A 60,948-nucleotide genomic window follows, 5' to 3' on the forward strand; every position below is an offset into this window, starting at 1 on the left:
GTGGTGGGGAGTTAAGATAATCAGAAATACTATAAAACATCCCCACTTTTACCACACATTTGCAAGCAGACAAAGTAACCTTCTATGTGCGCTGAGGCATGTGTGATCACTCAACATTGACAGGACCGACAAAAAAGACATGCCCAAAATGCAAACAAAAGATAACATGTTTCTAACTTGCACCGTTGTGCAATTATTAAGACTAGATACAAATAGCTAATCCTGGCTACCAATGTTCTAGCATTAATTTGAGGCAAGCAGATCAGAGATGTCAAGGTGGTACCCAAGCATATGCCATGTGTATGTGACACACACAAATACGTATGGTCATATTTTTTACGTTTAATTTTGTTTGTTATTCTATGGAGCCCTCGTATCATTTTCTAGGCCTCCCGGGTATTTACATTTAATGTATGTATATGATTACTGCTGCTAGTGTTACACAGAGTGGAACAGGGAAACCCAAGAGCAGACTCAGATGAGGAGACTGAGATGAAGTAACCAAGGTAGTCATTGAAACACAAGGGGAAGATGGAGTGCAGGCCAGGGGAAGCTCGGGCAGGTTGCAGGAAACCAGGTGCGGAGGCTGAGGATGGAGAGAGAGGGGTTGGGACAGGGTAAGCAGGTCCGGAGGGGAATCCAAGGGAGCAGTAAAGTGGGGAATCCAGGGCAGAGTAGTAGGATGAGGAGCCGTGGGACTGGAGACAGGGACCAGAGTCAGAGCGGGCAGAATGAGCAGAGATTACGATCTGGCAGTGTGGAAGTGGCAGGACTCAGTATTTGTAGAGGTCTTGATTATGGAACAGGTTGCAGCTGGTGGGGATCTGCTCTGACTCCAGCACACCTGTCTCCGCCCACACAATCACAGAGGGAGAGGGAGCGAGCACCGGGGGGGTGGCGGCAAGGAGACACAGGATGAGCAGTAGAGGGTGTTGCAGGAGCAGATGTAACAGCTAGGGAAGTTGTGACATCAATGGAGTGTGTTAGTGAGATCGTGAGGTCTTGGAGAATGACTACTACTGAAAACTAATGTTTTTCTGTCTCATCATTTTACCCTATTAATTCAGGTATGTAATGTGCAAAAGTGGAATTTGACTCAAAATATTGAGAACATGGTTAATTACACAGTCCATGAGTTTGGTGATGTTTGAAGGCAATTGAAGGGAGTTTTAACAGAGTGAAAAACTGGTTGGTATTTTCCCCATTGTAAGTAATGGAGTTAGGCTAGGTTGCTAATAGTTTACATGTAAGAGAAGGGATTTGTATTTGGATTTATTGTGGATCCCCATTAGCTGCTGCCAAAGCACTGCCTGTACTTTTTTTCAACAACGTTTTAGATCCAACTTGTTTTATTGTCTATGAACAAAGGCTCAGTTTACCTTAGGTAATATATGTACATTTGTGATGTCACGATAAAATGTGTTAGTGTTAATATTGGTACGAAAATAGCGTTTAACTGTTCGCTAGATTTATGTTAACCAAATTTAGCTTGGCTAAGTGCTAGTTATCTCTAGTCTAGTTGGTTTTAGTCAATGTCAGCTTACATGTTAGTGGTTCATAATGTAATGGATGTAGCAAATCAAATCAAATTGTATTTGTCACATACACATGGTTAGCAGATGTTAATGCGAGTGTAGCGAAATGCTTGTGCTTCTAGTTCCGACAATGCAGTAATAACCAACGACTAATCTAACCTAACAATTCCACAACTACTACCTTATACACACACAAGTGTAAAGGGATAAAGAATATGTACATAAAGATATATGAATGAGTGATGGTACAGAACGGCATAGGCAAGATGCAGTAGATGGTATAGAGTACAGTATATACATATGAGATGAGTAATGTAGGGTATATAAACAAAGTGGCATAGTGTAAAGTGGCTAGTGATACATGTATTACATAAAGATGGCAAGATGCAGTAGATGATGTAGAGTACAGTATATACATATACATATGAGATGAGTAATGTAGGGTATGTAAACATTATATTAAGTGGCATTGTTTAAAGTGGCTAGTGATAAATTTTTACATAAATTTCCATCAATTCCCATTATTAAAGTGGCTGGAGTTGAGTCAGTATGTTGGCAGCAGCCACTAAATGTTAGTGGTGGCTGTTTAACAGTCTGATGGCCTTGAGATAGAAGTTGTTTTTCAGTCTCTCGGTCCCTGCTTTGATGCACCTGTACTGACCTCGCCTTCTGGATGATAGCGGGGTGAACAGGCAGTGGCTCGGGTGGTTGTTGTCCTTGATGATCTTTATGGCCTTCCTGTGACATCGGGTGGTGTAGGTGTCCTGGAGGGCAGGTAGTTTGCCCCCGGTGATGCGTTGTGCAGACCTCACTACCCTCTGGAGAGCCTTACGGTTGTGGGCGGAGCAGTTGCCGTACCAGGCGGTGATACAGCCCGACAGGATGCTCTCGATTGTGCATCTGTAGAAGTTTCTGAGTGCTTTTGGTGACAAGCCGAATTTCTTCAGCCTCCTGAGGTTGAAGAGGCGCTGCTGCGCCTTCTTCACAACGCTGACTGTGTGGGTGGACCAATTCAGTTTGTCCGTGATGTGTACGCCGAGGAACTTAAAACATACTACCCTCTCCACTACTGTCCCATCGATGTGGATAGGGGGGTGCTCCCTCTGCTGTTTCCTGAAGTTCACAATCATCTCCTTTGTTTTGTTGACGTTGAGTGTGAGGTTATTTTCCTGACACCACACTCCGAGGGCCCTCACCTCCTCCCTGTAGGCCGTCTCGTCGTTGTTGGTAATCTAGCCTACCACTGTAGTGTCGTTCGCAAACTTGATGATTGAGTTGGAGGCGTGCATGGCCACGCAGTCGTGGGTGAACAGGGAGTACAGGAGAGGGCTCAGAACGCACCCTTGTGCCCCAGTGTTGAGGATCAGCGGGGTGGAGATGTTGTTACCTACCCTCACCATCTGGGGGCAGCCCGTCAGGAAGTCCAGTACTCAGTTGCACAGGGCGGGGTCGAGACCCAGGGTCTCGAGCTTGATGACGAGTTTGGAGGGTACTATGGTGTTAAATGCTGAGTTGTAGTCGATGAACAGCATTCTCACATAGGTATTCCTCTTGTCCAGATGGGTTAGGGCAGTGTGCAGTGTGGTTACGATTGCGTCGTCTGTGGACCTATTGGGTCGGTAAGCAAATTGGAGTGGGTCTAGGGTGTCAGGTAGGGTGGAGGTGATATGGTCCTTGACTAGTCTCTCAAAGCACTTCATGATGACGGATGTGAGTGCTACGGGGCGATAGTCGTTTAGCTCAGTTACCTTAGCTTTCTTGGGAACAGGAACAATGGTGGCCCTCTTGAAGCATGTGGGAACAGCAGACAGGGATAAGGATAAGGATTGATTGAATATGTCCGTAAACACACCAGCCAGCTGGTCTGCGCATGCTCTGAGGACGCGGCTGGGAATGCCGGTCTGGGCCTGCAGCCTTGCGAGGGTTAACACGTTTAAATGTTTTACTCACCTCGGCTGCAGTGAAGTAGAGCCCGCAGGTTTTGGTAGCGGGCCGTGTCAGTGGCACTGTATTGTCCTCAAAGCGAGCAAAAAAGTTATTTAGTCTGTCTGGGAGCAAGACATCCTGGTCCGCGACGGGGGTGGTTTTCTTTTTGTAATCCGTGATTGATTGTAGACCCTGCCACATACCTCTTGTGTCTGAGCTGTTGAATTGCGACTCTACTTTGTCTCTATACTGGCACTTAGCTTGTTTGATTGCCTTGCGGAGGGAATAGCTACACTGTTTGTATTCGGTCATGTTTCCGGTCATTATTATATTATATAATATAATTATTATATAATAGCATTGTTTCACATACAGTGGTTGCTCAACTAAAAAATGTGCTATTATGCTGCGGGATAATTAATCCTCTGTTCCCCCCACGAGGTAATTTGTGGTTTAGTACGGTAGCCTGCATCACTACTTCATTGCTCCAGACCAGCGCAAGAGCACTGGTTATGCTTTTGGGTCCCAAGGCGCTACTCTGTCTCTAACTGACACTTATTTGTTACTACTTGTCGGTATTACTTGTTAAAACTGTTGTTACACTAAGGTTTTTAATCTAAGAGAAATTTAGACTACAATTAGGGTGTGGAAATGTTAGGATTATTTTGCTCCGATCACATTGTACAGTGCACGAGTGGCGCAGCGGTTTAAGACACTTCATCGAAGTGCGAACTGTGTTGCTACAGATGCTGGTTCAATACCTGTGCCGACCGGGAGACCCATGTGATGGTAGGCTTTTGATTTCTCTCCCTCTAAAAAGTATTATTATTATTATATTTCACATCCGACCGTGATTGGGAGTCCAATAGGGCGGCACACAATTGGCCCAGCGTTTCTCTCCCTCTAAAAACAGAAATAAATGTCTTGGCCTTTAAAAATAGAATTTTATTCTTGATTCAGATTACAATCGCTGACTTTCGTTTTTTTGAAAACTAAATAATCGCAATAATCTCAAATATCGTTGGCATTGAGGAGTACATCACATCAGCCATTGGCTTCATCAATAAGTGCATCGATGACGTCGTCCCCACAGTGACCGTATGTACATACCCAACCAGAAGCCATGGATTACAGGCAACATCCGCGCTGAGCTAAAGGCTAGAGCTGCCGCTTTCAAGGAGCGGGACTCTAACCTGGAAGCTTATAAGAAATCCTGCTATGCCCTCCGACAAACCATCACACAGGCAAAGCGTCAGTACAGGACTAAGATCGAATCATACTACACTGGCTCTGACGCTCGTCGGATGTGGCAGGGCTTGCAAACTATTACAGACTACAAAGGGAAATACAACCGAGTGCGGCCCATTGACACGAGCCTACCAGACGAGCTAAACTTCTTCAATGCTCGCTTCGAGGCAAATAATACTGTAACATACATGAGAGCACCAGCTGTTCCGGACGACTGTGTGATCACGCTCTCCGCAGCCGATGTGAGTAAGACCTTTAAACAGGTCAACAGACATATTACCAGGACGTGTACTGCGAGCATGCACTGACCAACTGGCAAGTGTCTTCACTGACATTTTCAACCTCTCCCTGTCCGAGTCTGTAATACAAACATGTTTCAAGCCGACCACCAAAGTCCCTGTGACCAAGAACACGAAGGTAACCTGCCTAAATGACTACCGACCCGTAGCACTCACGTCTGTAGCCATAAAGTGCTTTGAAAGGCTGGTCATGGCTCACATCAACACCATTATACCAGAAACCCTTGACCCATCTCTGTTGCACTCCACACTGCCCTTTCCCACCTGGACAAAAGGAACACCTATATGAGAATGCTATTCATTGACTACAGCTCAGCGTTCAACACCATATTGCTCTCAAAGCTCATCAATAAGCTAAGGACCCTGGGACTAAACACCTCCCTCTGCAACTGGAACCTGGACTTCCTGACGGGTCGCCCCCAGGTGGTAAGGGTAGGTAACAACACATCCTCCACGCTGATCCTCAACATGAGGGCCCCTCAGTGGTGCGTGCTTAGTCCCCTCCTGTACTCCCTGTTCACTCATGACTGTACGGCCAGGCACGACTCCAACACCATCATTAAGTTTGCCTATGACATAACAGTCATAGGCCTGATCACCGACAACGATGAGACAGCCTATAGGGACGAGGTCCGAGACCTAGCCGTGTGGTGCCAGGACAACAACCTCTCCCTCCATGTGATCAAGACAAATGAGATGATTGTGGACTACAGGAAAAGGAGGACCGAACACGCCCCCATTCTCATCGATGGGGCTGTAGTGGGGCAGGTTGAGAGCTTCAAGTTCCTTGGTGTCCACATCACCGACAAACTAACATGGACCAAGCACACCAAGACAGTTGTGAAGAGGGCATGACAAAACCTATTCCCCCTCAAGAGACTGAAAAGATTTGGCATGGGTCCTCAGATCCTCAAAAGGTTCTACAGCTGCACCATCGAGAGCATCCTGACTGGTTGCATCACTGCCTGGTATGGCAACTGCTCTGCCTCCGACTGCAAGGCACTACAGAGGGTAGTGCGTACGGCCCAGTACATCACCGGGGCCAAGCTTCCTGCCATCCAGGACCTTTATACCAGGCGGTGTCAGAGGAAGGCCCTAAAATTTGTCAAAGACTCCAGCCACCATAGTCATAGACTGTTCTCTCTGCTACCACACAGTAAGTGGTACCGGAGTGCCAAGTCTAAGTCCAAGAGGCTTCTTAACAGCTTCTACCCCCAAGCCATCTAATCAAATGGCTACCCAGACTATTTGCATTGCCCCCACCCCTCTTTTACACCGCTACTACTCTCTGTTATCTATGCATAGTCACTTTAATAACTCCACATACATGTACATATTACCTCGACTAACTGGTGCCCCGCACATTGACTCTGTATCCGGTACCCCCTGTATATAGTCTCGTCATTTATTTTACTGCTGCTCTTTAACTACTTGTTACTTTTATTTCTTATTCTAATTCATATTTTTAAAACTGCATTGTTGGTTAGGGGCTTGTAAGTAAGCATTCACTGTAAGGTTGTTGTATTCGGCGCATGTGACTAATACAATTTGATTTGCCATGTTGCTTATCCGGATGTTGTTTTCCAATATTTAGCAACACTTTGCATTTAATTGTGCAAAAAACATGTACCGGTAGTTACTATTAACTAAGTATGTTATAAGTACTTTGGTAGCATTAATTCACTTTTAGCTGTTACATGTAATTAAGATATTTCTCCCAAACGGGTTAAAATCCCTTGTTACTATGTAGCATTTAGGTCAACTTTAATTAATTTGAGGCAACTCCATTTAATAGATATGAGATTAAGTTCCTGCTGTTACTGAGTCATCCTGATGTGGGACAGGAAAACTTTCATATGCCACTTGGAATTAAACGTACTGTTGTTTAATCAGGCTTATGGTGTTATCCTATAGACCTAGCAGATATTTGACAAACCACCTGACCTTCCATTGGAACAGTAGAATGTACTAGTAGAACACAGAATGTACACTATGAGGAACAGCGATACTTCAAGGATTCCCATGCTCCCAATAAATCTGCTATATTCTGGCCTCTGGTGTTTGACAAACTCCACCTTTCGTCCTCTGTGTAAACGGGAAATACTCTTTTCACAGCACTTCGATTCCGAAGTGAATTTTTCGTATCAGGTTAGGAGAATTTACACAGCAGGTTAGGAGAATTAACGAATAAGATTAGGAGACTGAGGTTAAGGTAAGGTAAAGAGTTAGGGTTAGCGAAAATGCTCTCCTAACCTGCTACAAAAATAACTTCATCGAAATGCCTTGAAAAGAGTGTGTACCTTGTGGAACCAGAATCAGTCAGTCTGTGGTCCCCTGGGTTGCACAGTGAGCCAGGGTGTATTATGTAACATGGTGGTCTGACTGTGCCAGAGGAAGGTCACATCACACACAGACTGAATTCAATATTACCAATGCAGTTTCTGAAATTTTTAGGAAACGTTGTTCCAATGTGAAATGATGGTGCTGAATGTGAACCCTTCGCTGTGTTCCAAGTTGTTGCACCAATGGAGGCTAATACGGAACCCAAACCGGCTGCGCGCGTGCGCTATCGTGCATAAATGTATTTTGTCCCCCTACACCAAACGCCATCACCACACGCAGGTTCAAATATCAAAGAAAATTCTGAACCAATGACATTAATTTGGGGACAGGTCGAAAAGCATTAAACATGTATGGCAATTTAGCTAGTTAGCTTGCACTTGCTAGCTAATTTGTCCTATTTAGCGAGCTTGCTGTTGCTAGCTAATTTGTCCTGGGATATAAACATTGAGTTGTTATTTTACCTGAAATGCACAAAGTCCTCTACAATTAATCCACACATAAAACAGCCAACTGAATCGTTTCTCCTCCTTCCAGGCTTTTTCATCTTTGAACTTATGGTGATTGGCATCTACACTTTCATAGTATTACCACGACGACCGGCAAAACATTTCGTCTTTCAATCACCCACGTGGGTATAACCAATGAGGAGATGGCACGTGGGTACCTGCTCTATAAACCAATGAGGAGATGGGAGAGGCAGGACTTGCAGCGCGATCTGCATCAGAAATAGGAATAACTTTGTCAAGGTGTGCGCTACTGGTGGAGAAGTCAGGTGCAGGAGAGCAGAGAGTTGTGAACAGGCGCACACTTTATTTAGGCAGAGGCAATAAAACAGACAGACGCCACTGCGTCAACCTCCAGCCAAAGGTAAAAGTGCAAGATGCGAAACAGTCACAAAAATGATCAAATGTTTTACAATAAACATCCTTTGTGGAAAAACCACAGAAATAACTGGGAAAAACGCAGCCTGGCGCGTATACACGAAACACGTAACAAAAAACTATTTCACACAAAGACATGGGGGGAACAGAGGAATAAATGCATGCAGTGTGATTGGGAATGTAAACCAGGTGTGCAGGGAACAAGACAAAACAAATGGAACAATGAAAAATGGAGCAGCGATGGCTAGAAAGCCGGTGACGTCGACAGCCGAACGCCGCCCGAACAAGGAGAGGAGCCGACTTCGGCGGAAGTCGTGACAGACTTCTATTTTAGCCCTTGGCATTGCAGACGCTCATTGGCGCGCGCAAGCAGTGTGGGTGCAATAATTGAATAACATAGATTTCTAAATTTATTTTGCGACGCTCGCGCACGTGACGTGTCTGGTCTGGTCAGCATGTAAGGCTGAACATCAACATGGCCAAACCAAACCAGCACATCATGTTCCACACCAGTAACATGGAGGGAGGGATGGGTGAAGAAAGCGAAGGAGAGCAGAGTTAGAAACGAAATTCGAAAGAGGGAGACAATGAAGTAATGAATGGTGACGATGATGACGCAACACTGAGCATTCAGAGAGTTTAGAACTGGCTACAGTAAATCTATAATAGGGTGTATTTTGAATAGCTTTGCTGCCAGTAGTCTTCTGTACATCTTGTCATAATCATATTGTATGTATTGTTCTACGCTTTCTTTGGAGGCTCATGAGGATATTGTGGCAGAAGGAAATAATACCAAAGGCATGGCGAAGGGCTGGTGGTGTGCTAATCCCGAAAGAGAAGGATGCGACAGACATCAGTCAATTCCGACCAATCTCCCTTCTCAACGTCGAAGGGAAGATCTTTTTCAGTATAATAGCACAGAGGCTGTCCACTTACCTGGAAAGGAACAAGTACATTGATACATCTGTACAGAAAGCAGGCATTCCTGGTTTCTCTGGTTGCCTGGAACATACTAGTATGATTTGGCACCAGATCCAAACAGCTAAGAAAGACAAGAGAGATCTCTATGTCATCTTCCTCGACCTGGCCAATGCCTTTGGCTCAGTTCCCCATGAACTCCTCTGGGAATCCTTCAACTTTTTCCACGTACCAGAACCCATCACTACACTGGTAAAGGCCTATTTCCAAGACCTGCAATTGTGTTTCACAACACCTGACTTCACAACAACATGGCAGCGCTTGGAAGTGGGCATAATGGCAGGCTGTACAATTTCACCTCTGGCCTTCACTATGGCCATGGAAGTCATCATCAGGGCATCGAGATGGGTGGTCGGCGGTGAGAGAACTAAGGAAGGGCTCCGTCTCCCACCTATCCGAGCATACATGGATGACATGACTACACTGACCACCACTGCAGCATGCACCAGGCGGCTACTTGCAAAACTGCAGGATAACATCAAGTGGGCCCGGATGAAAATCAAGCCAAGCAAATCTCGAAGCATCTCCATAGTCAAGGGACAGCTTAAAGATGTGAGGTTCTGCATTGGAGATGACCCGATACCAACGGTGTCTGAGCAACCCGTCAAGAGCCTGGGTAGATGGTACGACGAAAGCCTCCGAGATAAAGATCAAGTGCAGCAAGTAAGACAGGACATCGCCGACGGACTTGAGAACATCAACAAGACCCTACTGCCTGGGAAGCTCAAGCTTTGGTGCCTACAGTTTGGACTTCTCCCCCGGATAATGTGGCCACTCACCGTCTATGAGGTCCCAATAACAACAGTGGAGAAGATGGAGCGAACCATTACCTCATACGTGAAGAAATGGCTGGGTGTCCCACGATGCCTGAGTAACATCGGCCTCTATGGCAAAGGGGTCCTTGAACTACCTCTTACAAGTCTAACGGAGGAGTACAAGTGCTCTAAAGTAAGACTTCAGATGACATTGAAGTACTCCAAAGACCAGACCATTAGCAAGGCTGCACCTCCCCTACAAACTGGACGGAAATGGACATCATCCAAGGCTGTGCAGCAAGCAACATCAGCCCTGAGACACCAAGACATTGTGGGGAATATCCAGCATGGAAGAGGAGGCTTTGGCCTGGCAGCAAGCAAACCAACGTTCCATAAGGCAACAACATCTGAACGCAGGAAGCTGGTGGTCGAGGAGGTGCGCAGACAGGAGGAGACTGCAAGAAGTGCAAAGGCTGTCTCTCTTGCTAAACAAGGGCAATGGACGCGGTGGGAAGGCCTGGAGAGGAGAAAGATCAACTGGAGTGAGCTTTGGCAAATGGAGGCAAGCAACATCAGCTTCATCATAAGAGCTGTTTATGATGTGCTTCCATCACCAAAAAACCTACATCAATGGTATGGCGAGGACCCGACCTGCCCCCTCTGCCCAGCTCCAGCGACTCTCAGGCATATAATGACAGGTTGCAAGACCAGCCTCTCACAAGGCCGCTACACCTGGAGGCACAATCAGGTCCTCAAGAGCCTGGCTGCAGCACTTGAGACCAAGAGGAGTGCAACCAATTCATTACCTCCAAAAACAAGCAATCCCGTCAAAACAACAACATTCATCCGGGAGGGACAGAAAAGGCCCAAGCATCCTCCTACAAAGCCAGAAACTGGACACCTAGGCATGGCCCGGGACTGGAAGATGCTTGTCGATATTGGCCAGCAACTAATTTTTCCACCTGAGATTGCTTCTACCAACCTTAGGCCAGACATGGTACTCTGGTCCCCTTCACGAAAGGCTGTGTACATCATAGAGCTCACAGTCCCGTGGGAAAACTCTGTTGAAGAGGCCTACGAGCGTAAGAAACTGCGTTACACAGAGTTGGCAGCAGACGCAACTCAGCGTGGCTGGAATGCAAAAGTCTGGCCAGTTGAAGTGGGATGCAGAGGATTCGTGGCTTCTTCCACCATCAGGTTGCTGAAAGAACTTGGAATCCATGGACAGGCTCTGCGGCAGACCGTCAGAGCAGTTTCTCAAGCAGCTGAAAGAGGCAGCCAGTGGATCTGGATCAAACGGAAGGACCCTTGCTGGGCTATAACTTCATGACCCCCCACCCCCACCTGAGAACCCAATTCAGATCCCTCCAACTTGAGGAGGGCATATGAGGTATGCGGTCAGCTGTAGGGCTGGCTCAGGGAAGAGGACGCCCCTGCCTTGCATAGTCCCGTGGGAAATCTTAATTGGGCATGGGATACAAGCTAAGGCTTGATCACCCTTTAGCTGGCCACCTTTGATGAGGGTGTTTAGTGATTAAAGGCCGAAACACCCACTGATTCGAAGGCACACTACTGAGGATGTGTCCCAAAATTGACATCTTAACCCAGTCTAAGAAATAAACCTCCCATGCCACTCTGTCAACATCACGGCAAATCTCATGTGAGTGCATACCATCTATTGGCACAATGGACAGTTTTAACATCTCGTCCCGTGTTTTATGATTCTGTATATAGTAGTTCTAGTAATTCAATTTAATTGATTATTATGACCAAGGTTTATTCTTATGCCTTGTAAACTATCATCGTCATGAACAGTCTCAAGCCAAATCTGCAGCAACAGTTGATTTTGATAACGTCCCTGAGGTTTCAATTGAATAGGTTTATTCATTCATAGTAGGTCTAGATTGAGGATAATTCTGCATCTATGGTGCAGTCTGTGACTCACTGCGGCACCACTGCAATGCCTTTCTGCTGTGACTGTATATAAGGGGCACGTATAGAGCATGCATCAGGTACGTGAGATTCGTCACGTACATTATCACAAACTCTTCCACCCTGTTATTCCCAAAACACGCCTTCTTTCTCTTCTGGTACTCAAAATGAAGTGAGCCAACCACTGTCACAGAAAAAAGCGTTTTCTCCGGACTATGGATAGAATGATATGTCAATCTTTCATAGTGCATTTTGATTGGACAGTCTCTTTTTCGTCACTGGCCTTCCTCTGTCACTTGAGGTTTAACAATACTAGACATCCTCCTTCATTGCCTGATATTGCAACAGAACGCATCGCTTCCTCCTCAGACCCGTACAGCTTTTGCTCTATTATCTATCGCGCAGATAAACTAGTAAGTTTTTTTCCCATCAACTAATCCTTAGTTATGATAGATGATATCATTTTCAGCAGATATTACTGTATTCTTGTATTTATAAGCCTCAAGCTGAATAGGTAATACATACATACTTACCTATGTATGTATGTATAAATATGATGTATGAATGATGTCGTATTTTATGTCTGTAGTTGTTTAAGTATTACACTTACGTGTGACTTCCTATCGGCAACTCCCAATGTATTACAAGGTCATATGGATGCAATGGCAGGGACAGACGCGGAAGTAACGCTTGCCAGAATTCACAGGGGATGTAATAACGCGCATATTATGTAAACTGTTCATAGCGCGCAAATAAATCCAGAAATATCACACAAGCGCTCCCCAAAAGACGATCAGAACATCGTGTATACGCCTACATCAACGGATGCCAAAAGCGAATCCCTCACGTACGCACGGCATGTGAAAAATCTAGAGCGCAACGCACTGGCTATAAGGGAAGATTTGGATGTATAATGAGATTTCAAACGAGTGTCATGTCGTTTTTCACGGTTGAAATGCTCACCAGCATATTTGAGATGCTTTTGTTTGAGAAATCATACGGTCTCCTCCGATGGCGCACATAGGCAGACCAAGGTTATATTGGAGTCTCATCGTGATAACTAGCCTGGGCAGCTGCTAATGGGTTATATCTACTCTATCGTCTGGGGTAGGTAATACACTCGTGTCCCTCGGCGACAAGTTCGTAGTAGGCCTATTTCACCCTTTTTTCGCCTTCTCGCCATTAAATTTAGTCAAGGATGAAATTGAAGCCTTTTCAGCCATGTAAAAACCGGTCGCCGGGGGAGTGTATTACCAGAAGTGGCTTTATACATGGGCTGGCCAGGGGGTGGCCAAGGCTACTTCAGGGGGTCCATAGACCATGACAGAAAATGTGTGTGTAACCCTAACCTGGCATCTAAGGAGCATGAATGAATCCTATGATTGCTGATTAGAGGTAGAAGTGATAATTCACTTAACCCGGAGTTCTTCAATGTGGCAGATAGTGTGGTCCAAAAAGGTTACTTCACTAGAATTCTTTAACTTACAATGAATAGTCGGTGTCTCTACCTCGGAACTGCAGCTCAATTTATTTCTCTCTCACACACACACACACACACACACACTGTACTCACATACTGGAGAGACTTGGGGTCACTGTTTTTATGAATATACAATCTGGGTCTGAACATCCAACATGTTTTCAGAAAATAAAGAGAACCCTCTTCTCTGGATCTTGAAATGTCTGAAATACACGTTAAATAATGTGTCATATCTCTATGGAAATGTATAATTAAGGGATCCACAAGATTAGATACTAACAGCTGCTAGCTAAAATGTGTAGTTTAAAGTATAGGCCTGGCCTACCATTGGATCCTTTTGGAACAGCATATCTGGTGCTTGATGCAGTTGGGAGGGGCACAATGACATCTCCTGGCAGCTCTGGCTCACTGTCTTGCTCAGAGCCAGAGGTCTCTGTGTCATCCCTTGATGCTAGAGATCGACGATTATGATTTTTCAATGCCGATACCGATTATTGGAGGACCCAAAAAAAGCAGATACCGATTAATCGGCCGATTTTTATATATATGTATTTGTAGTAATGATAATTACAGTAATACTGAATGAACAATGAACACTTTTATTTTAACTTAATATAATACATAAATAAAAACAATTTTGTCTCAAATAAATAATGAAACATGTTCGATTTGGTTTAAATAATGCAAAAAAACTGTGTTGGAGAAGAAAGTAAAAGTGCAATATGTGCCATGTAAAAAAAAAAAAAGCTAACGTTTAAATTCCTTGCTCAGAACATGAGAACATATGTTAAAAGGAACCATCAGCTTTCATGGGTCTTCAATATTCCCAGTAAAGAAGTTTTAGGTTGTAGTGCAGAAAGCAGAGCTTGTCTGTATGGTCCCCTGTCAGTCTGCTCCTCCGCTTATCATAAATTATTCCCACCTCACTGAACACTCTCTCGCTTGGGACCGAAGAAGGTGGGGGACAGAGAAACTTCTTTGCCAGTGGAGCGAGTGTTTGAAGTCTGTCCTCATTCTGCTTCAACCACTCCAAAGGCAAGCTGCTCTTTCTGTCAATGACAGGCTCTGTGAGGTAACGTTCCAACTCAATTTCAAAACTACACTGGACTTCAGCCCTGCCCTCTTGGCTTCCAAGGATTCTATTATAGAGGCTGTCCACCAGACTGGGTGGCTGATCTACCCGGACCTTTTTGCACCTGGATCTGGGTCCTCCTCTTCACTCGTCCCATCTGCTGTGGCTTTGGGATTTGGTTTCCTTAGTATGTCGGACTCCTCCTTCAGCCACTCTTTTACTTTCTCTATTGCTGTCCCTGAGGTGAATGCATAGCTTTTGTCACGTGGATCCAGGACAATTGCCAGCACCAGGCACTTTGTCTCCTCGGCCTTGGAGAACCTCCTTGTCAGACTGTCCAACATGGTCTCCCGTAAAGTTTTGATGCCTTGAGGAGAAGAACCCTCCTGCTGCAGCATCAGCTTCAGCACCGACACACTGGGGATGACACATCTCCAGTGTCACCTCCTCCACAGGTGCCAGAGTCTCAATTAGGTTAGAGACAATGTCCCACTGTGCAGCAGACAAACTGCTGATGTGTCCGTATTCACCTGCATACACATTCAGTGCACGCCTCTGTTCAAACATCCTCTGCAACATGTGTAGTGTTGAGTTCCAGCGAGTTTGAACTGCTTGCATGATGCTGTGTTTGGGAAGGCCAAGCTCTTCCTGAATGGCCCTCAGCCTCTGTTTGGCCAGTACAGAGTGGTCAAAGTGAGTTGCACAGCTCTCCAACATGGCAATAATGTCTAGCACAGCTCTCGGACTAGATAGGCCATCATTGATTACAAGCTGAGGATGTGTGCACTGCAGCTGAAGTCTGGACGCTCTGCCAGTCTCATACCTCTCACCATGTTTGCCCCACTGTCCCGGAGGACCAGCACTACACGTTCTGTGTGGAATTCCCAGTATTCCAACATGGTCAGAAACATCTCTCTGATGTAGTTTCCTGTGTGTGATCCAGTCATAGTCTTGACATTCAGCACAACCTGCTTTCTTGTCCAGGCATTGTCAATGAAATGTCCAGTAAGGCTCATCAGGGACTCTGTAGTGCCTGACCAGCAGTCAGTTGTGAATGCCATGTGTGGCGCGTTCATTGGTGCCACCAGATTATTCACTTTCATCACAACTCTTTCATGTGTTTTATCTATCATTTTTTGTGCAAAATAATTTTTCATCTTTGATCCTGTACCGGGGTTCAGCAAGAATAATCAGCCGCTGAAAACCAATGTCAGACACCACTGTGAATGGCTGGTTGTCAGTGGCAATCATCTCAATAATTGTTTTATCCATCTTCTTGGCCCTTGGGTCTTTGTCCTGCCATTTTATGCTTGTTTATTAAAAAGTTGTATGATTGTAGCCTGCGATGTCTGTGAACTGTCTGTATCACTTTTTCCTTGTGAAGAATTTGCGTTTGCTTTTTTCATCATTGCTTCCTTATGGGCTTTTGGATGGGTGTTCTTAAGGTGATTCCACAAGTTGGTGGTATTTTTTGATTTTGCCGTTGCTGACCCCATGCTTACATCTTTATCACAAATAAGACACCTTGCTTTCCCTGGTGCCAATTCAATGTAATAGTCTCACACTGGTGCATTGCTTTTCTTTGCCATCTGTAAAATGTATATAAACACACACACACACACACACACAGCTCTCTGAAGTGACAGGGATACTGAAGAGTCTGCTTAGGAGACACAAATACTCACAACTGTTTGAATAATAAAAATTGAGTATAAATGACCTGTGATGAATGTTGAAAACAAATACTGTAATTTCTATATGCAGGAAATCCTATTTTAATAATGGGCATGGTACGAATTGACTACCAAAGTGTGAGTCATAATCCCCATGACACCTTCCAGTAAAATCTGAAAAGCGGTTCCTTCATTCATTTATTCCATAGGATGTTTTTCTTTATCCACTTCAAATAAGGTCTGTGTTGCGTGTAAGCTTTAACTGATAGCTGTGTAGATATCCATAGGGCAAGGTAACTCTGATCAATACAGGCTAAATATAAGCGAAGATCATTTTTTTTGTAGAGTGGATTTATGAAAATATGTTGACAAACGTTACCTTATCCTAGTGAGATTTACACGAGTATCAAAACGCCGAGGCAGTTTAAGCCTGCACGAAACACAGACCTTATTTGAATTAGATCAAGACATTCTCTATGGAAGACATAAACGGTAAAACAGCCGCACGTTATTATAGGAATTATGACGCGTCGACTATTTCTCTCTGTGGTTAGGTACATTCGTGCAATGATTGTGCTTTTGTTAAATCATCACCTGTTTGGCGAAGTAGGCTGTGATTCGATGATAAATGAACAGGCATCGCATTGATTAACTAGTTAACCTAGTAATATCATCAACCATGTGTAGTTAACTAGTGATTATGTGAAGATTGATTGTTTTTTCTAAGATACATTTAATGCTAGCTAGAAACTTACCTTGGCTCCTTGCTGCAGTCGCGTAACAGGTGGTCAGCTTGCCACGCAGTTTCCTCGTGGAATGCAATGTAATCGGCCATAATCGGCGCCCAAAAATGCTGATTACCGATTGTTATGAAAACTTGAAATCGGCCATGCCGATTAATCGGTCGACCTCTACTTGATACATCTAATACATTAAAATAACACAAGAACCATTAGTGTATAATCAAAATAAAAATGCCACAGCCATCAAAATAAGAACACACATGAATCAACAACCAGCATTTTAAAGTGAGGCTTAATCTGACAAAATCATCTATTACAAGCTGAAGCTAAACTTAAATTCTGAACTGGGCATGTGACTGACTGCCTGGTAGATGCTCTGACCTGGTGGTGGTAGACTGGGTCCTTGTGAAGTCTGACCACACTGACTCTGACTAGCCTCAGGTAGGGAGTTGCTCTGGGGTCCAGTGGTGATGCAAGGGCTGGGGTCTGTTTGCACCTGATCTGCCTGTTTGTGCTTCTTTAAAAATAAGTCTGATATCTCTCTCTTTCTTTTCATGTTTAATTGACCTTATGCAAAAAAATAAGACAGTCTACATCTAAGCATCCAATTACCCACATTTTAGTCCAATCTTAATTACAAATCCCCATTATCATAACTGTACCTTAAAATCAACTACCTGCCTAAGTTACTAGTCAGATCATGGCTAACCCTACTCTGCAGTAAGTAACTTAGCTAGCTATAATTTCGTACACCTTTACGATAGCAAACAGACTATCTGCAAATTGTGGGGATCTTTTAACTAACGTTAACAGATTTATAATAACAATTGTTCATTTTGAGTTCAAGTATGAAAATCTGAGTTAATGGATTTCAAATTGCTGAATGTTAACTTGCTGAACACTGACAGCTGTGGCCTACTAGTTACCCCACATTAGCTAAACATTCGTATACTGTAACTTATGACACTGCACTGTATATGCGTGTATTACTAGCACAGATGTAAACGTAATGTTTGGCTAAATTGGGAACCGATCTCTCTTATCTGATTAACTGTCTGTTAATGGAGCCAAAGGTCTAACGTTAACTTACACAGCGACTCAACTTTCGTAAAAGTTGTTCAGGAAACAATTTTAAAACTTACTTCAAATATGATGCTTTGGCCAATCGCGAAAAAAGATTGTGGAGCTGTGGAAATATTCTCTCTTCTTCTTCTGTATGTTCTTCTTATTCTTCTGTATCTCGCAACCAACGTTAATATTCTCTCTTCCTCATTTGAAAAAGTCTAAATAAATGCTTCTTTCAACAAGAGGCGAAATGAGATGTCAATCAGCATCAAACTGCCAGTAGCGAATGAAATTTTGGCGTGGCCAATCAGATGTCAGGGGTGTCGGGACACCCCTCTGGCTCCGCATGTTAATCACCGGCTATGCACGTCAAGCTCAGAAGATAGTGGAGATCTATAAAGCGCACTAGTGGCTGCCATGCTACATGATAACCGCTTGGAATAGACACTAAGCTAGCGAGGGCTGTCAACAATGTCAGTATGGTTATGATTACCAATGTTAATCTATTTATTTAACATAATACACATAGGTAATTTAGTAGCATAGGCCCAGGCCTATACCTTATGATGCTGCTATGACAGTTGATTGAGTCAGTGGCGATAAACCATCCATGCTACAAACACTGAATCTATAATCCTTTCAACAGAATGATTTATAACAATGATTTCTCTCCCTCCATGTCTCCCTCATTCATCCCCCTCTCTCCTTCACCCCCCCTCAATCCCACCTCCCCTCTCGCTTTTGCACTCTCTCACTCTCTCTCTCTCTCAGAAACACAATGCCTCACTCATTCCCATTCCTCTCTACGGAGCAGAAGAAGGAGCTCAGTGATATTGCTCAGAAGATCGTCGCTCCCGGCAAAGGAATCCTTGCTGCCGATGAGTCCACAGGTAGGGGACTTGCCGATGAGTTCACACACACGGATCAGATCACCCGCTAAACACACTCATACATGGCATATCAAAGATATGCCTTGTAGAATGGCGTGTAGAATGGCGCCGGAGGGGATGACTGACGTTTTACATGCTCCTAACCAACTGTGCTATTTTGTTCGTTTTTTCCTGTTGTTTGTAACTTTTTTTTGTACTTATTTTGTACATAATGTTGCTGCCACCGTCTTTTAGGACCGAAAATAACTTCTGGACATCAGAACAGCGATTACTCAACTCGAACTGGAAGAGTCCAACGCGAAGGATATACTGCTGTCTCGGGAATGGGCCCAAATTTGCGTGAAGAAAAGACGGACAAAAAGGGAGCGCAGGTCGGGCTGCCTTCTGAGAATTCGTAGGCGAGTGAGTAAACTCACACTGCCATCCGTTCTATTGGCCAACGTGCAATCATTGGAAAATAAAATGGATGACCTACGATCAAGATTATACTACCAACAACACATTAAAAACTGTAATATCTTATGTTTCACTGAGTCGTGGCTGAACGACGACACGGATAATATAGAGCTGGCGGGATTTTTCATGCACCAGCAGGACAGAGAAGCTACGTCTGGTAAAACGAGGGGCGGGGTGTGTGTCTATTTGTCAATAACAGCTGGTGCGCTCTGTCTAATATTAAAGAAGACCCGAAGTATTGCTTGCCTGAGGTAGAGTACCTTATGATAAGCTGTAGACCACACTATCTACCAAGAGGGTTCTCATCTATATTATTCACAGCCGTCTATTTACCACCACAAACCGATACTGGCACTAAGACCGCAATCAACCAGCTGTATAAGGCCATAAGCAAACAAGAAAATGCTCGTCCAGAAGCGGCACTCCTAGTGGCCGGGGACTTTAACGCAGGCAAATCCATTTTACCTCATTTCTACCAGCATGTCACATGCACAACCAGAGGGGAAAAAACTAGACCACCTTTACTCCACACACAGAGATGCATACAAAACTCTCCCCCGCCCTCCATTTGGAAAATCGAAAGCAGGAAGTACGAGTGACTCGCTCAATATGGAAGTGGTCAGATGATGCAGATGCTACGCTACATGACTGTTTTGCTAGCACAGAGTGGAATATGTTCCGGGATTCATCAAATGGCATTGAGGAGTATACCTCGGTCATCGGCTTCATCAATAAGTTCTGCCGCTTTCAAGGAGCGGGACACTAATCCGGATGCTTATAAGAAATCCCATCTATGCCCTCAGACGAACCATAAAACAAGCAAAGCGTCTACAGGATTAAGATTGAATCCTACTACACCGGCTCTGACGCTCGTCAGATGTGGCAGGGCTTGAAAACTATTACGGACTACAAAGGGAAACCCAGCCGCGAGCTGTCCATTGACGCGAGCCTACCAGATGAGCTAAATGTTGTTTTATGCTCGCTAAGAGGCAAGCAACACTGAAGCATGCATGAGAGCATCAGCTGTTATGGACGACTGTGTGATACCGCTCTCGGTAGCTGATGTGAGCAAGACCTTTAAACAGGTCAACATTCATAAAGCCGCGGGGCAAGACAGATTACCAGGACGTGGACTCAAAGAATGCACGGACCAACTGGCAAGTGTCTTCACTGACATTTTCAACCTCTCCCTGACCGAATCTGTAATACCTACATGTTTCAAGCAGACCACCATAGTCCCTGTGCCCAAGGAAGCGAAGGTAACTTGCCTAAATGATTACCGCCCCGTAGCACTCACATCGGTAGCCATGAAGTGCTTTGAAAGGCTGGTCATGCCTCACATCAACAACATCCTCCCGGATACCCTAGACCCACTCAAATTCGCATACCGCCTCAACAGATCCACAGATGACGCAATCTCAGGACCCTGTGACTAAACACCTCCCTCTGCAACTGGATCCTGGACTTCCTGACGGGCCGCCCACAGGTGGTAAGGGTAGGCAACAACATGTCTGCTATGCTGATCCTCAACACTGAGGGCCCTCAGGGGTGTGTGCTTAGTCCCCTCCAGTACCCTCCAGTAAAAGAGCTGATCGTGGAATACAGGAAAAGGCGGGCCGAACAGGCCCCCATTAACATCGACGGGGCTGTAGTGGAGCGGGTCGAGAGTTTCAAGTTCCTTGGTGTCCACATCACCAACAAGCTATCATGGTCCAAACACACCAAAACAGTTGTGAAGAGGGCACGACAACACCTTTTCCCCCTCAGGAGACTGAAAAGATTTGGCATGGGTCCCCAGATCCTCAAAAAGTTCTACAGCTGCACCATCGAGAACATCCTGACCGGTTGCATCACCGCCTAGTATTGTAACTGCTCGGCATCTGACCGTAAGGCACTACAGAGGGTAGTGCGTACGGCCCAGTACCAGGCCATGATATCGAAGGAATTGTCCGTAGAGCTCCGAGACAGAACTGTGTCGCGGCACAGATCTGGGGAAGGGTACCAAAAAATGTCTGCAGCATTGAAGATCCCCAAGAACACAGTGGCCTCCATCATCAAGAAGTTTGGAACCACCAAGACTCTTCCTAGAGCTGGCCGCCCGGCCAAACGGAGCAATCGGGGGAGAAGGGCCTTGGTCAGGGAGGTGACCAAATACCCGATGGTCACTCTAACAGAGCTCCAGAGTTCCTCTGTGGAGATGGGAGAACCTTCCAGAAGGACAACCATCTCTGCAGCACTCCACCAATCAGGCCTTTATGATAGAGTGGCCAGACGGAAGCCACTCCTCAATATAAGGCACATAACAGCCCGCTTAGAGTTAGCCAAAATGCACCTAAAGGATTCTCAAACTATGAGATACAAGATTCTCTGTTCTGATGAAACCAAGATTGCGTGCCTTTCCAAATAATTTTCAATCAATTGAATTTACCACTGGTGGACTCCAAACATCTCAAGGATGATCAATGGAAACTGGATGCACCTGAGCTCAATTTCGAGTCTCATAGCAAAGGGTCTATTTATGTAAATAAGGTATTTCTAAAACCTGTTTTTGCTTTGTCATTGTGGAGTATTGTGTGTAGTTTGATGATGATTTAAAAAATATATATCTATTTTAGAAGAAGGCTGTAACGTAACAAAATGTGGGAAAATGGAAGGGATCTGAATATATAAATATTTTACATTTATATATATTAATATTTAACCCCATTCCAACCCACCTGTAGGCAGCGTGGCCAAGCGCTTCCAAAGCATCAACGCTGAGAACACTGAGGAGAACCGCCGTCTTTACCGCCAGCTCCTCTTCACGGCCGACCGTGTAGAGCCATGCATCGGCGGAGTCATCTTCTTCCATGAGACCCTGTACCAGAAGACAGACGACGGCAAGCTGTTCCCCCAGCTCATCAAGGAGAGGGACATGGTGGTGGGCATCAAGGTGGACAAAGGTGTCGTCCCCCTGGCCGGGACCAACGGAGAGACCACCACTCAGGGTGAGAGACAACAGTGGGCTGGGGCTAAGTAACCTTTGACCTCTAGTATTGAGCTCAACTTTGCTACGAATGCAGATTTTATTCAGGGGATTGTTTGAAGAGTGAAACTGGAACAAAGTGTCGAGTCATGTTTATTTTATAATGTTACACATATCCATCCCCTCTCTTTCCCTCCTCTCTCTCTCTCTGCCTGTCTGTCTCGCTCTCTCTGTATGTCTCTCTGTCTCTCTCCCTCAGGTCTGGATGGGCTGTACGAGCGGTGTGCCCAGTACAAAAAGGACGGAGCTGACTTTGCTAAGTGGCGTTGTGTGCTGAAGATCACTGATACCACCCCCTCAGAGCTGGCCATCAAGGAGAATGCCAATGTGCTGGCCCGCTACGCCAGTATCTGCCAGATGGTGAGACATACACACACACACACACACACACACACACACACACACACACACACACACACACACACACACACACACACACACACACACATAAAGAGAAAGAAACATACATTGAACACGTGTGAACATATTGGCACACATAAAATTAGTTGGCACACACTTGGCCATTCCCCACTCAATCTCCACAATTTTTTTATTTTTATTATAAATGTTTCACATCTCTGCTTCAAAAAACAATATCACCACTATAATTACTTATCAAGGAGTTGTATTTATTTTAGCCATATTAGCTCGAGTGCCAAGTAGCCAAATCCGGTGCCATTGATATGCCGTGCACAGGCACCCCGGCCAATAAAGTTTTATTGTCTGTTCTGTAGTCATGACGCTGGTTGCCATGCTTCTGTGCCCTTCCCTAGCATGGCATCGTGCCCATCGTGGAGCCCGAGATCCTGCCAGACGGAGACCATGACCTGAAGCGCTGCCAGTATGTCACTGAGAAGGTGAGGGATCGCTCCGACTAACAGAAAAACAATGGCTACCTTCCAATGGCTATTCTAGCATGCCACTTAAAATGCATGTCTGCTTCCTTCTAAGTAGGCTGTGTTTACAAAGGCAGCCCAATTCGGATCTTTATCCCACAAATTGGTCTTTTGACCAATCACATCAGATCTTTTCACATTAGATCTTGTTCAGATCTGATCTGATTGGTCAAAAGACCAAAATGGTGAAAAAAAGATCAGAATTGGGCTGTCTGTGTAAACGCAACTTTAGTGTGCTAGTGTGGGTGTTGGAATAGAGCGTACTTAGTCTAGGTAGGATAGGAACACTCATTAGTTCAACCAGTCATTCAATCAATCAATTTCAACATCTCTAACTATTTCTGTCTCATCCCTATTTCTTCTATTTCCTTTCTTTGTCTCTTTCTCTCTTTTTCTCTCTGTCCCCTTGTCTCTCTCACTCTCTCTCTCTCACGCTCTCTGTCCCCTGTCTTTCCCTCTTTCACTTTCTCTTTCTCTATCCCCCTCCTCCCCCGCAGGTTCTGGCTGCAGTGTATAAGGCTTTGTCTGACCACCATGTGTACCTGGAGGGCACCCTGCTGAAGCCCAACATGGTCACCCCAGGACACTCCTGCTCCCAAAAGTACAGCAACCAGGAGATAGCCATGGCAACTGTCACCGCCCTGCGCCGCACCGTGCCCCCGGCTGTGCCTGGTGAGAAGGAGAAATGTATAGAAATATGGACGCACACACGGTCCCGTGTGGCTCAGTTGGTAGAGCATGGCGCTTGCAACGCCAGGGTTGTGGGTTCATTCCCCACGGGGGGACCAGGATGAATATGTATGAACTTTCCAATTTGTAAGTCGCTCTGGATAAGAGCGTCAGCTAAATGACTTAAATGTAAAATGTAAATGTGTAGCACATGGAGATGTGTTAAACTTACTCCTCAGCTAGCTTTTGAGTGGCGCAACCCGTAGAGATGCTTGAGGGAGGACGCTCACGTGTGTTTGTGTAGCAGAAGTCCCGGTTTCGAGCCAGGTATGTGCCGAATCGGGAGGAACTGGTACTCGCTAAGCAAGCAGCATGACGTCCTTTACACACGCACGCACACACACACTCACTCAATCCACTTTCCACACACACACACACACAACCACTCCCCCTCTCTTATCTTACCCTTCCTCTCCCTGTCTCCCTGCCTCCGTCCTTCCCCAGGCATCACCTTCCTGTCTGGCGGCCAGTCTGAGGAGGAGGCCTCCATCAACCTGAATGCCATGAACCAGTGTCCCCTTCACCGGCCCTGGGCCATCACCTTCTCCTACGGCCGCGCCCTGCAGGCCTCCGCCCTCAAGGCCTGGGGAGGCAAGCCAGAGAATGGCAAGGCCTGCCAGGAGGAGTTCATCAAGAGAGCCCTGGTATGACCCACACAGAGAGAAGAACATGAGGGAGGGAGGGAGGGAGGGAGGGAGATGTGTAGCCAGTTAGAAGGCCAAAACAGTTAGAAGGCCAAAACAGTCATTTTTATAGCTTTTCCCAAAAACCTTCCCAATTAAATGTTGACTCCAAAGTAGGCCTACCTGACAGAATGATATCATGATGGTTTGTAGCCTATAAATCTGGTGGTCATTTGTTTTTGCAAACTCTGCCGTCACATGGACAGGCTAGTTGAATAGCCCTGGACTACAGTCTTTAGGATAAGGTGAAAGGTCCTAGACAGTACTACATACACCATATAAACCTAATAAAGTAAGGCCATGTGGTGTGTACCTAATGGTCCTATAACAATGAGATAGCAAGAGGAAGTGGAGCTAAGGCTCCATGTGTGGGGAGACAGAGGGTCTGTACTAATCATTGCCTTTTATCTCTTTCTTCCGCTTTCTCTCTCACACCATCTCTTTCTCCATCTTACTTTCTTCTCTCTCTCCCATACCCTCTCTCACTCTTTCTTTCTCTCTCTCCTTCTCTATCTCTCTCGTTTACAGAACAACAGCAAGGCCTGTCAGGGCAAGTATGTTTCCTCTGGAGACAAGGGCACCGCCGGTGGAGAATCCCTCTATGTGGCCAACCACGCCTATTAAGTATGGACCCAACCCTTTCAATATCAAACCACACCCACACTTCCCCACACTATCCACTCAGCTGATACAGTTCTGTCCCGACCCCGCCCCCTTCGTGGGCCTATTCCTGTTACTCTATTCTTCTCAAAACTCTTTCCCTCTTCCACTTTTTTTGTGTTGCTTTGGGCTTGTGATGTCACTGTTATGTTATCGTGTAGTGCAGGAAAGTTAAGTGTGTTTTGTCACTTTTTTATTTATTTTAGCACTCAAACACCTCCCCGGAGAGAAGAATCTGTGATCCTCTGCCCCTAGTCATTCCCCATTCACTGCTGATCTTGAGAGTTCCAGCTCTTTGTCCCCACCCCCCCTCTGCTTACATGCTCCTCCCCTCAGACTATCCCTCCTGATTCAGTGTTGTCATCTTGATGATTCCTAAGTACATGTGCCTTCTTCTCTCGACTGAAAAAAACACTAGAGGAAGACATTTTAGAGTATATTATTAATGTTTGATATTCTATACACTGGAAATAGAAATAAAGAATCATATTCACTAAATGCACTTTTGTGATATTCTGTTTTGGGTTCGGGCAGACTGCCTGCTCTAAAGAGACTGCTAGGTGGGGGTGTAACTACCATTATATGTGACAGCAGGGTCAGAAAATGCTTGGGGATTCACAGCATGTCATGCTGTAGCTATAAAAACATGAAAAAGAACGATGCACATTCGTCTAAGGAATACAGTAATATTGTAGATGCCAACTGACCGGCGATGAATGACACATTTGAACAGTCACAAAATATCAGCCTCACACTGACAGCAGTTAAAACAACAGACTCACACACAGGTTGATTCTTTCAGAGTTGACTAAATAATTATTGCAGTATGAATAGTCACAGTCAAGAAGTCACACTCACAATCAGTACCAATATGCGGCCTTTAAAAGGACATCGATGCATGATTTAAACATATTGGTTTCCTTACCCTGTAGTCAGTCTATGAACACGGTATGACAGCGATCATGTGTTGATTTTGTTTACCTGGCACTGTAAATTCAATAGTCAATAGTCAATAGTCAATAGTTCAACAAGTCAATAGTCCCGATATCATGACTCAGTAACTTCTTTGAGCTACACAAGGTAAACAAAAACTAAGCATGGCTTGCTGTCATACCTTGTCCATACACTGCGTACAGGGTAAGGAAACCATTGTCAATTTGTAATGTCAATTTGTATTTGTGAATTTGGGTGAACTATTCCTTTAAACAAAAGTCACAAGTCACAGAGATTTTGGTTCAGCTGAGATAAAGAAGAATATAAAAAGAGGAATGGACTACTGCCCTATTATAAACATTCAGGTTGACCTAGGCCTCAGCAGAAGCCTGGTGTCGGAGTTAATAATCTCCTGGATGAAAACCGTGTAGACTCCAGGGATGACTTCTCCACCGCAGCTTTTCCTGAAACTCGTGATTCCCACCTGGACAAACTGACCAGCAGAGAGACATACCAAAGGCCCACCAGAGTCCCCCTGAAAAGTGGACAAGATAAACCACAAGTAAGACTGTGTGTTTTCCTTAAAGTGATGCAGTACCTGACAGGTGTCCTTTCCACCCTCCCAGAACGCAGCACACATGTCGGAGGTGAGAACAGGATACGCTTCCAGGCAAGCACACTACTTAATGAGGGGCACTCTCAGCTGCTGAGAGTGCCCTCGGCTAGCAACGGTCCTGGAGAGCATGAGAGAGTGACCGAGAGAGCGAGAGAGGGGGACAGAGAGGGTAAACATTGGGTTAAAAGATAAAGTAAGGGATCTAGAGTACAAAAAATAAAGGAGAGAGAGTGGGAGGAGAACAAGAATAGGGGGATGAAGAAAAGCTAGCAGCACCTGGGCATAACATCAACTGGTTATCCAGTAGATTAGTAAGAATGGCTCACTCCTTGCCTTTTTCCCTTTATCCAGATTACCACCTCTCACTTTTGGTTAATTGAAAATGGAACCATTTTCAAAATATCGCCCTTTATAAAACATAAAGGTTGCAATTCCAGTTTCATCCCCCAGAAAAGACAGAACAAATATTACAACAAATATTATTATTAAAGTCAAATATACTAATTGATACAAATAAAAAAATCTTTATGGATTTATTTTAATTTTAGGGAATTATCTTTGTTAACGATATTAGGAATGGTGGAGTTATATCACACGTGCAGTTAACAAAAATATATGGAAATGTTTGTGCTATCAAGAATTACAACCAACTTATTGTAGCATTACTGCGAAAATGGAGGGAGGCAAGTGGAAGAAGATAAGGAACTTATTTGTCTGCCCAACATTTACAACAAATATTTTTGACAAATATAATATAAATGTTGACAGCGGCGCCGTACAGGTTGCAAGAAAAACATGGTTTATGAACTGATACACAAAACAATGCTTAATTCAAAATACTTTTTTTTTTCAATTTAAATTATTATACAAAATTCTTGCAACCAACAGAATGTTATGTATATGGGGCATACAACCAACCCCCTCTGCTCTGCAGATTTTGCTGCGATGAGACAGAATCATTAGATCACTTATTTTTGTATTGCCCCTGTGCATTATGTTTCTGTTCAGGAATGGCTGAAAATTCACAACATTTACCTAAAAGTAAATGTTTTTGGAACACCTCACATTTGACATTTCACATGTGAAAATGTGTTTTTGGAACACATCACACATTACATTTTACATGTGAAAACATGTTTTTGGAACACTTCACATGAGATGTTTTCACATGCGCTTACATGTTATCACGTGTAGTTTCATATTTGCATCCCTATGTGTCACATTTATTTCACAATATCATGTTTTCACGTGTGCTCACATGTTGTAACTTGTAGTTTCATGTTATCACCTGTTGTCACATTTTATCACATTAACTTCACATAAGATCACGTGAAATACCTCTGGATTTGAGGTGCGCTGATCTTTCTGCTGTGACACAAAGTCTGTAGCATTCCATTGCACATTCATTACCCTTAATACATCTCTGCACTTAGCAAAAGAGTGCCATCTACACTGCTATTTTACTCATCAGTTAATCTTCTCTCACCATTGATTCCATTTACATATTTCAGTCATTTGAGGGTTTTCTGTATAGTTATCTAATGTTGGTGGGGCATGTTATTCTGTTTCAATGTTACTCCTGAATAACTCGGATAAATATAATCACTTTTTTTGTGTATTTATAACAAAGCTGAGATTCACCTTCGAAGTCCAAAGTGTTGGAAAACAATGGAAATCAGTTATTGACATAGACATAATGGCGTAGCAAAAATATCGGAATGCCATGAACTATGAAGTTCTGAGTTCCAATCCCTGATGAGGACAAGTTGAATAATAATTACTGTATCAATAAACATACACAATGTAGTCATGTATATGTGTCAGCTATGTAAGTTGGAAACACTCTATGTTAAAAGCACTGTGTGTGTGTGTAGCATAATGACAATTTTTTCACATGAGTTCACATGTGAAATCGGGATTTTTCACATAAAAAAAGCATGTGGTTATTCCTTAAGGGTAGTTTACAACCATAGTTAATGTATTTATCCACTATACAGACGAACCAGGCAAGGCTGTCTATTGTCTCCTCTTATTTTATTTCTCATAAAAACCATTAACTTGGAATTCTATTGAAGAATTGTATGAGTCTGTTAACCTTCTATCCTTATTATATATTATTGACGGTTGAAAATCCAAAACCTATTTGAAGGCTGTGATAAACAGACAGAGTTTCAGGGCAACCTAGAGCTCAGCAGGAGCCTGGGTGTTGGAGTGAATTGTCTGCTGGATGAAGTCCATGTAGTGGGCCATGCAAGTGTAGACTCCAGGGAAGCCTTCCAAAGCACAAGCATTGCAATGACTTAAAACTCACAAAGTTTAGTTTAGTTAGTTCATTTATTTAGCACATAAAAAAGAAAACCTCATACATAAAAAATATCAAACATTACAGTGCAGGGAGAGGGGAATAAACTCAAGATCAAACTAAATAATGAATACAGAAAATTGATTAACAAGATATTACATGAAAAACAAACAGAAAGGTAAGACGTGAAGAGAGAGTGAAGAGTAAAATTATAAAAATAAGGATGGGTACTGCTGTGAGAGGTAGTTGTGAGTACTGGGCTTGGGCCAAAAGGTACTGTTTTGAATAGTTGTGTTTTTTAAACTGTTAATGGACATGTGATTCGTCAGATGTCCAGGTTGGTTATTTCAAAACAGTGGTCCTCGTGTATTAGTGAGAATTGTCCTAGGGTTGTCCAGTAAAAAGCAGCATGAAGATGATTATCAGATCTGGTCACATGACAGCTGCCGCCATAAACAACATGCCAGGAAATGAATCACTCGTCAAGTGCATAAACAGAATGAGATGAGTGTAAGGGCTCCAGTAAACTAAGTTTGAAATTGCCCTCTAGCCCATGGTATAAGAGCCGTAAGACACGCTCTCGGTTCAACATTGTGCAAAATTCGAACAAACATTTATAATATAACGAAACTGAGATTTACATAGCACAAGCCTCTTTGTTCAAGCATACTTCCAAAGTTGTGGCAAAATGGCTTAAGGACAACAAAATCAAGGTATTGGAGTGGCCATCACAAAGCCCTGACCTCAATCCTATAGAACATTTGTGGGCAGAACTGAATAAGCGTGTGTGAGCAAGGAGGCCTACAAACCTGACTCAGTTACACCAGCTCTGTCAGGAGGAATGGGCCAAAATTCACCCAACTTATTGTGGGAAGCTTGTGGATGGCTACCCGAAATGTTTCACCCAAGTTAAACAATTTAAAGGCAATGCTACCAAATACTAATTGAGTGCATGTAAACTTCTGACTCACTGGGAATGTGATGAAAGAAATGAAAGCTGAAATAAATAATTATCTCTACTATTATTCTGACATTTCACATTCTTAAAATAAAGTGGTGATCCTAACTGACCTAAAACAGGGAATTTTTACAAGGATTAAATGTCAGGAATTACGAAAAACTGAGTTTAAATATATTTGGCTAAGATGTATGTAAACTTCCGACTTCAACTGTATTTAGCTGTTGTTGTTGCCTGTTTTGCATGTTATTTTGCCATTAATACGTGTCACATATCAGTTTGCATATCAGTTATTAACATTGAGTTAATAAAGCAGCATACAAACATGGTCTCTCTTTTGCTTGAGTAAGGCAGTTCCAAAATGCAGGGGTTTCAGCCTAGCTTAGTGCTTTCTGTGGTGGTGGTGGGGCAGCCAGCGGAAAATACAGAGCATAGGGGTTGGTAACGTTCTCTAGTTGCACTGTGATTGGCTCAGTGTTCTGTCACTCACGGGGACGCTACTTCAGCGCAAAATCTACGGGTAGAGATCTAAAATTCAAGCCCCCTGGGTGCCGACATAGATGTATATTAGAAGTGCCCGTCCAAGAAGGCTCAAGGTCATTGGCCACAGATAAAATGATGTCAAATCACGTTATATCTACCGTAACTTTGATTGGTCTGATCATGTCAACATCATACTTTCAAAATCTTAGCTAGTATGCTAGCAGTCATCATTATGAATCAAGTCGACAATCTAGCGGAAAATTTGCCTTCTGGATGATAGCGAAGTGAACAGGCCGTGGCTCGGGTGGTTGATGACCTTGATGATCTTTTTGGCCTTCCTGTGACATCGGGTGCTGTAGGTGTCCTGGAGGGAAGGCAGTGTGCCCTCGTGATGCGTTGGGCAGACCGTACCACCCTCTGGATAGCCCTGCAGTTGCGGGCGGCGCAATTGTTATATCAGGTGGTGATACAGCCTGACAGGATGCTCTCAATTGTGCATCTGTAAAAGTTTGTGATGGTTTTAGGTGACAAGCCAAATTTCTTCAGCCTCCTGAGGTTGAAGAGGTGAAGTTGCGCCTTCTTCACCACAATGTCTGTGTGGGTGGACCATTTCAGATTGTCAGTGATGTGTACGCCGAGGAACTTGAAGGTTTCCACCTTCTCCACTGCGGTCCCATCGATGTGAGTAGAGGTGTGCTCCTTCTGCTGTTTCCTGACGTCCACGATCAGCTCCTTTTGTTTTGTTGACGTTGAAGGACAGGTTATTTTCCTGGCACCACTCCACCGGGGCCCTCACCTCCTCCATGTAGGCTGTCTCATCATTGTTGGTAATATAGCCTGTTCTACTGTTGCATCGCCTGCATACTTGATGATTGAGTTGGAGCCATGCAGTCATGGATGAACAGGAGGGGACTGAGCACGCACTTAGCCTACAGTTCTGACTTGGTGGTGAACATGTAGCCTATAGCCTACTTTAGAGAAATGTCATCATCGAATATTGTTAGAGCTTTCATTGTTCCCTTACAGTGCATTCGGAAAGTATTCAGACCCCTTGACTTTCTCCACATTTTGTTACATTACAGCCTTATTCTAGAATGGATTCAAAAGTTTTTTTCTTCTCACCAATCAATACACAATACCCCATAATGACAAAGCAAAAACAGTTTTTTAGAAATTTTAGCAAAAAATTTATTGACTGAAATATCACATTTACATAAGTATTTAGACCCTTTACTTAGTACTTTGTTGAAGCACGTTTGGCAGCGATTACAGCCTAAAGTATTCTTCGGTATGACGCTACATGCTTGGGACGCCTGTATTTGTAGATTTCTCCCATACTTCTCCGCAGCTCCTCTCTAGGTCTGTCAGGTTGGATTTTAAGCGACACTCTACAGCTATTTCCAGGTCTCTCCAGAGATATTAGATTGGGTTCAAGTCCGGACTCTGGCTGGACCACTCAAGGACATTCAGAGACTTGTCCCGAAGCCACTCTATCATTGTTTTGGCTGTTTGCTCAGGGTCTGTTGGAAGGTGAACCTTCACCACCGTCTGAGGTCATGAGCACTCTGGAGCAGGTTTTCATCAAGGAGCTCTCTGTACTTTGCTCTGTTCATCTTTCCCTCTGTCCTGACTAGTCTCCCAGTCCATGCTGCTGAAAAACATCCCCATAGCATGATGCTGCCACCACAATGCTTCACTGTGCCAGGTTTCCTCCAGACGTGGCGCTTGGCATTCAGACCAAAGAGTTCAATCTTGGATTCATCAGACCAGAGAATCTTGTTTCTCATGGTCTGAGAGTCCTTTAGGTGCCTTTTGGCAAACACCAAGCGGGCTGTCATGTGCCTTTTACTGAGGAGTGGCTTCCGTCTGGCCACTCTACCATAAAGGCCTGATTGGTGGAGTGCTGCAGAGATGGTTGTCTTTCTGGAAGGTTCTCCCATCTCCACAGAGGAACTCTGAGCTCTGTCAGAGTCACCATCGGGTTCTTGGTCACTTCTCTGACCCAGGCCCTTCTCCCCCGATTGCTCAGTTTGGCCGAACAGCCAGCTCCAGGAAGAGTCTTGGTGGTTCCAAACTTCTTCCATTTAAGAATGATGGAGGTCACTGTGTTCTTGGGGACCTTCAATGCTGCAGACATTTTTTGGTACCCTTCCCCAGATCTGTGCCTCGACACGATCCTATCTCGGAGCTCTACGGATAATTCCTTCGACCTCATGGCTTGGTTTTTGCACTGACATGCACTGTCAACTGTGGAACCTTCCAAATCATGTCCAATCAAATGAATATACCACAGGTGGACTCCAATCAAGTTGTAGAAACATCTCAAGGATGATCAATGAAAACAGGATGAACCTGAGATCAATTTTGAGTCTCAAAACAAAGGGTCTGAATGTTTATGTAAATAAGGTATTTCGTTTTTTTTTTTTTTGTGCAAAACAAATCTAAAAACCTGTTTTTGCTTTGTTATTATGGGGTACTGTGTGTAGATTGATGAGGCGAAAATAATGATACATTTTTTAATAAGGCTGTAACGTAGCAAAATGTGGAATACTTTCTGGATGCACTGTATATTCTCCCTTTATTTATCCTACAGTTTTGACTTGGTGTACAGGGAGAATACTGTAAGAAAGGCCCAAGTTCTGAATTCTGTTGCTGTACATTTCAAAAGTGCTGAACAAATAGTTATATTGACTACATCCGTCCTAGCGCGCTCATTAATTACTTAATTTAAATTACGCATTGCCTCTTATTATGCCATATTTGTACATCTGAATAGAAACCACATTTGTTTAAACAAGTCAGCCATATCAGCTATGCAGTAGATGAGGACGAATTAACTGTTTCGCTTACAAACAAGGGTCCGCTGATAGCCAGGTGTAACAGTGATAAGATGTTTGGACTCTGCTGTTGGGACAGCTATATGTAGGCCATAACAGTTTGTGGGCACCATTTGTCACCGTTATAGTCCAATTAATGTATTGTTTAGTGTTGTGTAGTGGCTTTGATGGCATGCATCTAAAACCTTTTTTTTAGTTTTCCCGACCAAGATTTACATGCTATAATCGCCACAGCGTGAGAATAGCCAATATGTAGAAAAATACTGAGGGCCAGAACGCACAGCGTTCATCAAGAGATCACTTCCAGAGTGGTTTCCAGAGCTGGCTGGAACCAAAATCGAAGTGATGAGAGATCAAGGCATAGGCCGGCACATTGGCAATTCAGCCAGATCCCAAACCTTGATTTTCCAGGCGCTCCTATTCCCTGACCGAGACTACATTCTGAAGGCGGCTAGATAGAATGCACTCACTCTGGCCTAGCGGGAGATCCAAATCACTGACGAATACAGCAACTACACCAATGCAAAGTGTTGGGCCTTTTCACAGGCAATGGCCTTGACTGAGAAACTCAGATTCCAAGCATTTCTGCTGTATTCTGCCACACTCAAACTTCCTAGTGGCGCAGAAAATGTGACCACAACTTACACGGTATGTTCTATTAGAATCGTTGACAGAGTCTGAGGATTGAACTTTTGAAAGTTAACGTGTTATAATATTGTTCAGGTTAACTCAGAAAGGTGCTCTATAACCTAATCTTGATACAGCGGGGATGTGGTGGGGGGTATTTTGCGCAGCTAGCTTTCCCAGTGTCAGGTTTGTAGGAAAAGAGTTTGCCATTATAGAGCAGCTGTGTGTGTTTTGTTTGTATGTTTGTTTAGGTGTTTCGTTTAACTACTCTCAGGTTCTTATGAGAGTGGGCTTCAGGGATGGGGGTCTGGCGACCATAGTAAGGGATGGATTTGATCTCCAATTTCATGCACAAGATTATTTTTGAATATATCACATGATGACACTACAGCTAACAAGTTGGAATGCTAATGGGATAAATGGCCAAAATAAACGAGTGGTTTGCTTAGATTACTTTTGTAGACATAACATTGATGTTATATCGTTGTTCCACTGGATATCATAAGGTGAATGCACCAATTTGTAAGTCGCTCTGGATAAGAGCGTCTGCTAAATGACTTAAATGTAAAATGTAAAATATCTCATGCCCAAAGATTTGGAAACAGGCATTAATATGTTGCAGCGTCATCCTCTGTAGATTCCAAAACTCGTGCCTCCCTCGTCAGAAGACATAGTTTATCATGGACTGTTCTGTAAAAATATGGTAGTGATGACGGTAGGATATCATATATCAAAACTGTAATCTCAGGTAAGAAAATTGCTTTCATATCAGTATATGCGTCAACCTAGTATGATCCTACATTTTATGAGAATCTAATGGAGTTGCTGGCAAATATTACAGATTTTTCTCTGATCAAATGAATGCCGTTTTATCAGCTCTGGACTGCTCTGGCTACTAATCTCAAACAGCTCCCACACCTGTGTCAGTGGTATTTAACAACCTGGTCAAGGATTTTAGTCTCACTGATATCTTCCGATTTGTCAATCCTACGTCTAGACAATTGAGTTTTTACTCTGCTAGACATAAATTATACTCCAGAATAGATTATATTCTAGCTTTCGGCACTGCATATGCAGATATTCATAATGCAACAATATGCCCAAGTCCATTTCTGATCATAGTTTCAATATAATATTATTAAAGAGCAAACAATTTTGTACTTTATTTGAAAAATAACTCGATGTTTATCTAACACAGAATGTTTGGTCTGTTGAAGATATCCTATGGATGTCACGACTTCTGCCGAAGTCGATGCCTCTCTTTGTTCGGGTGGTGCTCGGCGGTCGATGTCACTGGTCTTCTAGCTATCGCCGATCCATTTTTCATTTTCCATTTGTCTTGTCTTGTTTTCCCACACACCTGGTTCTAATTTCCATCAATATGTGTTGTGTATTTAACCCTCTGTTTCCCCAATGTCTTTGTGTGGTATTGTTTATTCTGTTTCATGTTATGCGCACGTTAGTCTGTTGCGCTGGGTTATGTTAACCCGTATTGTTATTTCGTGTTCACTTTGCCGTGTGCTTTTGGTTCGCCTAAATAAAAGGCTCCGTTGGCAACCCAATATCTGCTCTCCTGCACCTGACTCCCTTACAACCATTTACGCATACCTGACAATGGAACTCTATAACGGAATTTATTAGGAACTTCTCAGTGTCATTTACATCTCACCTTAATAAAACCAGAATGAGAACAATTAACAAACTAGAAACATATTTGGCTAATCAGGAACGAGAACAACAAAACTCTTACGCTGATGACAAAAAGAAAAGGATAGATGTAGTCAAGTTAGAACTTCATTCTGTGCTCAGACGTAAGGGTGGTATGAGGGCCCGACGTCCACAGGTGGGGGTTGTGCTTACAGCCCAACACCGTGCAGGACATTTGGCATTTGCCAGAGAACACCAAGATTGGCAAATTCGCCACTGGCGCCCTGTGCTCTTCACAGATGAAAGCAGGTTCACACTGCGCACATGTGACAGACGTGACAGAGTCTGGAGATGCTGTGGAGAACGTTCTGCTGCCTGCAACATCCTCCAGCATGACCGGTTTGGCGGTGGGTCAGTCATGGTGTGGGGGTGGCATTTCTTTGGGGGGCCGCACAGCCCTCCATGTGCTCGCCAGAGGTAGCCTGACTGCCATTAGGTACCGAGATGAGATCCTCAGACCCCTTGTGAGACCATATGCTGGTGCGGTTGGCCCTGGGTTCCTCCTAATGCAAGACAATGCTAGACCTCATGTGGCTGGAGTGTGTCAGCAGTTCCTGCAAGAGGAAGGCATTGATGCTATGGACTGGCCCGCCCGTTCCCCAGACCTGAATCCAATTGAGCACATCTGGGACATGTCTCGCTCCATCCACCAACGCCACGTTGCACCACAGACTGTCCAGGAGTTGGCGGATGCTTTAGTCCAGGTCTGGGAGGAGATCCCTCAGGAGACCATCCGCCACCTCATCAGGAGCATGCCCAGGCGTTGTAGGGAGGTCATACAGGCACGTGGAGGCCACACACCCTACTGAGCCTCATTTTGACTTGTTTTAAGGACATTACATCAAAGTTGGATCAGCCTGTAGTGTGGTTTTCCACTTTAATTTTGAGTGTGACTCCAAATCCAGACCTCCATGGGTTGATAAATTTGATTTCCATTGATAATTTTTGTGTGATTTTGTTGTCAGCACATTCAACTATGTAAAGAAAAAAGTATTTAATAAGAATATTTTCATTCATTCAGATCTAGGATGTGTTATTTTAGTGTTCCCTTTATTTTTTTGAGCAGTGTAGATACTTTTGTACCCGTTTCCTCCAGCATCTTCTCAAGGTCCTTTGCTATTGTTCTGCGATTGATTTGCACTTTTCGCACCAAAGTATGTTCATCTCTAGGAGACAGAACGCGTCTCCTTCCTGAGCGGTATGACGGCTGCGTGGTCCCATGGTGTTTATACACGCGTACTATTGTTTGTACAGATGAACGTGGTACCTTCAGGCGTTTGAAAATTGCTCCCAAGGATGAACCAGACTTGTGGAGGTCTACAATTTTTCATTTGTGGTCTTGGCTGATTTATTTTGATTTTCCCATGATGTCAAGCAAAGAGGCACTGACTTTGAAGGTAGGCTTTGAAATACATCCACAGGTACACCTCCAATTGACTCAAATTATGTCAATTAGCCTTTCAGAAGCTTCTAAAGCCATGACATCATTTTCTGGACTTTTCCATGCTGTTTAAAGGCACAGTCAACTTAGTGTATGTTAACTTCTGACCCACTGGAATTGTGATACAGTGAATTATAAGTGAAATAATCTGTCTGTAAACAATTGTTGAAAAATTACTTGTGTCATGCACAAAGTAGATGTCCTAACCGACTTGCCAAAACTATAGTTTGTTAACAAGAAATTTGTGGAGTGGTTGAAAAACGTGTTTTAATGACTCCAACCTAAGTGTATGTAAACTTCCAACTTCAACTGTATCTGTGACCAACAGATGCATATCTGTCTGTATTCTCAGTCGTGAAGTCCATAGATTAGGGCCTAATTTATTTATTGACTGATTTCCTTAAACGCAACATGCAACAATTCCATTAAATGTATTTATATTTTTATTCAGTATATTATGTGAGCTAAACATAAAAATGAAAAAAATTTATGAAAACATTTTCCTTAAAGTATACATTTTTTTAAAGTACTAATTTTAGTGTCCCCACTACAACAACAAAAAATACTTAAATACATATAATATTGTCATTGAAACATTAAATTGAAATACTGTAGAATTCCATTCATCTTATAGAGGACTGCTCCTTCTGGGGAGTGCAAATGGATTCAAAGCCTCTCATTGGCCAATACATAGCATTAGCAATTTAGGGTTTGTGTACATCAATGGGGATAAAATTGTTTGTGCATAGTCAATTAATATTGTTATTATTTGACATTTTCAGGATTGGAAAAACGCTTTCAATGTAAACGCTTCGACAGCATCATTGCATTTTGGTACACAATAATTACATACGTTTCCAACGAAACACTGCGTTTGCCTTGCATGATTGCGTTGCAGAGGCATTTGCAGTGCGTTTGGTGTGGTGCATACCTTGAATTTATCGAACGTATGCGTCAAATTGTATTCATAGACAGCATGACAGAAATGGTAGCAGAAGTTGAATGTTGAACTTTTGTTACATACATATCCAGATGATGCAGCATATTATTTTGCGAAATGACGCTGTTGTAGAAAAGATATGTAGACAGTCAGGCCCCCATTGATTTTGTTATAATGTTTGACCATAAGAAGACAGCAATAGCCATGTCAAACTGTAGGATATTTGCTTAAAAACTGAAAATTCCCCTCCCGTTTCATGACTACGAAATGCGCGTCCCCGACAGCGGAAGTTGCAGACAGAGCCCGTCCGGCGGTGGTTATGTGAACCGGTGAAAAAGGAAAATAACCGTGGAATAAAACAGCTATATGTCTGTATTTCGAGTTCTTCTTCTCCAATATTCAAAGGTATTTGTGTTAGCTTGGGTTACGCCATTTTCGCCTAAAAAACATAGGTAACAGATAGCTAGCAAGCTAAATTAGCTAGCTAAGCAACGTTAGCATTTCGTACTACTTGATGAACGGGCCGAGATTGTTAGCTAACTAGTTAGCTAATGCTAACAACGCAGTGCGTGGTAGAGAAGATATCTATCTGGGTATTAAATATTAACACAAATATACCCATAATACCAACCTTAATGAAAAGACCAGCCAACTAGCCGACTGAGTTAACGTTACCAATTAACTAACGTTATGTTAGTGTTGAACTCACTTCATGCTAACTAACTTCGCTAGTAACGTTAGCTAGCTATAAGCTAGTTAGTTTATTGGGATTTCCACTATTTGAAGCTCTCAGACTGAACAGAACGGACATATAACAATGTGTTAATGTAATCATGCTCTAAAACATGTCATATATTATATCTTTCATAGATCCCTCTCTATTGCATCAATCTGCCGCTCTCTCTTTGTGACTAGAACTGCCTGAACAGCTAGAGAGAGTGTGTTTGTGTGTTCCCGGACCAGGGTGACTGTGTGTGAAGTATACACACCCTGTGTTTGCGAGGCTCTGTAGGAGACTCCTCCAGACCCCAGAGTGAGGATTGTGTGTGAGCCTCTCGCTCCATATGTGTGTGACAATGGGGGACATCAGTGATCTGGACAGACAGATAGAACAACTTAGGCGCTGTGAACTCATCAAGGAAAATGAAGTCAAAGCACTGTGCGCCAAGGCCAGGTAATTAAACATACACAGGCCATATTACGTTAACATTCCTGATACTACCAAAATCTTCATCACTAAGCCTGTCGTCTGCTTGTGTTTGTGTTACAGGGAGATTCTGGTAGAGGAGAGTAACGTACAGAGGGTGGACTCTCCAGTTACAGTGAGTATTTTCAGAATAGAAGACATCTTGATTACTTCGTAGATCTGCCTAGACTGCCATTATTTGCACTTCCCAATCGGATCCCTCTTGTTACATGTGTAATGTTGGATGGCTGAATACATTAGGGGAATGGAAACGCTAGGCTTTAGAATACCAGCTAACTGTAAAGGCCAGTTTATACTTGGTCTAACAACATGTTTGTAGGCAATTATGCAACAAGTGTCGCTGGTCAAAACATTTAATTTATACTTGGTGGAATGTCTGTAGTCTGTCACTGCGACTGTCAGTTTCCTTGTCGTGCAGACATTTAAAAAAGTCTGCACTGTCGCAACGTCTGTTGTCGTGGTTACCGTACTGTCACAGCAACCAGACCAAATCCTCCTGTGACCAGATGATGCAGTTCTAAAATTCTCAGAATGAGAATGACCTACTTTTATTTCGTCACACTGTGGCAGTAAGCTATTTTCTGTAAGCTCGCCATTACCTTGTAAATAATTGTTGTTGTGGGTTTACTTTTCTGTAATAATGAATAAGAAGTAACTCAAGTTTAGACGTTGTCAGCTATACTCTGATCATTATTTGAACTGGCTAGACAACGAACCAAAACATTGTTTAGAAAATTGCTTTTAGTTGCCTGGCTTGCTAGATTGACATTTACTGAATTCATTTTTAAACAGATGGATATATTGGTCTTAAAATAGAGAAAGTATGCTATTTGGAGCACCGGGCTGCTGTTGTCATGCAGAGGCTGTTTTGTGTTAATACTTTTTCATAAGTATAAAGTTCGATGTCGGATGACAATAGAATGTTCATGATGTCCCTAAGACAATTGTCTACAGACATGTAGATAGACAGACTGTAAACCAGCCTTAATTGTAATTCGCCATATTGGCATTGTTGCATCATCAGTAGGAGAGTTTTGAAACTCCAGAATTGACTGAGATCATGGCTAGGGCTTTGCGGGGAACGCATTACCGGCACACCGCCAGTCAAATTCCACATGACCGCTTAGTCACGGTAATTAGGCTTTTCCAAGCTCTGATGCTGCTGTTCATTTAGTAGCCCACCAAACTTGCTAACTGCCTGGTACTCAGCACTCTTGTCCCTCTAATCGCTCTGACATCAATGCAAATGTATTCGAAAATCTAATCTAACACTTAATGAGAGCCCATGAGCTCATGTTGCGCAACATTTATATAGTTTATGCAATTGCAGGAGAAAACATGTTGATGACCGCTAATAAAAAGAGGATCCATCAGCTTTCTATAGGCTAGGCCTACTATATTTATTATTCAACTTTCCTAATATTAACCCTTGTGCTTTGCTGAAAATAAATTATGTTCATTGTGGTATGGGTCAGATTGACCCGGACAGTTTAAACACGCTCAAGACAGTCAAATAATCAAGTTAAAACAGCCAAAACTTTATTTAGTCTTGTCAGACCTTTCAGAAAGAAGAAATACAAGAACATTTGATTTTTTAAAAACTCAACATTTAAGAACTATTTGTTTGACATATTTCCTTTCTCACAGCAAGCATTTTCAGTTTCCCCAAGTGTACATTTTTTGTTGTATTTTCCAGTAACACTTGTGATTTGTGTTATTGTGGTGTGATTTGACCCTATTGGTCAAAATGATCCCTTCAGTCTTTCTCCCTAAATGTTGAACACTTCCTGCAGATGTATTTATTGCATTCTACACTGCTGGTTTTACTGTCTTTGTGAGGGGGGCCCTGGAACAATTTTGATTACATTGGAAGCTGACAGTCCTACCTTGACTTCGTTGTGGGGACAGTGACCATTCTATATTACCATTTTAGACCTCCATGTCCTCTCTTCTCTGGATGATGGTTGTTGCGTGCTCTCTCTCTCATCTGATGGAGGGGATGGTATAGCAGACTCCTCCTCTTCACCAAAGAAAAATTCACAATCTGGATCATCAACAGCATTGTCCTCTATCTCTGAAATATCCTCTGTCTTTGAAACCTCTTATTCTATTTCACTGTCACAGTCCAGCATTTGTGATAAGGCTTCATTGGCTGAAAATCTTTTGGAGATAATTTTTGAGTGTCTGTGTCAGAGATCTGCTGCTCTCGCACTGAGAAGGATTACCTTGGGAAACTCCTTTTCACCCAAACATAGTTATAATAGTGCAACCAGAACCAGTGAAAACAAAATACAAAGACACTTGTTTATTTTGGACCTGTGCCAATATCTATACACATGAAAGCCTCTGGGTCAAAAGGATCCACAACGTCATGTTTGTATACAAAATCTACACAGACATTCCACAACACATTAGTGTGTCCAAATTTTGAAGTTAGATTCATGACCCTAAATGAGGAAAAGTCCTTTAATTTCATGGAGAGAAAGGGAGGTTAACTAGTATTTTAGACAACTCAAAAGTGGAAATGGGTCAAATTGACCTGCAACATAACAGGAGGGTTAAGCACATTACTTATATTTACAACATGAGTACAGCCTACCTGGCATGAAATAAACCACGTGGAAAAACGTTCCGTATTTAAGTGCATAGATTACATGTATTTTTTCCCAGTGCCCCTGTTTCGAGACTGGACCATTATCATGAACCTTTCTAAATCAAAGAAAATGTCACACATATATTATTTACTATATGTAAAGACAATATTAAATCAAGAATAGTTTGATGGGTGACAATATTAGCCCATCACTTGTGAATGATACCCAGCATAAGAAACAATGCCTTTTTTTGCAACTGCTTTACAAGGGGTGTAGAGCCTATCTGGCATATATATCTATATATATATAAATATAGCTTATATATAAGCTGCGAGTGAGTTTTAAGTTTGGGGGAAATCATTTTTACCATTACATGCATAATTGCATTTGCGGTCACTTTTCATAATGGTGTTTTCCGCTAATGGAACAATTGCGCTTATATCCTACTACCATGTGCTAATTTCTGAGCTTATAATGTGAAGAAATAGTGTAAGTTAAACGTTATGATCTGTTGCCTCACATTGCATAAAAAGGTTTTTTGATGAGTTGGTTGTATTCATTTGGGATCTATCGCATCCCACAACTGTCTCAGACTGTGTGGAATATTTATTTCTCGCACAGAATAGAATAGGTTGACTTTTGTACTATGGGGAATAGTAGATTGACAGGCTAGTGCTTTTGCTGTTTGTTAGGCCTGCTCATCTTGTTGGCTTTCAAAAAATAAATGTGCACAGTTCATCCAATATCTTCAATATGCATTGATTTATTTTCTAGTGCTTGTCAAATTGTGAATGAGAGACTATTGGAGTGTGTACAGCCTGCGCAAAAAACAAAGTAGACCTCATGCCTTTTCAAGTAACTTTTTTCAAATCATCATTAGCGTCTCATCATGCAGCCTTACAATGTATTAAAAATCAAAACATATAGCCCAACGTTTGTAGAACAACTAAAGTTACATTAATAACTCTAAATTAAGCATATAGGAGTAACTATTTCTTTGTTAGCCGCTCAACATAGAATAGCCACATGTGCACACTCCCTCAAATCGTTTGGAGAAAATATTTATATTTTATTCAGCTTTGTTCAATTGTATTCTTCATACTATAAAATAATATCAATTAATGCCACGTAATTATAAGCAAATTAACTATTGTAGCCCACTGCCATTTGACATAGCCACATCAGGACCTAACATAAGGACAACTCAGAATATGCTATTATTTTCTTCTGAAATCGACAATTTTCTTCATTTCATGCTTCTTTAGACCTGTATAAAATAAATAATGGATATTTTGTGAAGGTATAGGCTATATTGCATGGATTTCACCGGCTGACGAAATTTCGCGACCGCCACAGTCCTAATCATGACCCCTGCGTATATTAATGAGCCATACTTTGCTGGTGTCAAACCATTTATGAAAACATGATACATATTTTGGAAGCTGAGAAACAGCCCTTTGAAATGATATGTCAATCAAAAAATTGCCTGTGTTATACATCTTAAACACCTTTTTCCCAAACAACTGCCATTTACACAACTTCCTAATTAAGATAAACACTTAATAGTATAGTGAGTCTTCCTTGTTTTGTAAGGATTGATAATCTGAAATCAGAATAGTACTACTATTTACTGTGAATGAGTGACAGCTGTTTTAATGACTGGTGGTATTTTTCTAGAATTTTATGGAATGTTCTGTGATCAGACACTTTATTTGCATAATATAGTAAATACATATATGCACCAAAACATATTACAAATTGCATTTAGTCTTACATTTGATAAGGAAAGACACACACAAGTAATATAAATAAAACAATAACTTTATGGAAAGAATAAGGTTAGGGGAATACATGATCTCATTCCACCCAGAAAATAAAGTGCAAGTTATATCATGCTGTCATAACCATAACATTATATAAAACATTAATCTCAGGGATATTATCATCAAAATTTAACTGGAATACAAAATATTATAAGAATAAGGCATATAATAACAATTGGCTTTTACAACTTAAATTTCTTCTTAGGCCTATAGCCTAATACACGAAGAGTCAAAATGGGAACAAATTAAAAGCATGCAAGAAAGGGGAAATGACCAGTGACAATCTGAGCTATTGGGTGATGACTAGGAGTCCCTTTTAATATTACCTATGTATGGTATGTACAGTACCAGTCAAAAGTTTGAACATCTACTCATTCAAGGGTTTTCCTTTATTTTTACTATTTTCTACATTGTAGAATAATAGTGAAGACATCAAAACGATGAAATAACACATGGAATCATGTAGTAACCAAAAGTAACCACTTTTTTGATCTGTTTAACAAATGTGTCCAAACTTTTGACTGGTGTTGTATATCTATGTATGAGTCCTGTGTGATTGTCCCTCAGCCCTGTTTGCAACCTCAGCAGCATGTTGTCCAGTCTTTCCAGCCCCTGCCTATCCTTTTTACCGTGGGTTCAACTATTGACTGCCTGGTACACAGGTGACATGTCTATAGTGTCTTCCTTCTCAGATATGTCTGAGAGCTGACAGTGCACCACAGTGTCATAGAGAGCAAGTGAGTGAGTATAAAAATAACCTTGGACCTAGTTTATATATACAGTGCCTTCGGTAAGTATTCAGACCCTTGACTTTCCCCACATTTTGTTACGTTACAGCCTTATTCTAAAATGAATAAAACATATACAAAATCCTCAGCAATCGACACACAATACCCCATAATGACGAAGCAAAAACAGGTTTCCAGAAATGTGTGCAAATTTATGTAAATAAGGTATTTTTGTTTTTAGTTATTTAATAAGTATTCAGACCCTTTGCTATGAGATTTGAAATTGAGCTCAGGTGCATCCTGTTTCCATTGATCATCCTTGAGGTGTTTCTACAACTTGATTGGAGTCCACCTGTGGTAAATTCGATTGATTGGACATGATTTGGAAAGGCACACACCTGTCTATGTAAGGTCCCACAGTTGACAGTGCATGTCAGAGCAAAAACCAAGCCATGAGGTCGAAGGAATTGTCAAGACAGGATTGTGTCGAGGCACATATATGGGGAAGGGTACCAAAACATTTCTGCAGCATTGAAGTTCCCAAAGGACATAGTGGCCTCCATCTCTCTTAAATGGAAGAAGTTTGGAACCACCAAGACTCTTCTTAGAGCTGGCCAATTTGAGCAATCGGGGGAGAAGTGCCTTGGTCAGGGAGGTGACCAAGAACCTGACCTCCAGAGTTCCTCTGTGGAGATGGGAGAACCTTCCAGAAGCACAACCATCTCTGCAGCTCTCCACCAATCAGGCCTAAATGGTAGAGTGGCCAGACGGAAGCCACTCCTCAGTAAAAGGCACATGTCAGCCCGCTTGAAGTTTGCCAAAAGGCACCTAAAGATTCTCAGACCATGAGAAGCAAGATTCTTCTGGAGGAAACTTGGCACCATCCCTACGGTGAAGCATGGTGGTGGCAGAATCATGCTGTGGGGTTGTTTTTCAGGGGCAGGGAGACTAGTCAGGATCGGGGCAAAGATGAACAGAGCAAAGTACAGAGAGATCCTTGATGAAAACCTGCTCCAGAGCTCTCAGGACCTCAGACTGGGGCAAAGGTTCACCTTCCAACAGGACAATGACCCTAAGCACACAGCCAAGACAACGCAGGATTGGCTTCGGGACAAGTCTTTGAATGTCCTTGAGTGTCCCAACCAGAGCCCAGACTTAAACCTGATCGAACATCTCTGGAGAGACCTGAAAATAGCTGTGCAGCAACACCTCCCATCCAACCTGACAGAGCCTGAGAGGATCTGCAGAGAAGAATGGGAGAAACTCCCCAAATACAGGTGTGCCAAGCTTGTAACGTCATACCCAAGAAGGCTTGAGGCTGTAATCGCTGTCAAATGTGCTTCAACAAAGTACTGAGTAAAGGCTCTGAATACTTATGTATGTGTAATATTTCTGTTTTTTATTTTTTATAAATTAGCAAACATTTCTAAAACCCTGTTTTTGCTTTGTTATTATGGGGTATTGTGTGTAGCTTGAGGGGAAAAAACTTTTATACATTTTAGAATAAGGCTGGAATGTAACAAGTGGAAAAATTCAAGGGGTCTGAATACATTCCGAAGCCACTGTAGGCCTAATAGTACACAACAATAATCATTGACAGTTACCTTCCAGTCAAAAATCTTGGTAGACGCAGCAGTATCACGTGGTGGTTCAAACTTCCTCCTGCTTGTCCATTTCAATCTCGTCCTCCCCAAGTAGCGAAGACCCTTCAGCACATTAAAAATGGAACCGTGAATGGAAGGGAGTTGTACAAGTTATCAATCGGCTTGCAAGGTGACAGTTACATTTTATTCTCCAAAGGTTTTCCCTCTTAACATTTGAGAACATGTAACATCATTTAATATTTGATAGTCCATAATCCTTAAATCTATTTACACACCAGTGAGTCATTCAAATTAACATAATACACAAATTCCCATCCAAATCCTTCAGTTTAAGCTAGAGATATCAGTTTTCTTTTGTATGGGCTGCGTCTCATTCCAACACATCCGCCTATCGGCCTTCCACATCTGCGGTGGAAAGTTTCAGAGCTACAGGGCTGTTTGTCAGAACAGGAGACATCCCGAAAATTGCTCTCCTCACGAAAACCTCTATAGCGTCCAAACGGTAATATTACCACAACGGAAAGATGAGACTCTCAGGAGCACTATGGTGTTCACTGTTTTGCTCTTACGACCCCCAGAAGCCACACGGGACTCGTCTGAAGTCAGTACCGACGATATGCCAAATTCTGTCTGTAGCGTCCAAACTGTTTGGGCTAGAAACTAGTATGACCCCACTATGGAAAGGGCAGACTTGTTTTTCTGTAAGCTCGATGTGCAGTTTCTGTAGAGCGAAATCAGATCAAGCCTGAACTGTGCAATGTAGTAGGGAGTTGTAGTTTCCAACAGGCCAATATTCTACATAATTACCACGTTTTCTGTGCTTAACTAACTGCAATGACCATACTCCATTGCACACCCGCTTAAACTTGTCCGGTCTGTGCGGAGCAAGACACTGAGACAGAGAGGAGGGAACACAGGATTGAGAGGGATAAAAAGCAGTTGCTTCGCAAGCCTGAAAATACATGATCTAAGGCGGGGTACGCGCAATGCCATCGGGGGTACGCCAAATAAAAATGTGATTCACATTTTCAAACAGCCCATTTAGATTTTCCAACGTGGCTATGCATTTGGGTGAGTTTTTTTCCCTCGCCTGAGTAGCTTTGTTTCACTGCCAAAAATAAAGTTAAACCATCTAGTGTTGAGCGAAATAACAACACAATGTCAAATACAGGTAGCCTAGTCAAATAATTAACATCCAATCACATTAACTGTTACTGTCTCGCGGGAATTTCACTAACGGTCCGTATGTAGCCAAATGTAGCTGCTGCTCATTCTGTTTGCTCTAAAATAAATAAATGGTTAAAAGTAAGGCCCGTGTCCATGGATACACATACCAGCTCTACTGGTAGTACTGCTACTACCAGCAGTACTACACCTGCACCTGTTGACAACACAAGTTGTTCTGCTTACACAAGCACATCCAATGCTAGCATCAGTAATTCTATGTTTGTTTCTAGCCCAGCTAGCATGGACACTGACAGTTGTGAATCTGATGCAGCCGAAGAGCTACTGCCCCCTTACCCAGGAAAGCACAGAACAACAGACAGGGATGTTGGACCATCGAAGAGGCGCAAATATGATGAGAACTACATAGATTTGGGGTACACTTATATTGGGAGCAGTGCCTTTCCTCAGCCACAGTGTGTTATATGTGCAAAAGTACTCTCACAACTCAATGAAACCTTCACACTTGTGCAGACATTTAGAAACTAAACATGCCTATTTGAAAAATAAGCCACAGGAATTTTGAGTGAGAATTGACGACTTTCGAGTAGTAAGACATGTATAAAAGCAACAGATACCATTAATAAGACGGGGCTAGAAGCGTCTTATATGGTGAGCTACCGAGTGGCTAGGACAGGCAAGCCCCATACTATTGTGGAGGACTTTATTCTTCCTGCTGCCGTGGATTTGACTGGGACAAAGCGGGGGGAAAGGCCAAAAAACTGTACAGACAAAGACTTCATCAAACAACTGTTTCATGATGCATCAGTGACATGGCAGAAGATGTTTTGAAACAAGTACTGCTTCGCATACAAGCCAGTGAATTCTTTGCGTTACAGCTGGATGAGTCAACAGACGTGGCGGGCCTGGCACAGCTCCTGTTACAGCTCCTGGTATACAGTTGAAGTCGGAAGTTTACATACACCTTAGCCAAATACATTTAGACTCAGTTTTTCACAATTCCTGACATTTAATCCTCGTAAAAATTCCCTGTCTTAGGTCAGTTAGGATCACCACTTAATTTTAAGAATGTGAAATGTCAGAATAATAGTAGAAAGAATTATTTATTTCAGCTTTTATTTCTTTCATCACATTCCCAGTGGGTCAGAAGTTTAAATACACTCAATTAGTATTTGGTAGCATTGCCTTTAAATAGTTTAACTTAGGTCAAATGTTTTGGGTAGCCTTCCACAAGCTTCCCACAATAAGTTTGGTGAATTTTGGCCCATTCCTCCTCACGGAGCTGGTGTAACTGAGTCAGGTTTGTAGTCCTCCTTGCTCGCACACGCTTTTTCAGTTCTGCCCACAAATGTTCTATAGGATTGAGGTCAGGGCTTTGTGATGGCCACTCCAATACCTTGACTTTGTTGTCCTTAAGCCATTTTGCCACAACTTTGGAAGTATGCTTGGGGTCATTGTCCATTTGGAAGACCCATTTGTGACCAAGCTTTAACTTCCTGACTGATGTCTTGAGATGTTGCTTCAATATATCCACATACATTTCCCTCCCTCATGAAGCCATCTATTTTGTGATGTGCACCAGTCCCTCCTGCAGCAAAGCACCCCCACAACATGATGCTGCCACCCCCGTGCTTCACGGTTGGGATGGTGTTCTTCGGCTTGCAAGCCTCCCCCTTTTTCCTCCAAACATAACGATGGTCATTATGGCCAAACAGTTCTATTTTTGTTTCATCAGACCAGAGGACATTTCTCCAAAAAGTACCATCTTTGTCACCATGTGCAGTTGCAAACCGTAGTCTGGCTTTTTAATGGCGGTTTTGGAGCAGTGTCTTCTTCCTTGCTGAGCGGCCTTTCAGGTTATGTCGATATAGAACTCGTTTTACTGTGGATATAGATATATTTGTGCCTCTTTCCTCCAGCATCTTCACAAGATCCTTTGCTGTTGTTCTGGGATTGATTTGCACTTTTCGCACCAAAGTATGTTCATCTCTAGGAGACAGAACGCGTCTCCTTCCTTAGCGGTATGACGGCTGCGTGGTCCCATGGTGTTTATACTGGCATACTATTGTTTGTACAGATGAACGTGGTACCTTCAGGCGTTTGAAAATTGCTCCCAAGGATGAACCAGACTTGTGGAGGTCTACAATTTTTCATTTGTGGTCTTGGCTGATTTATTTAGATTTTCCCATGATGTCAAGCAAAGAGGCACTGAGTTTGAAGATAGGCCTTGAAATACATCCACAGGTACACCTTCAATTGACTCAAATTATGTCAATTAGCCTATCAGAAGCTTCTAAAGCCATGACATAATTTTCTAGAATTTTCCAAGCTGTTTAAAGGCACAGTCAATTTAGTGTATGTAAACTTCTGACCCACTGGAATTGTGATACAATGATTTATAAATGAAATAATCTGTCTGTAAACAATTGTTGGATAAATTACTTGTCGTGCACAAAGTAGATGTCCTGACCGACTTGCCAAAACTATAGTTTGTTAACAAGAAATTTGTGGAGTGGTTGAAAAACGAGTTTTAATGACTCCAACCTAAGTGTATGTAAACTTCTAACTTCAACTGTATGTCCGTTATGTTTATTGGGGGTCAATTAAGGAAGACATCCTCTTCTGCAAACCACTGGAAACCAGGACAACAGGAGAGGATATTTTTTATGTTCTGGACAGCTTTGTGACATCAAATGGACTTTGGTGGTCAAGCTGCGTTGGTATCTGTATTGATGGCACAAAAGCCATGACAGGGAGACATAGTGGAGTGGTAACGTGCGTGCAAGCAGTTGCTCCCGATGCCACTTGGGTACACTGCAGCATTCACCGAGAGGACATTGCTGCCAAGGGAATGCCTGACAGCTTGAAAGATGTTTTGGACGCTACAGTGAAAATGGTTAACTTTGTTAAAGCAAGGCCCCTGAACTCCCGTGTATTTTCTGCATTATGCAATGATATGGGCAGCGACCATGTAACACTTTTACAACCTACAGAAGTGCGCTGGTTATCAAGGGGCAAAGTATTGACACGTTTAAAAAAAAATTGAGAGACGAGCTTAAAGTTTTCTTTACTGACCATAAGTTTTACTTGTCTGACTGCTTGCATGATGATGAGTTTCTCTCACAACTGGCCTATCTGGGTGATGTTTTTTTTCCACTGAATGTGACTAGGATTACAGGGACTCTCCGCAACTATATTTAATGTGCGGGACAAAATTGAGGCTATGATTAAGAAGTTGGCGCTCTTTTCTGTCTGCATTAACAAGGACAACACACAGATCTTTCCATCATTGTATGATTTTTTGTGTGCAAATCAACTCAAGCTTATGGACAATGTCAAATGTGATATAGCGAAGCACCTCAGTGAGCTGGGTGCGCAATTACACATGTACTTTTCCGAAACGAACGACACAAACAACTGGATTCGTTATCCCTTTCATGCCCTGCCTCCAGTCCATTTACCGATATCTGAACAAGAGAGCCTCTTTGCAACAGTCGGTTCTGTGAAAATTGAATTTAAGCAGAAGCCACTGCCAGATTTCTGGATAGGGTTGCGCTCAGAGTATCCTGCCTTGGCAAATCGATACTGTTAAGACACTGATGCCCTTTGCAACCAGTACCTATGTGAGAGTGGATTCTCGGCACTCACTAGCATGAAAACTAAATATAGGCACAGACTGTGTTGAAAATGATTTAAGACAGACTCTCTCCAATACAACCCAACATTGCAGAGTTATGTGCATCCTTTCAAGCACACCTTTCTCATTAACCTGTGTTGAGTTTTTCACAATTTGATGAAATAGTGGCTTAGTGTCCTGTTCGCCCCATTTCCCACACTTGTTCCCGTTTTCTAAACGCATGTGCTATACAAAAAAATCTGTCACTGATATTCACACTTCTACGCAATACAACATATTTAATTTAACTTCACACTGTTCACTGTATAATAGAATACTGCATAGAATGACTAATTTGTTCATATTTGCAAAGGCCTGCCTGTGATTTGGCTGGAGGAATGGGATGACGGAATATACATGCATAATGATCTGCATGTCATTGTGGCAGTAAGGGGAAAACACTTAATTAAACTTTTACTCTTCAGTTAAGACTTACACATACTCTCCCTCCCTCACACATTCTGTCTCCCTCATAAACACATACTCACTGCTCCCAACTTTAAAAACGTTAGGCACCAAACAATGTAAGGAGCACCAGAAAGAGAGAGATTTTTGTTAGTTTAATCTTACATTAGGCCTATATGAATCCTACCTTTTGAAACACATCTCATGAGTAGTAGACCCTTTTCCTTTCTTCCTGTGCAAATCAAATATGCCTAGACCTACTGTCAAGTTACCAGGTTGTTAGCTACCTAGGTAACTTGACTGAACAATGGCCCGGGATTAGTTTAAAACAGCCCAGCCAGTGACATGGTTTGTGAAATTATATCAAATGCGTGCGAAATTGCGCAGGAAGAATTAAAGGTTGCTCCAGTAATGTGAGTCATATTTTTTTAACCCTTTGCAAAGCCTATCAGACTGTCCTGTGCTCTTGGATATACCAGGGATGAAATTATATAGAATGTAGACCTATCAATTTTGCTCGCTCTGCATGCTGCTCCAATGTATCAAATGTACAAATGTAACAACAGAAGACTGATCAGTGTCTGCATCCCCCCTCGCCATCACGGCTAGATTATATTTTAAAAACTGAGGAATAGATGCGCAGGAAGAGCGGATGGAGAGAAGCTGGTGATTGATAGCTGGAATGGGATGCGGCTGGCGGATTACAGCTGCCACATATGAAAGTGAAGGGGACATTATTGGACCGGTGCTAACAAGAGACTTGTTGCTTACATTTTTTTACAGAATTTATTTTAAAAAATTATAACAGGTGCCAGCGGGTTCTTTAGATCAGTAGGGCTGAAAAATGTCATAGTATCATATGAAACGGTACTATGGTATTCTAAAATGTTGGTATCATGACGTTTTGGTACCGTGACATTACTGTGGTACTGGTATACCATGCAACACTTCTTCATATCTAACTTAATCATTTGCCAGTTTGTGTTAGCTAGGTCTCGCTCATACCTAATGACAAATGCTCTTCAAATTGTCAATAGAAGTATTTTAGTTTGTAGTTATCAATGAAACCATTTACATAAAAAAGACAAGACGAGCTAAATCAAGTACGCTGGCTAGTTAGATACTTTGCCTCATTTTGGCTGATTGTCTACTCGGCTTGTCAACATTTAATTTCACTGACTCATCAATTGGAAAAAAATACGCTAAAATGTACATATAATTACCAACATTAAGGCGAATTGTATACAGTTTCATACCTTAATATTGTTGTCCTGATCTCAATGACAGAGCTGTCAAAGTTGAGAAACCTTTCAGGTCCAGTAGAGGCACGGCACCTCCCAGTGGCCGCATTCACTTTGTCTCAACGCCAAAACTCACAATTTGCTCACGCCTACCAATGACACATTGGCGTCAGTTGTTACACTGGCAATTCAAGATGCCGCTACCCATACCTCTAATAAATGTTGTTCAAGATCAAAATACTAAAAATATAGATTTTTCTATTTTAGAAGCACATGTTTAGTATTAGTGAATTGAATACATGTTTGCTCAGCTTTACTTCCTGAATTGTTTCCCTTTAACTCCCTACAACTCTTATTTTCTATCACAGGTGTGTGGGGATATTCATGGACAGTTTTATGACCTAAAGGAGCTGTTTAGAGTAAGTCCAGTCTCCTTTCTGTCTGTATTTCCTGAATTTCATCTGTATGATTTCTCAGTGCCTCTTTGTGCGGTGTCTGTACAGTTCCAAATTCAACATATGCACCATTTTGCTTCTTAATGCCATATACTCCATGTCATTTACATACATGTCATATTCTGCTGTGCCATTTTTGATGTGTCATTATTTAACACTTCGATTGCGTGTGTGCAAGGTAGGGGGCGATGTTCCGGAGACAAACTATCTCTTCATGGGTGACTTTGTGGACCGAGGCTTCTACAGCGTGGAGACGTTCCTGCTGCTCCTAGCACTCAAGGTACTCGAGAGAAGCCAAATCAGAGCTATTCAATTATTCTGAGGCTAGATGTTTTCATTCTTCAGACCCTCTTTTACCCCCTCTAGTAGTGTTTCTAATGCTATGCAGGTTTGGAGTTAGTTCAATTTAAACTTATGTAAATTCAGGAAATGCAATAATTGGACATTTTTTATACTTTGTCATTGTACTGTGCGAAGTGTGCGCTTTGTGTCTAGCCCCACTACTAACCTGAGCTCTCTATGGGACAAAGTCGGACCTACTACCCCTCTCATTTGCTTTTTGGCCAGTAGGGTCCCTTTGAAGGACCCATTCTAACAAGTAACTTACCCCTTCCTCCCCCCACAGGTGCGGTATCCAGACAGGATCACTCTGATCCGAGGGAACCACGAGTCACGGCAGATCACACAGGTCTACGGCTTCTATGACGAGTGCCTCCGCAAGTACGGCTCGGTCACCGTGTGGAGATATTGCACCGAGATCTTTGATTACCTGTCCCTCTCTGCCATCATCGACGGCAAGGTGCGCTCCCCGGCCCCTTCAGTCACATTTCTCTGCTTCTGTCTGATTGTTATTTGTACCATCTTACCAACTCCTATGGTCATACCAAAGAGGGACGTGACAATGAACATAGGAGTTGATAATACAGCACAAATAGATCTGGGACCAGGCTAGATGGCTAGTCTCACTAAAAACAGCATGACTCGTGACAATCTCCCCTCTTTATATCTTTCCTGCTAGCTCAGGTTTTCCTCTGTAATTAATGCAAGTAACTCTGGATTGCAATTGCACCCATCGGTTCAAACATGTTTTGTTGCTTTATTGAGAAGAATGTTTTTAAAGAAACCTGTTTCTTGAGTTGGATTGTATAAGGCCTTAACTATACCGAACAAAAATATAAACACAACATGCAACGATTTGAAAGGTTTTACCGAGTTACAGTTCATATGAGAAAATCAGTCAAATGAAATAAATTCATTAGGCCTTAATCTATGGATTTCACATGACTGGGAATACAGATATGCATCTGTTGGTCACTGATACCTTTAAAAAAATAAGTTGGGGGTGTGGATCAGAACCAGTCAGTGTCTGCTGTAACCGCCATTTGCCTCATTCAGCGCGAAACATCTCCTTCACATAGAGTTGATCAGGCTGTTGATTGTGGCCTGTGAAATGTTGTCCCACTCCTCTTCAATGGCTATGCAGTTGCTGGATATTGGCAGGAACTAGAACACGCTGTTGTACACGTTGATCCAGAGCATCCCAAACATGCTTAATGGGTAACATGTCTGTATGCAGGTCATGGAAGAACTAGGATATTTTCAGCTTCCAGGAATTGTGTACAGATCCTTGCTACATGGGGCTGTGGATTATCATGCTGAAACATGAGGTGATGGCTGCGGATGAATGGCACGACATTGGGCCTCAGGATCTCGTCACTGTGCGTTCAAATTGCCATCGATAAAAAATGCTATTGTGTTTGTTATCCATAGCTTAAGCCTGCCCATACCATAACCTTACCGCCACCATGGGGCACTCTGTTCAAAACGTTGACATCAGCAAACTGCGCACCACACAACGCCTTACACATGGTCTGCGGTTGTGAGGCCGGTTGGACCTACTGCCAAATTCTCTAGACGTTGGAGGTGGCTTATGGTAGAGAAATGAACATTAATTTCTCTGGCAACAGCTCTGGTGGATGTTCCTGCAGTCAGCATGCCAATTGCACGCTCCCTTAACTTGAGACATCTGTGGTAGAGGTCGACCGATTAATCGGAATGGCCGATTTCAAGTTTTCATAACAATCAGAAATCGGTATTTAATTATTTATTTATTTTCGCCTTTATTTAACTAGGCAAGTCAGTTAACAACACATTCTTATTTTCAATGACGGCCTAGGAACGGTGGGTTAACTGCCTTGTTCAGGGGCAGAACGACAGATTTTTATCTTGTCAGCTCGAGGATTCAATCTTGCAACCTTACGGTTAACTAGTCCAACGCTCTAACCACCTGCTTCTCATTGCACTCCACGAGGAGCCTGCCTGTTACGCAAATGCAGTAAGAAGCCAAGGTAAGTTGCTAGCTAGCATTAAACTTATCTTATAAAAAACAATCAATCAATCATAATCACCAGTAATCTACACATATGGTTGATGATATTACTAGTTTATCTAGCGTGTCCTGCGTTGCATATAATCGATGCGCATTCGCGAAAAAGGTACCTAACCATAAACATCAATGCCTTTCTTAAAATCAATACACGGAAGTATATATTTTTAAAGCTGCATATTTAGCTAAAAGAAATCCAGATTAGCAGGCAATATTAACCAGGTGAAATTGTGTCACTTCTCTTGCGTTCATTGCACGCAGAGTCAGGGTATATGCAACAGTTTGGGCCGCCTGGCTCGTTGCAAACTAATTTGCCAGAATTTTATGTAATTATGACATTGAAGGTTATGCAATGTAACAGGAATATTTAGACTTATGGATGCCACCCGTTAGATAAAATACGGAACGGTTCCGTATTTCACTGAAAGAATAAATGTTTTGTTTTTGAGATGATAGTTTCCGGATCCGACCATATTAATGACCTACGGCTCGTATTTGTGTGTTATTATGTTATAATTAAGTCTATGATTTGATAGAGCAGTCTGACTGAGCGATGGTAGGCACCAGGCAGGCTCGTAAGCATTCATTCAAACAGCACTTTACTGCGTTTGCCAGCAGCTCTACTGTTTATGACTTCAAGCCTATCAACTCCCGAGATTAGGCTGGTGTAACCGATGTGAAATGGCTAGCTAGTTAGCGGGGTGTGCGCTAATAGCGTTTCAAACGTCACTCGCTCTGGGACTTGGGAGTAGTTGTTCCCCTTGCTCTGCATGGGTAACGCTGCTTCGAGGGTGGCTGTTGTCGATGTGTTCCTCGTTCGAGCCCAGGTAGGAGCGAGGAGAGGGACGGAAGCTATACTGTTACACTGGCAATACTAAAGTGCCTATAAGAACATCCAATATTCAAAGGTATATGAAATACAAATGGTATAGAGAGAAATAGTCCTATAATAACTACAACCTAAAACTTCTTACCTGGGAATATTGAAGACTCATGTTAAAAGGAACCACCAGCTTTCATATGTTCTCATGTTCTGAGCAAGGAACTTAAACGTTAGCGTTCCTACATGGCACATATTGCACTTTTACTTTCTTCTCCAACACTTTGTTTTTGCATTATTTAAACCAAATTGAACATGTTTCATTATTTATTTGAGGCTAAATTGATTTTATTGATGTATTATATTAGGTTAAAATAAGTGTTCATTCAGTATTGTTGTAATTGTCATTATTACAAATTTAAAAAAATGTTTTAAAAAATCGGCCGATTTAATCGGTATCAGCTTTTTTTTGGTCCTCCAATAATCGGTATCGGCGTTGAAAAATCATAATCGGTCAACCTCTAATCTGTGGGATTGTGGTGTGTAACAAAACTGCACATTTTAGAGTGGCCTTTTATTGTCCCCGGCACAAGGTGCACCTGTGTAATGGTCATGCTGTTTAATCGGCTTCTTGATATGCCACACCTGTCAGGTGGATGGATTATCTTGGCAAACGAGAAATGCTCACTAAAAGGGATGTAAACAATGTGTGTACTACATTTGAGAGAAATAAGCATTTTGTGCGTATGAAAAATGTCAGGGATCTTATATTTCAGCTCATGAAACATGTTGTGTTTATATTTTTGTTCAATGTAGATTTTTTCTCTATTTCTCTCATTGTGTAGATATTCTGTGTGCACGGCGGCCTTTCTCCCTCTATTCAAACTCTGGACCAGATCAGAACTATCGACAGGAAGCAGGAAGTGCCTCACGATGGCCCCATGTGTGACCTGCTGTGGTCTGACCCAGAAGGTAAGATACTGGTAAATAACCCTTCCACCCCAAAAACGTGTAGCTATAAGCAGGATGGTGAAGATTCCACCAAGTCTGTCTCACATTTTAGCATTTATGCACCAACGAAAAGGAATGAGGCAACTCAAGTTTCTCTCTCCCAGACACCACAGGGTGGGGTGTGAGCCCGAGGGGGGCGGGCTACCTGTTTGGCAGTGACGTGGTGGCCCAGTTCAACGCGGCCAATGACATCCACATGATCTGCAGGGCCCACCAGCTGGTCATGGAGGGCTACAAGTGGCACTTCAATGAGACAGTGCTAACTGTGTGGTCCGCACCCAACTACTGCTACAGGTCTGTGTCCTGTCCATCTTTTTCTTGCTTGCTTGTCGTTTCGTTTTTTTCTCCCGTCCTATATATTCTGCATTTGGACTGCTGAGTTTATGGCCAAACTCTGCTGTGTATGCATGTTGTTAGCTTATAGCAATGTTTAGGTCACCATAGCAACCATCTATCTCTTCTGCTCCCTCTCTCCCTCCCCTGTAACACACAGATGTGGTAATGTGGCAGCCATCTTGGAGCTGGATGAGCACCTGCAGAGGGAGTTCATCATATTTGAAGCCGCTCCGCAGGAAACCAGGGGCATTCCCTCCAAAAAGCCAGTGGCAGACTACTTCCTGTGACCTCTCACCCTGGAGGGAATATGGAGCCTTTGGTCGTGTTCCCCTGCTCAGACGTTGCATGCATCAACCAATGGTTGCGTGCCACGTCATTGACTGTCGTCGACTGCTATATTGCTATAACTTGATGTGGTTAGCTGATACTTAAAATGTCTATCCAGGGGTTGTAAGATCTGGCATGCGTCAGCAATGCCTGGGCAGGGGAACGCGCCCTTTATGTTAGGATGGATTCTGGTGTCTTGAACCTCTTTTGGTTCTGTTTCAAACTGACCCCTAGACCAGGGGTAGACAACCCTGTTCCTGGAGTGCTGCAGGTACTGTACAATTGTCTCAAGGCACCACATTGAGCTACTAAGCTTATTGATCAGTTCAGTGATTGCCTAAATTCAACACATTTGGTCTTCCAGGTCGGTTTAATCAAAAACAGGAAGTGCCTTCCGCACACCAGGACCAGGGTTGCCTAACCCTGCCCTAGACACTTCTTGATTCCCCACTGTAGAGATGAAAGAGCTGTGTCAGTGTGAGCAATATGGCAGAAACTCCACCTAGCCCTCTATCCACCTACCCTATCAGAGGATGAGGTGGAGCTATTACCATACTGCTGATACTGTCCAGGCCTTGGTTGGAAGATCATGAAGTATCTAGTTGTGACTGCTTTGGGGGTCCGAATGAATCTGTGCCCATTTCAGCTCTTTACAATGGCCATCACGTCGTTCTTTTCTTCCTCCCCTCCTATTAACTTCTCTTATCCCCTCTCGCCGCCATTGAGTTGTTTGGTATTTGCCCTTCCCTCTGATCTTGTAGTATTTTTACATTTGAAAATGTGAACATTGTCCTACAGATGGAGGGATACTTGAAAGGAGATGAAAGAATATTTTAATCTGCAGATATAGGAAATTAACCCATTTCTGGGTTGAATTTTCCATATGCATAATTTCTTACACATTTTTCTTTTCTTAGATTTTTGTATAACTTGTGTAAAGGATGAACTGCAAAAATAATTTTTCTTCAGTTTGCTATTTCTGTTTCCTGTTTGCTTGTGTTTTCTCTAACTCAGTTTTCAAAAACATTGAATGCTACTCAGCATATCCTAAACAGCACCTACACTCAAACAAAAATAAAGTAACTGGTTAAATGGGATCACTACACACACAAGTTTTTTTTTTCTGTACCTTGTTGATGCCTATTGATCCACAAATCTCTGTAGGGTTCACTGTTGACTTTTGATATTGTGAAAATAAAATCTTTTTGTATCAAATCTCCTTTTCTGCTGGAGTGGCTATAGTTTGGACGTTTCAAGTTCTGTTTATTTAGCCAGTTGATGCATGGAGTGGAAAAAAATAAAACGTTTTTGACCTAACCTTCAATTATATATCCAGACATGATATACTGTTGAGTGTTGTTCCCAACCAAAGTCCTAATTGCAATATTACAAAAGGCATGAAATGAATAAGTGTGGTGATTTTAGATAACATCTTAGTAATTTAGCAGGCACACATGTCCAGCGTGACTGTTTTATATATTTCTACATTTAAATATATAATGTGGAAATTCACAGAGCTATAATTTTGGAGAGAGAGTGAGATCATGAGCAGATGGGCTCCTGCATTTTTCAGCATGTTTTTGCAAAAAAGATGAAGAGTTGGATAAACTTAGATTTTTCTGCAAGGACAAATACAGGATTCTACCCTCCACAACATAACCTTCAATCCAAATTAAAAATCCAAACCTACAACCTAATTTTGGACAAAATTACCTGGAAGAATTCCTATTACCAAATATTCTTATTTCCAAGGTACAGTGGGGAGAACAAGTATTTGATACACTGCAGATTTTGCAGGTTTTCCTACTTACAAAGCATGTAGAGGTCTGTAATTTTTTATCATAGGTACACTTCAACTGTGAGAGACGGAATCTAAAACAAAAATCACATTGTATGATTTTTAAGTAATTAAGTTGCATTTTATTGCATGACATAAGGATTTTATACATCAGAAAAGCAGAACTTCATATTTGGTACAGAAACCTTTGTTTGCAATTACAAAGATCATACGTTTCCTGTAGTTCTTGACCAGGTTTGCACACACTGCAGCAGTGATTTTGGCCCACTCCTCCATACAGACCTTCTCCAGATCCTTCAGGTTTCGGGGCTGTCGCTGGGCAATAAGGACTTTCAGCTCCCTCCAAAGATTTTCTATTGGGTTCAGGTCTGGAGACTGGCTAGGCCACTCCATCCAGGACCTTGAGATGCTTCTTTCGGAGCCACTCCTTAGTTGCCCTGGCTGTGTGTTTCGGGTCGTTGTCATGCTGGAAGACCCAGCCACGACCCATCTTCAATGCTTTTACTGAGGGAAGGAGGTTGTTGGCCAAGATCTCGCGATACATGGCCCCATCCATCCTCCCCTCAATATGGTGCAGTCATCCTGTCCCCTTTGCAGAAAAGCATCCCCAAATAATGATGTTTCCACCTCCATGCTTCACGGTTGGGATGGTGTTCTTGGGGTTGTACTCATCCTTCTTCTTCCTCCAAACACGGCGAGTGGAGTTTAGACCAAAAAGCTATATTTTTGTCTCATCAGACCACATGACCTTCTCCCATTCCTCCTCTGGATCATCCAGATGGTCATTGGCAAACTTCAGACGGGCCTGGACATGCGCTGGCTTGAGCAGGGGGACCTTGCGTGCGCTGCAGGATTGTAATCCATGATGGCGTAGTGTGTTACTAATGGTTTTCTTTGAGACTGTGGTCCCAGCTCTTTTCAGGTCATTGACCAGGTCCTGCCGTGTAGTTCTGGGCTGATCCCTCACCTTCCTCATGAACATTGATGCCCCACGAGGTGAGATCTTGCATGGAGCCCCAGACCGAGGGTGATTGACCGTCATCTTGAACTTCTTCCATTTTCTAATAATTGCGCCAACAGTTGTTGCCTTCTCACCAAGCTGCTTGCCTATTGTCCTGTAGCCCATCCCAGCCTTTTGCAGGTCTACAATTTTATCCCTGATGTCCTTACACAGCTCTCTGGTCTTGGCCATTGTGGAGAGGTTGGAGTCTGTTTGATTGAGTGTGTGAACAGGTGTCT

General features: G+C 42.7%; 2 protein-coding genes and 1 pseudogene across 3 annotated transcripts; 2 read left to right on the forward strand and 1 right to left on the reverse strand.

Moving 5' to 3' along the window:
* The first annotated feature begins 12,185 nt into the window (after positions 1-12,185).
* LOC139578800 (fructose-bisphosphate aldolase A-like) lies at positions 12,186-25,767 on the forward strand. The gene is made up of 9 exons (XM_071406828.1): positions 12,186-12,310; positions 18,702-18,820; positions 22,000-22,263; positions 22,501-22,661; positions 23,075-23,158; positions 23,695-23,869; positions 24,371-24,570; positions 25,138-25,233; positions 25,476-25,767. The coding sequence occupies exons 2-8, from the start codon at positions 18,709-18,711 to the stop codon at positions 25,231-25,233; spliced, it is 1,092 nt and encodes a 363-aa protein (XP_071262929.1). The 5' UTR covers positions 12,186-12,310; positions 18,702-18,708; the 3' UTR covers positions 25,476-25,767.
* On the reverse strand, positions 14,554-16,022 carry LOC139579705 (zinc finger BED domain-containing protein 4-like; annotated as a pseudogene).
* A 12,614-nt stretch (positions 25,768-38,381) lies between the features above and the next one.
* LOC139577594 (serine/threonine-protein phosphatase 4 catalytic subunit B) lies at positions 38,382-59,126 on the forward strand. 2 transcript variants are annotated; one of them, XM_071404717.1, is made up of 9 exons: positions 38,382-38,518; positions 38,984-39,287; positions 39,384-39,435; positions 52,945-52,995; positions 53,210-53,311; positions 53,657-53,830; positions 57,083-57,209; positions 57,353-57,542; positions 57,742-59,126. In XM_071404717.1, the coding sequence occupies exons 2-9, from the start codon at positions 39,178-39,180 to the stop codon at positions 57,869-57,871; spliced, it is 936 nt and encodes a 311-aa protein (XP_071260818.1). In that variant the 5' UTR covers positions 38,382-38,518; positions 38,984-39,177; the 3' UTR covers positions 57,872-59,126. The 2 variants fall into 2 exon arrangements, with proteins under 2 accessions (XP_071260818.1, XP_071260819.1); XM_071404718.1 differs by having other exon boundaries at positions 38,397-38,518; positions 39,077-39,287.
* The last annotated feature ends 1,822 nt before the right edge of the window (positions 59,127-60,948 follow it).

The sequence above is a fragment of the Salvelinus alpinus genome, chromosome 6 (genome assembly GCF_045679555.1).
Source record: "Salvelinus alpinus chromosome 6, SLU_Salpinus.1, whole genome shotgun sequence".
NCBI classification, from domain to species: domain Eukaryota; kingdom Metazoa; phylum Chordata; class Actinopteri; order Salmoniformes; family Salmonidae; genus Salvelinus; species Salvelinus alpinus.

Excerpts from the sequence above, each read along its gene's own strand:
- LOC139578800 (XM_071406828.1), top strand. The coding sequence starts at position 18,709 with ATGCCTCACTCATTCCCATTCCTCTCTACGGAGCAGAAGAAGGAGCTC. Across the intron at positions 22,264-22,500 it reads CGGAGAGACCACCACTCAGG|GTCTGGATGGGCTGTACGAG; the intron begins GTGAGAGACAAC and ends TCTCTCCCTCAG. Across the intron at positions 24,571-25,137 it reads AGTTCATCAAGAGAGCCCTG|AACAACAGCAAGGCCTGTCA; the intron begins GTATGACCCACA and ends TCTCGTTTACAG.
- LOC139577594 (XM_071404717.1), top strand. The coding sequence starts at position 39,178 with ATGTGTGTGACAATGGGGGACATCAGTGATCTGGACAGACAGATAGAA. Across the intron at positions 52,996-53,209 it reads ACCTAAAGGAGCTGTTTAGA|GTAGGGGGCGATGTTCCGGA; the intron begins GTAAGTCCAGTC and ends CGTGTGTGCAAG. Across the intron at positions 53,831-57,082 it reads CTGCCATCATCGACGGCAAG|ATATTCTGTGTGCACGGCGG; the intron begins GTGCGCTCCCCG and ends CTCATTGTGTAG.